General features: G+C 39.5%; 2 protein-coding genes across 2 annotated transcripts; one reads left to right on the top strand and one right to left on the bottom strand.

The window, feature by feature from the left end:
- Positions 1-6839: 6839 nt before the first annotated feature.
- LOC120303873 (vomeronasal type-2 receptor 26-like) lies at positions 6840-28101 on the bottom strand. Its single transcript, XM_039333754.1, has 7 exons — positions 28072-28101; positions 15697-15875; positions 14407-14698; positions 12945-13799; positions 11070-11297; positions 10635-10767; positions 6840-7720 (listed from the first exon to the last, which is right to left on the bottom strand). The coding sequence occupies exons 1-7, from the start codon at positions 28099-28101 to the stop codon at positions 6840-6842; spliced, it is 2598 nt and encodes an 865-aa protein (XP_039189688.1).
- A 4425-nt stretch (positions 28102-32526) lies between these two features.
- LOC120303875 (vomeronasal type-2 receptor 26-like) lies at positions 32527-60574 on the top strand (the record flags this gene model as incomplete). The annotated part of the gene is made up of 5 exons (XM_039333756.1): positions 32527-32546; positions 36915-37014; positions 50348-50575; positions 59142-59268; positions 59703-60574. Coding segments are annotated over exons 1-5 (1347 nt in total), but the record flags the coding sequence as incomplete, so codon positions are not given.
- Between the last annotated feature and the right edge of the window lie 374 nt (positions 60575-60948).

The raw sequence follows: 60948 nt of genomic DNA on the forward strand, positions 1-60948 counted from the left end.
AGGCTGTCGCCAGTACTTGTGCGCATGCGCAGGTTCTGAGGCGCAAAAAGTTGCAGATTGACCCGGGAATGGCCTATAAAAGAGGCCGGGAGTTTTGGGCGTTGTCGGCGTCTTGTAACCAGTATGCTGAACTGAAATAAAGAAGTTCCTGAGAACTACAACTGCTTCTCGTGTCATTGCCATTTTGCGAAGGACATAACACTGGCGACGAAGGTGGGATGCCTTACATCGAAAGAAGACAGGTATAAGCTTACCCGAGTGAGTCCTGAGTGGCAGGAACGGCGTTGACTCGGCAGCTACCCGCCAATCCAGCGAGCATCAGGGGTAGGCTGGCTGATAGACCCTTCCTTTCTACAAAATGGCAAAAATTGGAAGGCTTTCGGAATTCGACGTCTCACATCCGGAGAGATGGGAGTCTTACGTAGCCAGGGTGAAAAACTATCTCAAAGTAAATCAAGTAAGAGAAGATAGTTTAAAAGCTGCCACCCTGCTGTGCGTTTGCAGTCAAGACGCATTCGAAATCGCTGAGAACATAGCAGCACCTGTACCTCTAGAAGCTGTCGGCTACGCAGATCTCAAAAAGCTACTAAAGGAGCACTTTCAGCCCAAGTTGTCCATCATCGCGTGGCGCCACACCTTCGAACAGAGGGATCAACGACCTGGAGAATCAGCCAAAGAATACATTGCCGCGCTGAGAAAAGCCACTAAACACTGCGAGTTCAAGGATCTCGAAGAACGGCTGAGAGATAGATTTGTATGCAGACTGAAGCATAGAGAGTTACAGCAGAGACTTTTTGCCAAAGAAGACTTATCATTCCAAGATGCCTTGAGAGAGGTTACTGCAGAAGAGGCAGCGGGCGGCGCCATCAAGAACATGCGGCCGATCAGAAGCACTCCAGGTGCTGCGTCCGTGCAGCAGGAAGGAGTCCAAAGGAACTCAGAGGAGGATCCTGATGATGAAGTAGACCGTCTCTACCCCACGAAGGAAGGGAAACAGAAAGGAAGCTCTTCAGCTCTCCCCAAGTGCCTCGGTTGTGGAGGTCGCCACAAGAGAACCGACTGTAGATTCTGCTCCGCTATCTGCAGGGCATGCGGAAAAAAAGGACACATTGCAGCTGTGTGTCTGGGCCATCAGAAGGTACAACCTCAGGAAGAATTGCGCCTGAAAGGTACTAGGGTTCCCAGCCAAAATAGGGTGGGGTTTTGCGCTTCGCGAAGAAGCATCTATAGGACAGGCACACACAAGCCCATTAAGAAAAAGCTGTCACTTAAGGTGAAGCTACAAGGGGTTCCATTGGCTATGAAACTGGATACGGGGTCTGCACTTTTGATCATTTCCATGCATACATTTAGGAAGATTTGTTCTGGCAGCGAAATTCAGGCCAAGCTGAGGCCTTCCGACATTGTGTTAACAGACTTTCAAAACTCCAAAGTGTGTGTTAAGGGGGAGGCCACCCTTAATGTACAGAATAAGGATTTTGAAGGTCCACTAGATGTAATAGTAGTAGGGGTGAACGAAGGAGTCTCATAGGACTTGATTGGTTTGAGGCCTTGGGAATACACGTCACAGGGCTCAATAGTCTGCAAACACTCGACCTACAAGAAGTCTGCAAAGAATTTGCAGATGCTTTCAGCCCCCAGCTGGGCACATACAAAGGACCCCCTGTGTCACTGAAGTTAGACCCCACTGTCACCCCTATTAGAATTAAAGCAAGAAGGGTCCCTTTTGCTTTAAAAGGTAAAATTGACACTGAGTTGGACAAATTGATTCAGCAAGGAGTTCTAGAACCTGTCGACTCCAGTCCCTGGGAAACCTCCATTGTCACGCCTCTCAAGGCAAATGGGGACATTCGCATCTGTGCTGATTACAAATGCACTCTGAATAAGGCATTGCAGCAACATGCCTATCCTGTTCCTGTGGTCAGTCATATTCTGGCCTCCCTCAAGGGGGGGCGCGTTTTTGCAAAGCTTGACCTAGCTCAGGCATATCAAGAGCTGCCTGTTGATGATGATGCTGCTGTAGCTCAGACCATTGTGACCCATAGGGGAGCATTCAAGGTAAAGAGGTTACAATTTGGAGTAAATGTCGCTCCTGGAATTTTCCAAAGCGTAATGGAAAACACACTACGGGGTATACTGGGGGTTTGCCCCTATTTTGATGATTTCTTAATTGCAGGAGACTCTACACACAATTTAGCTGAGAGATTAAGGGCTGTTCTGCTAAGGTTCAGGAAAACGGGCCTCAAACTTAAGAAGGACAAATGTAAAATTGGGGTGCCTTCTACTGATTTTCTGGGATTTAAAATCGATGCTACTGGGATTCACCCTGCTGAATCCAAACTGAAAGCTATTATGCATGCCCCTAGGCCGAAGTCTAAGGCCGAACTACAGGCTTTTCTGGGCCTTCTGAATTTCTATAATTCCTTTCTCCCACATAAGGCTAGTGTAGCTGAGCCTCTTCACAGGCTCTTGGACAAACAGACAGTGTGGCAGTGGTCACAAAAACACGAAGCAAGTTTCAATGAGGTCAAGGCCTTACTCACTTCTAACAGTGTACTTGAACATTTCAATGAATCCCTTCCTGTGTGCATCGCTTGTGATGCTTCTCCTTATGGGGTGGGAGCCGTACTAAGCCACCTCAGATCAGATGGAACTCAGGTTCCTGTTGCATATTACTCTAGAACCTTGTCTTCTGCTGAGCGAAATTATGAGCCGAGGTGGCGCAGCAGTTAGAGTGCAGTACTGCAGGCCACTTTAGCTGACTGTGTTCAGCAGGACAGCGGTTCAAATCTCACCGGCTCAAGGTTGACTCAGCCTTCCATCCTTCCGGGGTAGGTAAAATAAGGACCCAGATTGTTGGGGGCAATGTAAATATATATATATACATTGCTTACTGGTGTACACCACTTAGAGAGTGCTTGCACTTAAAGCGGTATATAAGTCTCATAAATAAATAAATAAATAAATAAATAAAATGCTCAAATAGACAGGGAGGCTTTAGCTGTTGTTGCTGGAATTAAAAAAATTCCATGATTTTTTATATGGCAGGCATTTCACTGTCTTCACTGACCATAAGCCTTTGTTGGGACTGTTTACCACACGTAAGCAAACTCCCCAAATCATCTCCCCCAGAATGCTAAGATGGTCTATCTTTCTGTCTGCCTATGATTTCTCCTTACTTCACAAACCTGGGAAGGAAATGTGCCATGCTGATGGCCTCAGTAGGTTACCCCTGCTGGTAATAGAAGCTGACCCTGCACCAACTATCATTCTTCTCTCCATTCAGGCCTTGCCTGAGTCTCCTTTAGATGCCAGGGATGTGGCCGCTGAATCAGCCACAGATCTCACACTTTCACGTGTCTTTTCTTGGGTTTTATCTGGATGGCCAGAGAGCTGTCCTGGCACTGAGTTTCAGAGTTTCTGGTCCAAAAGGAACGAGTTGTCCATCTTCCAGGGTTGTCTGCTTTGGGGAAGCAGAGTTGTCATTCCTACCTCAATGAGGACTAGGGTCTTAGGTTCCCTCCATGAGGGTCATCCTGGCATTGTACGCATGAAGGCACTTGCGCGCAGCCATTTGTGGTGGCCTGGGTTAGATAGAGACATTGAAGCTAAGGTGCATGCATGCCACCTTTGTCAACGCTGCGCCCCGAAATGCCCCAAGCTCCTGTACATAGATGGGAGGAAACACAGTCTCCATGGTCTAGGGTGCACATTGACTACGCTGGGCCCTTTCAGGGTCAATTCTTCTTGGTCCTAGTTGATAGCCATTCAAAATGGCTTGAGGTTGTACCTGTCTCTTCCACCACCACTGCAAAGACTATTCAAGTACTGAGGGGGATTTTTGCTGCACACGGGCTTCCAGACGTCCTCGTGTCTGACAACGGCCCTCAATTCACTTCTTCCGAATTCCAAGCTTTCTTACAGGCTAACATGATTCATCATGCCACCTCTGCACCTTTCCACCCGATCACCAACAGTATGGCTGAACGCATGGTTCACATCACCAAGGACGCCTTGAAGAAAATTACCTATGGAGACTGGCATCACAGGTTGGCTGACTTCCTCCTTTCTTATCGCACTACACCGTCCACTTCTATGGGGAGGAGCCCAGCTGAACTTCGTTGGGGGCGCAAACTGACTACCAAGCTTGACCAGTTGCATCCGGACAGACTGCCTCCTTCTCTCACACACCCCAGGGCACCTAGACAACTGCTTGTGGGTGCCCCGGTTTGGACTCGTAATTATGGGTCCCCGCTGCTGTATCCAGGGTCACAGGTCCTCTGTCTTACGAGGTGTCCCTGGACGACGGTCGTATCCTGCGTAGACACATCGACCAGCTTCACCCTAGACGGGACCTTCCCGCTGAGACTCCTGGGTCTTTTCCAGGGGGGGAGGGGGACCCCTTTGGGCAAAGGGAAGGGTATGGGCTGCTGCCCATCATTAATGAGGAAGCTACAGACAGCTCATCCCAAAATTCCACGAGTGCTCCAAACAGGAATTCATGGAGCTCAACTAGAAATCAGGCATCAATGCCTACTCCAGCCAGGGAGTCACCTCGGGGGCATAATCACTACTCAACCACATCACTCAGTACTCCAGTCAGGGAGGATACCCGGGAGCATCCCAACAAACCATACCCTGCAAGAGAGCTGGCACACACTCCTTCTAGTTGGCCCGACACTACCTCTATCCCTAGAAGGGGGCAAACATACAGGGAAGTGGTCAAGGAACCAAATCCCGAATACAACACCTCTGATTTCACTCAGGGGACAACTGAGTTTTGGGACAGCACTGAAACCCCCACAAGCCGGGGGACAGAACGGGAACAAGGGGACAGACGACCTCCTGACAGGTCTTGGACAGACCTAGGAGGTTCTACAGAATTGCCCAACAGTGACAGTCACTTAGAGGGGCCAGAGAGCCTACAGCTAGGCAGGACAACCAGGTCAAACAGAGAAAGAAGCCCTGACCTGAAGAGCCCGGTGGGCAAGCAAGCAGCCAGGCATTGGAGCACAGTCCTTGGGAACCACCAGGGTGAAACAGGGGGGACAGGTATGCATCACCCCTCAGTCAAGGGGTACTTGGCAGGTACCCAGAAGTTAGGAGGTCACAGAGAGCCAGAAGATCTCCTAAGTATTTAGAGGATTTTGTAACACTACTGGCAAAACAGAGTTAACAGAGAACATTCCTGTATACAGAGGAAATAGAACACTGAGACTGTTAGAAACAAGGGAAATACCTGGCATTAGGTAGTATGGCACTACGCTCGCAATGGGTTATGTGTTATTATTACATGATCAATAGTCTTAGCCGGGGGGGAAGGGGTGTTATGTCCTGAGCCTGTGAAAGCAGGCTCGGGGCATTGCAAACGGTCCCGGGCAGGTGCAAGCTGCCCGGGACCAGACAGGCTGTCGCCAGTACTTGTGTGCATGCGCAGGTGCTGGTGTGCCAAAAGTTGCAGTTTGACCCAGGAATGGCCTATAAAAGAGGCCGGGAGTTTTGGGCGTTGTCGGTGTCTTGTAACCAGTATGCTGAACTGAAATAAAGAAGTTCCTGAGAACTACAACTGCTTCTCGTGTCATTGCCATTTCGTGAAGGACGCAACAGTTGAGGTCTACCTATGATGACAATTACAGTCCTCTCTCATCTTTTTAAGTGGGAGAACTTGCACAATTGCCCCACTGTATATCATGTGTATTGAGATGAATTTTTGATATTGACCAAATACTTATTTTCCACCATAATTTGCAAATAAATTCTTTCCAAATCAGACAATGTGATTGTCTGGATTTGTTTTCTCGTTTTGTTTCTCATAGTTGAGGTCTACCTATGATGACAATTACAGGCCTCTCTCATCTTTTTAAGTGGGAGAACTTGCACAATTGCCCCCCTGTATATCATGTGTATATATGATATACAGTAGGGCAATACATTTTGCCCCACTGTATATCATGTGTATATATGTGTTATGCATGTGTATGGATAGATATATACTTTCCTTTGAGAGCAGGCAACAGAATTTCAGTTTTAATGTGGGCCAGTATACTCATACTAAAAAATGACAAATACAATTGCACTCCAAACCAGACACAGCTTCCAAACGCTTTTGAAGGGCAGTTCCAAGTAAGTCCATTGCAATAGACCAACTGATAATGGGCATTGGATCCCAAATCAGCAATAAGTATAAATGGCACACTAGAAATCTTTATGCAAAATTCTCCTGCCTCACCCGCCCTTTTCTCAAAAAGAAGACCTGAACCATATAAGCAACAGCCCCTTATATTTCTGGAGTTTCTTTTATTTTTGTGGGATTAAATTAATTTTAATAGCAATCACCTCCTAGTGTCAACAGAAAGCAAAATATCTCAATCGATAAACTTCCTGTACACAAGACTGAACTTATTTTCTTTAATAGAGCTACCAACTATCTGCTTTGCAAAGAATCTTGGCCAATTTCCATTATTATTAATTTGATCAATAATTTTCATTTAATCATTGAAACAAAAAAACTTGAAGCTCCTTTTTAAATTTATTTTTATGTTTTGTTTCTGCACTATTGTATTTTCTTTTCTTTTTTCTTAATGTTAGTTTTTATGTTAGTTTAAAGCTTTTAATAATATATATATTAAACAAAATGAAGAACGTATCTTTATTCAGCAAAAAGCACACAATTAGCCTTCAACCATTCTCAATTTTTCAGCTAACAAATGAGCCAATCTCACCTTAGAATCTTTCAGAGATTGTCTGCATTACATCTACCCTGGCATTGTGCCTTTATTTTGAAGTTACGAATCTTAGCTTCTTCTTATGCAGTATCAATCATTCCTTTTCCTTACCATTTACTCTTTTTTATTTAATTCAGGATGTATTATAATAATATAGCATTTGGGAAGGAAAATACAACTCAATAAACCAAAAGCAGAGGTTAAGATGGAGAAAATCTCCACGGCTACCATCAATTTGCCCTTGGTGCTCAAGTAGGTGGGGATGAAGGAAATCCAAACACTGCAAAACACCAACATGCTGAAAGTGATGAACTTGGCTTCATTGAAACTGTCAGGCAATTTTCTGGCAAAGAAAGCCACTGTGAAGCTGACAATGGCCAGAAGACCCATGTAGCTCAACACAAGGTAAAACATCATCTCTGAGCCTTCGTTGCATTTCACTAAGATCTCACCCACTTGGGAATGCTTCTCTAATTCTGGAAAAGGGGGCTTGTTCACTAACCAAATAGCACAGATGGCAATCTGAATCAAAGAACAAGGCACAATAACCAAGATTGCTAGCCTCTTTCCCATCCATCTCCTCATCTTGTTCCCTGGTTTTGTAGCCACAAAAGCCAGAACCACAGTGATCGTTTTGGCCAGTACACAGGAAACAGCAACAGAGAAGGTGATACCAAACACAGCCTGCCTTAAAAGGCAGGTTTCCTTGCTAGGTCTTCCTATGAAGAAGAGGGAGCAAAGAAAACATAGCAGCAGAGAGGTGAGCAGGATACATGTGATGCTCCAATTGTTGGCTTTCACAATGGGAGTGTTCAAGTGTAACCTGAAGATTGCCATCACAATAAGTGTGGTCAGAGAAAGAAAAAGTGCCAAAGATGTCAGAGCTTTTCCCAGGCCATCTTTATGGGACAGGTAAGTCATTACTTTAGGAATGCATTCTTGTTGATTTGTGTTAGGATACTGTTCTTCCTGGCAAGACTCACATTCATCTGCATCTGAAGATCACAAGCATAAATTCATTATTTGAACTTTGTACTAATATTTTTCATATTTCCTGCTCTTTATATATTATTTGATGTAAAAAAAGTTAGTACTGAACTCTACAAAAGTCTTTTAAAATGATGGTTCCCAATCTTTTCAGCTTTCTGGAACAGTAAAAGCACCGGCAGTGGTGGGGAGAGGGAATAGTTTTGCACAAGCAATGGGTGAGCACACACAGCTCCATTTGCATGAGCAGCAGGTGCACAAAGCTCACACAAATTGAGCTTCATGTGTTCATACATTTATTTATTTTTAAAATTTATAAGCCACCCCACTCCCAAAGGACTCTGGGTGGCTAACAATAAAAAACACATAAAACATAACAAACAACAATACAAAAACAATTATCCAGGGGTAAGGTTTTATAAACCCCAGGCCTGCCGGAAAAGCCAGGTCTTAAGTAGCTTACGGAGGACCAACAGGGTGGGAGCAGTCCTAATCTCTGGGGGGAGCTGATTCCAAAGCGTGGGCGCCATCACAGAGAAGGCCCTCCTCCGCGGCCCCGCCAAATGGCACTGCTTGGCCGACGGGGCCCGAAGGAGGCCCAGCCTGTGGGATCTAACCAGACATAGGGAAATATGAGGTAGTAGGCGGTCTCGCAAATAGCCTGGCCCTGAACCATATAGGGCTTTAAAGGTAATGACCAATACCTTGAATTGGACCCGGAGACCAATAGGCAACCAGTGCAGCTCACGGAGGATAGGTGTAACGTGGGTGTATCGAGGAGCACCCACTATCACTCGCGCGGCTGCATTCTGGACCAACTCTAGTCTCCGAATACTTTTCAAGGGTAGCCCCATGTAGAGCGTGTTGCAGTAGTGCAAACGTGAGGTGAGAAGGGCGTGAGTGACTGTAAGGAGAGCCTCCCAGTCCAGGTAGAGTCGCAACTGGTGCAACAGACGAACTTGTGCAAAGGTCCTCCCAGCCACAGCCGTCAATTGATGTTCCAAATTCAGCTGTGGATCAAGGAGGACACCCAAGTTGCGAACCTGCTCTGAAGGGGGTATATTTTCCCCCGCAAGAGTCAACACTGGACAGTCAATATGATCCTTGGGAGGCAACATCCAAAGCCACTCGGTCTTGTCAGGATTGAGCCTGAGTCTGTTAACCCCCATCCAGACCCTCATGGCTTCGAGGCATCGTCCCATCACATCGGCCGCTTCACTGAGAGAGTTCAGGGAGGAGATATATAACTGGGTATCATCAACATACTGATGAAACCTCATCCTGTGCTGTCTGATGATCTCACCCCGCGGCTTCATATAAATGTTAAATAGGAGGGGAGAGAGGACCGACCCCTGTGGCTTGCCACATTCAAGGGGCCTCGGGGTTGACCTCTGCCCTCCAACCAATACCGATTGTGACCGGCTAGAGAGGTAGGAGGAGAACCACCGTAAAATGGTGCCTCCCACTCCCACCCCTTCAAGTCGTCGCAAAAGGATACCATGATCGATGGTATCGAAGGCCGCTGAGAGGTCAAGTAGCACCAAGACAGAGGAATAACCTCTGTCTCAGGCCCGCCAGAGATCATCCATCAGCGCGACCAAAGCGGTTTCTGTGCTGAGGCCGGGCCTGAAGCCAGATTGAAAAGGGTCTAGATAATCCGCTTCATCCAGAGACCGTCGGAGACGGGAGCGCCACCTCTCTCTCTACAACCTTCCCCACAAACGGGAGATTGGAGACTGGACGGAAGTTATTTAAATCAGCCGGGTCCAGGGTAGGCTTCTTGAGCAGGGGCCTCACAACCGCCTCCTTCAGGGATTGTGGAAAAGACCCCTCCCTCAACGAAGCGTTGATCAACACCTGGAGCCAGCTTCGTATCACCTCCTTGGCAGCCGAGACCAACCAGGAAGGACACGGGTCCAATAAACAAGTGGAGGCGCCCATTTCTCCCACCGCTCTGTCAACATCCTCAGCAGTCACAGACTCAAATTCATCCCATAAAACTGAGCTAAGACCTGCCCCAGTCATCTCGAAAGGCCCTGCCCAATCGGAGTCTAGGTCTGTCCGAATCCGAGCGATTTTGTCTGATAAGAATTGCACAAATTCCTCTGCTCTACCCTGTAAGGGCTCCCCAGCTTCCCGAACATTAAGTAGGGAACGGGTCACCCTAAACAGGGCGGCGGGGCGAGATTCTGCAGACGCAATAAATGCGGAAAAATGCGAACATTTTGCCGCTCGTATCGCCACTAAATAAGTCCTAATATAGGCTCTTAGAAGTGTCCGGTCAGATTTGGAGTTACTAGCCCTCCAGCGTCACTCTAGATGTCTCTTCTGCCTGCACACCACTTGCATGGCCCAGTTCTGAATAGGCACACCTTGGGGTTGGGGTCCCTGATTTAAAAGCACAAATCAATATAAGAATAGCCTTTCAATACACTATTGAAGATCATAAACCATACTTCCTGCTCTTCATACTTTTCATACTTCCTGCTCTTCATATATTATTTGATGTAGAAAAGTTAATATTGAACTCTACAAAAGTCTTTTAAAATGATGGTCCCCAATCTTTTCAGCTTTCTGGAACAATAACAGCACCGGCAGTGGTGGGGAGAGGGAATAGTTTTGCACAAGCAATGGGTGAGCACACACAGCTCCATTTGCATGAGCAGCAGGTGCACAAAGCTCACACAAATGGAGCTTCACATGTTCATACATATGCCTGCACACCACTTGCATGGCCCAGTTCTGAACAGGCACACCTTGGGGGTTGGGGTCCCTGATTTAAAAGCACAAATCAATATAAGAATAGCCTTTGAATACACTACTGAAGATCATAAACCATAATAAAGTCATTAGATGTATATGAGGGAGAAAGAACAAAATAGAAAATTTCTGGATGTTTTCCTAGATAGATCTGAATTCTACACTTACCCATTTGAGTTGAGATCCTCCCTGAAGGACACTGAATGCAATCATAACAACAGATTTGTTTCCCCTGCTGAATTAGTTTGCTTTGTCCAGGATGGCAGCTCTCAACACAGGTAGATTTTGGCACCATCTGTTAATATTGTTCAGAAAAAAAGAGTCTATAGAGCAAGAAATAGTTTTCTCCTCTCGCTGATAATTCTGAATTACATACATTTGAAACAGATAGATTTTAAAAATTATGAATCAGGTTATTAAAATCTTAGAAAGATTCCTAATTTCACAACTATCTGACATTGGTAACTCTTTCTGCATTTTTCTTTTTCCCCAATATATTTTCTAAATTCAGCTCTCTCAACAAATTTCCTTGCTGTTCTCCAGATTACCACTCAAATGATACTGATATTAAGCGTAAGAAAATATAACAGTTCCAACCTGATGAAACGTGGGATTCCACAAAACGGCACTTGCATTAATGATGAATTCTTTTCCAAGTTGAAAACTGGGATCGATTCTTCCAACTTGGACTCTCTGGAAAGATTCATTGGGAAATGTCACCAAATTGATGAGGTCATAGCCTATCGCTAAATCCCTCTCTTCATCAAGAAATATTTCATCTCCACCGTTATTGTTAAAGTGGACTTGTCTCAAAAATGAATTAAGCTAGAGGGAAGGAAAAATAGGTTACTGCTGTAAGGAAAAGTAATGGTCACTTGGAACATCAGTGATATGACCTTTAAATTGAGATATGATGCAGTACTGAAAATTAGTGTACATCAAGAATCGAAAAGGTTTTATCCAGCCAGAACATGGATGGTTAACCATAACAGCAATATTTTTCATCTGAATCTGAAACCAGGGACTCATTCCATTCCGTCTAAACTATGTAAGATGACAGGAAGGATTTTTTTTCTTTTTCCCTGAGAAACTAAAGTCTGCCTATCAAATTCATTCTCCAGAGACTCACTTCTCCCATTTTTGAATGACGTGGATAAATATTTTGTTTCAAAGAAATTAGGCTATAGTCTAATTTACACCTTTTCTGGAGCACTCCAGCTACAAGCAATTTAGGCCTTTTTACTCATTTGGGAGAAGTAGCCAGTCCTTACTGTTTATTCCTCTTCTGATAGTGGGATTAAATATCTGTTTGTTTTTGCTAATTTGAGAAGGAGCCAACCCAGAATGGATTAAATCAGGGCTTTTCAACCTTTTCACCCATTGTACCACTTTTAGGATATGTCAACATCCGAGTACCACCAGTCGCCTAGCAAGGTGTCAAAAACTTGATGACCAAAAAAAAAAAGGAAAAAAGTGATAAAGTACAGGTAGTCCTTGATTTACAACAGTTCACTTAGTGACTGTTCAAAGTTACAATGGCACTGAAAAAGTGCCCCCCAAGCCACAGCCGAGCAAGACACCTACCTACCCGCCCGGTGGTGCTCTTCCTCCTGTCTGAGGATTTCATTGTTGGGAGCATTTCTGTTGAGGATTGGCAGTGGGGGTGGGGGTGGGTGTTTGGTTTTTATTTCCCTGCCCCCTCTGCTGGGACACTGTGACCATCATAAATATGAATCAGTTGCCAAGTATCTGAATGTAAATCATAAGACCCTGGAGATGCTGCAACATTCCAGCTGACCAGTGCTACTTCTGGGCTCAGCAGAAGTGCCAGCATCAGTGCTGCTTTCCAGCTGATTGGTGCTTCTTCAGGGATCAGTAGAAGCACCTGGATCAGCGCTGAGCTCCAGCTGGAGCCTGGCGCTGATCCTGTTGCTTCCACTGAGCCCTGACAGCCCCGAAGAAGTGCCAATCAGTTGGAAAGTGGCACTGATCCTGGCGCTTCCACTGAGCCCTGACAGCCCTGTATCTCCAGCCATCTCTCACTTAGGCTTGTGCGGTGCTGCCACCGATTCAGCTCATTCCCCTCCCCCGCTACCACTTTTATAGGATGGTCATGTACCACCTGCCAGGTGCCAATTTATGACAGGTGGTACCCATATCACTGGTTGAAAAGCCCTGGATTAAATTATCCACTTTCCCCATGGTGTTAAATTTAGCATCAATTTTAAATCAGCATCTCATTGGTGCATCTGGACTCTCAATTTCTAATTCACTTTAAATATTTTATAAGGTATCTCCATTCTCTCAACATTCTCCTAAAAACATTCACTTGCTTTTCTTTGGGGTTTCAGATGCTGGTTGTGTTTACTAGTTTATCTCTGTTGTTACATCAGGTATGCTTCTGTTTTAGTTCTCTTTTGGTTTTCTAAATTATTTTGGTTTTAATGAATTGACCAATTTACTTGTGAATACCTGCCAGGGAGGAACATTTTGGAGATTCCATTGGCCTTGATTCCTGCTTCCCCTCCGTTTGTTCCTCCAGGAACACAAAGCATGGAGAGAATGTGCCACAAGATAAACAGCATTGTAGATGCTATAACTCCAACCAGACATCCCCATTTCAAAGACAAAATCAGGAAGGTTCTCCAGGTTCTCTTCCCCAGTGCAATTCTTCCTTTTCTGTCCATTAATTATATGGATGTTGAGTGAGCAGAAGAATGTTGATGTCCAGAATTCAGACAGGAAATAAAATGTAGACTTCAGAGGATTTATTTTCTCAAGAAAATTCTGAAATCCTGGCACATCTTTGGTATGGAGTGAGAATGATAGGGTTCCATTGAAGGATTTTTTGCTAAATGGTCTGGCAGGGTTCTGGGCAGTGAAATCCCATTCACATGTTGTGATCCATACCTTCTCCAAAGGCTTGTTATGGCCAATTTCCAATGAGTACAAAACCATCTGTAATCCTTCCAGAGACTGTCCATTTCCATATACAAGGAACACATTGATTTTACTTTGGGAGATAACAGATTGAATTTGAAGGATTTTTTTCTCAAGTATCTCTCTTAATAAAAATAGTGACATAATTGGGATCATCTGTATCCCAGCTATGCAAACATTATTTTGTAGAAGCTTGGGTCTCAGAGTTCGAAGAAAGTTTTCACCACTTTCATCGTCTGAAACAATTAGACTAACCCAATTCCATCCAAAATATTTCAGAAGTTGAACTATCCCCATATATTGAAAAGCTTCATTGGGAATCATTCGGTAGAAAGAAGAAAAACCAATTTTCTCTCTTAACATGGGGTCAAAGGAGCCATAACTAACCTGGGGAAAAACATTTTAAATCACAGAAAAACATTCAATTTTGCATACACTCTTTTTAAATGGCTGCTAATATTAGATACAAATTTACTGGACATTCTTATAAATCCACTTTAGTATATTGTTTGGTGAGTGGATGGAGTCACTTACATTGCCCATGGGTGGTCCTTTTTTTTAATTAAAAGTTTTTGCAATTTTACAATAAAATCCCTTTCCCACTACCTCCCTCCCCTCCCAAAAACCCTCTTCCCCTCTTCCCAGATCTGAATACAGGGTTAACTAGAACTAAGATCATGGGTGGTCCTTTTGAAGATGAGAAATACCAGTTAAGTAGCTTTCATATTTATGTGGTCACTAAGAATCAACATCAACTTGATGGCAAATAGTCAGACAATCAATCAATCAATCAGTGTATTTAGTTTGAAATTCGTGAAAAGGATATGAAAGAAATTTGATTTCTCTAGTTTACATTTCAAGCTTGCAGTAAACCAGGTCCTCAATTAGAAGTAGATGTAAAATGACAGTTCAACAATAGAAGAATTTACCTTTACCACTGAGACTTAACAGTTATTCTCCTTTTCCTTCTATATACCAATTTCCAAACATTTACCTGAGGAATCTTGTAAGTACTTAAGATGTTGGCCATGTGAATAGAATTTTCAGAGGTGAGTCCCCCAATGTTGGCCATGACTTCCTCTTCAGTGATACAGTAATAATTGAGTGGATCCCCTTTTCTTAGAAAGAGAAGATCCAAAGTGGTCCAAGTGGTTCTCCATGAATTGTACGCATTGTCATAAATCTGGGACCGTAATGTGTTGTTGGGTAACAGATCGGGATTCTTATTGATTTCTTTGATGGCAAAAAGAAAAGCAAAGACATGCTGGTAGTTTTTAGGGATTAGACTGCCAAGAGAATTTTGAATGTTAGATCTTAAGGGCTAATAATTAAGTGACTTGCAGCTTAGATCATCGCTTGCCCGTAGAGCTCAACTGAATATCGTTCTCTATATGATGGGAAACTCTTTCTGAAATAAATGCTTCAGATATTCCCCTAAAGCAAAGTGAATAAGTTTCTTTCCTCTGTCATTAATGCACACACTATATATCTGTCTATATATTTTAGGTTTCTTTTTTAAAATTGATACTCCTTTCTTTTGTACTTTATTGTATATCTCAATGGTGTAATTCATACAAGTTATAGATGTCATAAAGAAACTATGCTCTTAAATCAGAGAGATGGGGGAGACAGACAGAGAGACAGAGAGGATCTAATCTTCCAGGTAAAGTATATAAGGATACACAAAATTTTGGATGTATACTTTGGATATACAAAATTGCTTCTCCCTTTACGCATCCAAAGTACATTATTAAATATAATATAGCCATAGACATACTTTGTCAGGGTTTCTAATGATAATTCTTAAAAAGAATGAGGGATGTAAGAATTCCTAATTACTCTCATTCAACTTGCCCAAGGTACTATACCCTACAAATGAAACAATATCTTAGAATTAACATTTTTTAAATCTTATTATATATTCCTTATTGTCTACCAGGGGATCTAAATTGTACAGAGAGAACTATTAGGGCTCTGAGCAAATCCATCTTCACACACAGGCTATCTATATGTTTTCAGTCAAAAGTTAATAGCTGAAACCTGCCTCCCACCTCAATTTCTGCTATACGTGTGCTTGGCATACAAAATGTCAAAACATGGAGAAAATTAGAAGACAGAATAAGAGATCTATCATTATTTAGAAATAGTCATTTAGGTGGGGAAAGTAAGAATGATTATCAGACCCAAACAGAATCTTCCAAGAATGAAAAACCATTGAAGGTTTTTTAAGGAAAGTATGTTATGGGGACAGAGATACCTTAGATAAAAATGAAGAATTACTTACTAAGCTTGTGCTGGTGAAGAAATTGGATATTCCCTAAACTTCTGTTCCCTATAATTACCAAGTATCATGGATACAAATTCTCCAATTATAATTTCATCTGAAAGATCTGAAGGATGTGTGGAAACTTTTTGCTGATAAGGATCTTTTAGGTTCAAATGTTTCCTGAAGGAATGGTTGAGCTTTACAAGCAGGAAGATTAGAAAAAGAGCTAGGAGCTCTTGAGGCAAGCCCCACCCCAATCTTACCACCATGATAAACAAGCACCCAGCACCTTGATCAAAAATTCAGGAAATAAAAGTGAATAATTGTGCTGTTGTCAGATGTGGATCAAAGAGTGATATTAAAAAACAACCTTTTGGCAGGGCTTTTATGCAGTAAGCACAACTTGTCAGAGCTGAAGTGGTTTTGCAGTCATTGATATTCTACCTCTCACAATTTCCTTCCATTAATCACTATCATTATGGCAGTTGTAGGGCATCAAATCCCTGTTGATAAAGAAAATGATCTCAGCATAAACTCTGTATTATATACCACCCAAAGTCACTTTGTTTGAGTTAGGTGACAGTTCTTTATTTGTGCCACATATTTATACCTTTTCTCATAAACAGCTCAAGGGGCAAACATATACAACCTATCATCTATTTTACTATTTTCCCTAAACAGCAACCCTGTGAGGTGATAGGCTGATAGAGAGCAACCAGCCCAAGATCATCCAGCTGGCTTTAATGGACTAGAACTCATGGATGCCTTAACCACTAGACCAGGTGTCTTCAAATGTGGCCCTTTTATGACTTGTGGACTTCAATTCCCAGAATTCCTCAGCCAGGCACACTGCCTGAGGAATTCTGGGAGTTGACGTCATTAAGTCATAACAGGGCCAGGTTTGAAGACCCCTACACTAGACCATACTGGGTTTTATTAATTGAGTAAGTAAATAAATCAGCAATAAAATGCTTCTCTTCCCTCATTCTTCCACTATGGGAATTAACAAGCCTTTCCATTTTTGCCCATATAGGATTACTACTGCTGTCAACATATGTAATAAATTTCCTTTTTTTTTTCTAAATTCTTCATCCAATAATTCTAAAAGAAAATCTTCTGGTTTCAATTTTATACAGTGGTAACTTGGTACTTATCCTTAATTGGTTCCAGTGAATACCAAACAATAAGTACCAAACAAATTTAGAATAATATAGTGAGTCACAAAGGAGCTGACACCAACAAGTTTTACCTCAATGAGTACTGAGACAAGATTTTCACATCAAAATGTGTTGAGTATCAAATTCAATGAATTTCAAAGCAGTTGAGCGGTGTGTGGTTTTAATAGGATGCATTTGGCCTGGGGGCCGGCAGTTTGACATCCCTGCTCTATATAATGACATTAGCTAATTTTTTTTTCATTTGACAACCTTGCATCAGGGTGGAGTTGGGGCAACTGAATGGAGCTCAAGTGTTTACTGGCCAGATGCCCTTCCTGATGTCTATGCAGAGTTCGCAGCAGACAATTACTCATTGTGCCCAGAGAAAGAAATATCTGCCACTACACATAGGATCAAACCCACAGCCTCCTGATTATGAGAAGAGAGTTCTACCTCTAGATCATTTTACCCCTCAATGACATTAACAATTTAGTTGTAGAACATCTAAAATTGTAGAACATCTTTACATCTCTCCTGTGCTTCTACTTTATCTTTTAGTAAGATGCTGAAGTCTTCCATTCTGACATGTCAAAGACAAAATGAGTGTTTAAGTGACAAAGTGGAAATATTTGTCAGTATAGTTGCATTATCCAAAAATAAAAAGAACAGAAGAAGAGATAATTATTCTTTATACTTCTTCAAAAAAATCAAACTAACAACTGACAAATACAGTGGTACTCTAGTACTCATTGTTAATTTGTTCAGGGAAGCATGATGAGGACTCAAAACGATGAGTACCAAACAATGTTTTCTCATAAGGAATAATGGCAGCCAATGCCAAGAAGTTCAAGCTTGTGCATCAAACAAACAATGAATACCAGCAGAAAATTTTCATGCCGAAATGTATTGACTACCAAATTTGATGAGTTTGAAAGCAGTTTAATGCAAAGGTACCACTATATACTTTACTTCATTCATTCATTCATGGAAACTAATGCCTAAGAGAAGGGAGTGGTCAAACGAGCACTTTGCTGCTACCCCAAAAAATTATACAACTATATCTGCATGGTCACTAAGCTTTTGAGTGATAAAATTATGCTGGTTTATTTTAATGTTATTATTTCTATTGTATTTAATGCATGATTTACTATGTATATGCCATTTTTAAAGCCACTGAAATTTCTGGGTTTCTTTTTTTTAATTAAAAGTTTGGTTGCCATTTTAAGAAGGTATTTTTTTTTTAGAAAAGCAATGACTATAAGACCAACCTTATGGACCTATAGAAATATGGTTTAGTCATAGTGAACCTAATTTCAAGCTGAAAGAAGAATTGCCATGCCTCATGCTTCACAGAGGATGGTGACTTTTGATAGAGGACCAAGCCTCTTCTTTTCCACTGCTTCAGGCAACGATGCATGAGATCCCTCTTTCAAAACTCACCACCTCTTTCAAAGTGCATCAAGATCAAAGCCTTCCAGACAACTATTCAGCCACCATGATACAGCAGTAGTCAGCAGCTGTATCTGTCTCTTTCAGCAATGAACAGGAAGAAATTGTGACAGGAAGTTGCCCAGGAGTCCAGGGGGAGGGAACAGCCACACCCAATTTGAATGAGTCAAGTAGCTGGTGCCTACAAAGTGGTCTCCATTCTCCAGAGTTCATCCAATTGCCCTTTTATTAGAACAGAGTTCTAATAAAACTACAGAATTTCTTTTTCCAATATGACCATTTCAGCAAAGTGATGGGCAGAAGAAATAAGTATTTTATATGAATTAGGACATTGTGAGAAGAGAAGGGAGAATTTATCTGGCTATTAAACTATCTTTTAACCAGCATTGCTTTCTTTGGATAGGGAAAGCAAGACTCGGTTCCCCAAATCTGTTATGATCCCAAGATCATTTCTTTCTTGCTTGATGAGGAGTAGCCAAGAGATGGGTTTGGACCATACAATTTCTTCAACTGGAAAAATAGTTGAGTAGCTTTGGGAAAGGGATCTGCCTACCTCATAATTGTCAGAATTAAATAATTACACTTCTTTTTTGGGGAAAGCACAGAACACTTAAACACTTAACAGTTTAACTTTACTGTTAACAACAACTTCATGAGGCTCAGTAGGTTGCATTATGAATCACTCAGATGATAATTATTGTAATCTACAACTTTAGTTATGCATAAAACCAACAGAGACTCTCTTTCATTGTTGCAGACAAAGTGCTGTGATGAAGATGTGCCTGCACTGCTGTGATTGGAGCCAAATTCCTTTGGCATTCAAAAGGACTCAGATATTTTACCAGGGGTTTCTACTCTCTGTCCTTATCCTCCAGGCTTCTTTCAGCAAGACCTTTAACCCCATGTGTGGTCACAAACGACATTTTAAGATTAATTTCCCTGCCCTCTCCAATGATATAATCATTGGAGAATTTGTGTCTACTGTATATCCTGAATTGCCTTTACTCCACTTTATGGAACGCCCAGAAGGATCCTTGCGTGGAAGGCAAGTACTCTTTTGAAAGAAACCTTTCAATTTTTTTTAATGTGATTGAATTCAAGAGGTTCACATTAAAATTTTTCCACTGTAGATAAGAATCAAAACTGGTTTAGGCATGATTCTTATTTATAAATCTCTCTTAGTCAGGTGCTGGAATATAGCTGTTGAATGTAGCCTTGTAGATTCCTGGTTTTTCATGTGGCTGTTGCTACAGAAGAATTAATCTGATCATAAAAAAAATCTTGTTCCTCTATTTTTTTTATTTTGTATGCAAAAAGAAAAAGAATCCTTGTCAAAAATATCTAACATGATATTTTAATAAAATTTATAAATATATATCTATGATTCTCATAATATATAACAATGTCATTAGGATTTTATCTTTTATTCCTTATTTGCAAACACTTCTATATACCAAGACTTTTATTTTAAATAGATTATGGTTGCTTGAGATTTATATTTATCATACAGTATGTCTCCTTAGTAATTTAAGGCATAGAAAGGTGGGTCATTTTTAAATATATGAATGTGATCAAATGTTACAGTACATTTTGAGTATTTGGATTGTCTTGACAGTTGGGACAATTCATCAGTTTTTGCCCTCCAATTTCATCGCTATGCTACACATAAGAAATAATCCTTTTAATTGCATTAAAACCCTGTTTTAAACTTCTCAAAGTATGATGCACAGATGCCCACATGATCCTCAAGTGACATTCAGACATTCCAACTCACCTCCTCATTCCATGCTTTCCTCAGCTCTGGAATATCTTAACTACTGAAATTTAAGAATGAAGGTTTTATTCTTTTTAAAACAATGCTTCAGAATATGGGTGCATTCTTCACTTCTCTAATACTCATTAAAGCAGACAAATACTTCATTTTAGGCAAAGAGAAAAGCACTATCAAAGAAGTCTATCTAAATCCAATCCTTGTCACATTCTAAGATTGTAGAACTAACTGAAACTCTTCTTGCAAGCCGTTGCCTAAAAACCTACAGCATATCCTAGCCTTCAGTTTTGCCATTCAGGAGATCAACGTGAATGAGAACTTGTTACCCAACATCACCTTGGTCTCCAAGGTCTATGACAATGGTTTTCAAGCACTGAAAGCCTCTGCGAACCTTTTGACTCTTTTCTTTGTTGAAGGCCGTTGTCCCCTCAATTACAGGAGGGGAAAGGAGCAAAAAATCATGGCTGTCATTGGTGATCTCCCTTCTCAGAACACCATACAGATGGCCAACATATTAAATGCCAACAAAATTCCACAGGTAGGTCTCCGGACTCACATAAATGCACAAGAAAGGAAAGAGAGATGGTTAAAAGTGGAGAGAACCCCTCAAAAACAGCTGCAATATTGGGGAGCTGATTTGGGGTAGTTTTATTTATTTATTTATTTTCCCAGAGAAATGTAATGTATCAATTAATTCTTAATAACCACAAACATCATATTTTGTTTGTAAGAAATGGTGTAGGTATCATTGTTTCTGTGTCTTCTTCTTCTTCTTCTTCTTCTTCTTCTTCTTCTTCTTCTTCTTCTTCTTCTTCTTCTTCTTCTTCTTCTTCTTCTTCTTCTTCTTCTTCTTCTTCTTCTTCTGGTGTTGAGAGAGATACAAAATTCTGGTTCTTGCTCTTCTGGTGGACTCAACCATTGCTAATTGATGCTGTAATAGTGTGTCTGATGTTGTCTCTCCATCTTCTAGGTGTGCCTCAACTTCTTTGACTTTCTCCTCTTTCTATAAATGCCACAACAATGTTAAATACATTTATCAGTAAAGCACTAGTTATCTTAACCTTATAATATAAAATGCCAGATGAATACTCTCGGATACTGTCAGGTCCTTAATGAATAAGGCTCCTCTCTTGTTACTCATTCCTCTCTCCTCTGTATTTCTGGTTAGCACAATCAAAAACTGAGATGATTTTTGTCTAAAAAGTGTTGAATGGAATGCTAATGATGGTCTGGTTGCAAAAGCTCTGAGGAAAGATTTCTTGAGCCCCAGGTTTAGTATTTGTCTTTCCCATCAAGATTTTCTATGGAAAAACAGTATCCAAAAGAAATGTACTTACTTCCATTTTTGGATGTGTCTGCAGAAGCAATACTTAAGTATATCATTACTATTCCCTCTCTGCAGCTCAGTTATGGCTCTTTTGACCTTTCATTGAGTGATAAAATGCAGTTTCCTTCTTTCTTCTGGATGACTCCTAATGAAAACCTTCACTATGTTGGGATTATTCAGCTCTTGAAACATTTTGGATGGAATTGCCTTCTCATCCCAGAAGATACCACTGGAGAGAGAATTTTCAGAATTCTGAAGCCAAAATTAATTCAGAGAGATATTTGCATTTCTTTCATTCAATTTATTCCAAGACTGATAAATTATGAGCACAATACATTCCGGAAGAATAATCTAAATAACATAGCACTTTTCCTATGGTATAGTAAAACCAATGCAATAGTTGTTTATGGGGACATGCAATCTATAGAAGGCTTACGAGTAATTCTTGAATGGTATGAAATTAATAGCAGGCTCCCCATAGAGAGGGTTTGGTTCATAAGTGCTCTATGGGATGTGACGTCCGTCTTTGAGCCCCAGAAATTCACAGCATTGTCCTTCAATGGCAGTTTGTCTTTTGCCCTACACACAAATATGGTACCAGGTTTTCAAAAGTTCCTTGAGAACCTAAACCCATTTCACTCTAAAATGTATTTCCTACCTCAGTTCTGGGCTGCTGCATTTACCTGTTCATTTCCAACGTACAATATATATGCACAAGGCAAAGGAAACTGCACTGAGAAAGAGAATCTGCGGAGTCTCCCTGGAACTGTCTTTGAAATGGAGATGTCTGGCCAGAGCTACAATATTTACAATGCTGTGTATGCTGTAGCACATAGTCTCCATACTATGTATTCATCCAGAGCCAGGCAGAAGAGAACGGGAAATGGAGAGAAGTTGAATTTTCTGAAAGTCCAACCTTGGCAAATGAGTTATAGTGTCTTCTACTTTAATAGGAATGTAGCCATAATAACATATTAATTTCAATTTTTACAAAATTCACCTTGGCCATTAGTAGTTCAGAGACTCGTGTATAGATAGCAGGAAATAAAATTGTAGTACTGTTCTGATTCCTGATCGCTTACATCTCACAGGTAGGCATACAACAAGTAACATTATCAGGTTCTTCATTAAGCTATTTCTCTAGAGTAGAAGAATTACATATCTAAAAATTTAAAATTGCTGTTTATAATTTTTAGTTGTCTAGATGCTTGGTGGTAATCTCTGAAATTGCTTATTCCTCATTTCTTGTTGCCATATTGTTATATTTTTAGGTATTGTTCTATATTTTAGGTATCACATTAGATATATGGAAGTAATTTTTCTCCCAGGGGCTTTCTGCTCCCTTTCCAATCTTCAGTTCCCAAAATTCTCAAATCCAGAAAAAGACTACCTTTTTTGTAGCACTTTCTGGTTGAGTAGTAGTAGAAAAATTCACTAAAGTAGAGAGAATGAGGAATTTCTAAATAATAATAATAATAACAACAACAACAATAACAATAATAATAATAATAATATGAAATAAAGTATTCACAGAAACAGAATTGGACGAACTGCAAAGATTTACCCAGGGCAAAGAAATCAAAGCCTTACCAGAAGTAATTCAGAATGTACAGGCAAACCAGGGGGAATTGGCAGTGAAGGGATCCAGCAGAGATATACAACTGTTCTCATTTGGAAACCAGGCACCTCTTCCTCAGGAAGAACAAAACCCTCTAACTAAAGAAATTAAAGAATTGAAACAAAGAATAATTGAGCATCTAGAACAGCACAAAAACAACAGAAGAAGGCTGCCTGCATTGAAGCTTGTTCCAAAGAAACAGCTAGCACAAGCATTAAAAGATGCAAATACTGCAATATCAAGTATAACCACCAATTCACTGCAAGAAACAAACCAACTAATGTACAGCACAGCTGCAGTTATAACAAAAAGGTATTTGACTCTCTGCCACATGACTGGATAATCAAGTGCCTAGAAATAACAGTTGTCAGTAGAAACATCAGAAAGTTTGTGCAAAGATCGATGGCACAATGGAAGACACAGTTGCAGATCAATGGTGAGAGACTGGGAGAGGTTAATATCAAGAGAGGAATATTTCAAGGGGATTCTTTGTCACCATTACTATTTGTTATTGCACTGTTTCCTCTGTCAACAATACTAAATAACTCAGGACATGGCTATCAAACATCAAAAACATCTACCAGACTATCCCATCTCCTTTACATGGATGATCTGAAGCTGTATGGAAAAACATCATCTGAAATAGAATCGCTGCTCAACACTGTCCATATATATAGCCAAGATATTGTTATGGAGTTTGGCTTGGACAAATGTGCCACACTTACTATCAAAGAAGGAAAAGTAGTGAAAACTGAAGGAATCAAGATGCCCCACCAAAATAACATTAAGAGTCAGGATGAGGAAGATTACTACAAATACTTGGGTATCCTTCAAGCTGACAACATCAAGCATACTGAAGTGAAAAAAAAAAAGATTAGCTGTGAAAAAATCAAGAGAGTAAAGAAGATCTTAAAGTCCAAACTCAATGGAGGAAATACCATAAAGGCAATCAACACCTGGGCAATTCCAGTCATTAGGTACACAGCTGGAATAGTGGACTGGACTCAAGCAGAACTAAAAGCAATGGATAGGCAGACCAGAAAAATAATGACAATGAATCATGCCCTTCATCCACGCAGTGACATTGACAGACTTTATCTACCAAGGCAAATAGGTGGGCGTGGAATGCTACAAGTACATCAGATGGTTGAAGAAGAAAAAATGGCTTTGGAAGAATATCTGAAGAACAATGATGAAGATGCACTGAAATTAGTATATCAGGAAGGCTTACTGACTACTGGAGAGACCAAACTGGCCTACAAGAAAGACCAAATGAAGAACAGAATAGAGGCATGGGAAGACAAAGCACTACATGGCCAATACATGAAAAAAATAGCTGGGAAAGCAGATAATAATAAAACCTGGCAATGGCTAAGAGCAGGAAAATTGAAGAAAGAGACTGAGGGACTTATTCTGGCTGCACAAGACCGAGCCTTAAGGACAAATGCATATAAAGTCAAAATTGAGAAGACAGCAACAGATAGTAAGTGCCGCCTATGCAAAGAAGCTGAAGAAACCATGGACCACCTGGTAAGCTGTTGCAAGAAGATTGCACACACTGACTACAAGCAGCGGCATGACAAAGTAGCAACAATGGTGCATTGGAAGATCTGCAAAAAATATCATTTTCCTGTAAACAAAAACTGGTGGGATCATAAAATAGAGAAAGTCATAGAAAATGATAAAATTAAAGTGCTCTGGGACTTCAGAATTCAAACAGACAAGCACCTGCAACATAACACACCCAGACTTAACAATTGTCGATAAGAAAGACAAAAAAGTCTGGATAGTGGACGTGGCAGTGCCTGGAGACAGCAGAATAGAAGAGAAAGAACTGGAGAAGATAACAAAATACAAAGACCTACAAATAGAAATAGAAAGACTGGGCAAAAGCAAGCAAGGGTAGTACCAATAGTCATAGGCTCCTTGGGTGCAATCCCAAAACAACTGGAGCACCACTTGAACACCATTGGCATTGACAAATTCGCTATTAGTCAATTGCAAAAGGCGGCCTTATTAGGAACTGCTTCCATCCTGCGACGATACCTGTAATACCATCAAACATCCACATCTGCCTATCCCAGGTCCTGGGTAAGGACTCGATAGGTAGACAAAATGCCAAATCCAGTCTGAACATCTGGCTGACTGTGCGATGATCCATAATAATAATAATAATAATAATAATAATAATAATAATAATAATAATAATGATGGAATAAAGTTGGAGACAGGGGTAGGATAGGATGAAAATATTTGTCTTTCTCTAAGATATGCTTGGTGTAGATATTTTCAGTCCCACAATGGAACTTCTTAATCATGTTTTCTGGGACAGAATTCCCAAAAATGTGGTGACATCCATTATATATAATGGGCTGCCACAAACCTATTCTCCAAAGAATCTGAAGGCAGAATAAGAAGTAATGGATGGAAACTAAACAAGGAGAGAAACAACCTAAAACTAAGGAGTAGTTTCCTGACATTTAGAACAATTAATCAGTGAAATGATTTGCTTCCAGAAGTTGTGGATGCTCCAACATTGGAGGTTTTTAAAAAGATATTAGACAACCATTTGTCTGAAATGGTATAGGACAGGGGTCTCCAACCTGTGGTCCGTGGTCCGGTACTGGCCTGCGGTCTGTGAGTCACCAAACTGCTGGAATGGTTAGCGAGTGTGGGAGCGCTAGGGCTGCTGCCAGTGTCATGCAGGTGCTAATGGCCTTTTGTGCATGCATGCAAGTGTTAGCCACCCATTTGTGCATGCGCATGGGCACTAGCAGCCCATTTGCAAGCGCTAGCAGCCTGCTTGCACAGGAGTGCAGGCGGCATGCATCAGCATGGCCGCAGGTATGTGGGTCCTACTGCAGCTGTCATTCACACGCTTGTTTTCCCATGCCTTTGTGCACTTTCACATTTCCCTGCTCCTCCCTTTCCCTCTGGGCTGCCAACCTGGAAAGGATGGGGAGCTCTGGTATAGGACAGGCATTTGTCTGAAATGATCTAGGGCTTCCTACTTGAACAAGGGATTGGAGTAGGAGACCTCCAAGATCCTTTCCAATTCTGTTATTCTAATATTCTGTTTTTCTATTATATTTCTTGGCAATAATTTTTATCTCTCATGAAATGCAAAATTTGCAAGAGCAATCTATCTGACAAAATCTGTATTAATTACTTAAACTTAAAAAATATGAACATATTCCTGCAAAGTAGAATTATGCCTTTCAACAAAAAAAAATTATTAACTCAGATGTTTGGAAGTTCATGAAAAATCAAGCTCAGCACCATTTGGTAAATCACAGCATAGAACTGTAAATCCTATTGCCTATTATTAGCATTAATTTCTCCCTTATCTCTCTTATCTTTTAGCTTCATTTATTTCTGAAAAACCTCCATTTCAACAATAGTGCTGGGGAAGAAATAGCTTTCAATGAGAATGGAAACCTGGCAGCAGCATACGATATCATCAACTTGATTACTTTCTCCAATCGATCCTTTCAGAAGGTCCAAGTTGGACATATTGAACCTCAGAGTTCTCAGAAGGAAGACCTCACCATTAATACAACTACCATTGTATGGAATCCCAAATTTAAGAAGGTGGATTATAAAAAACCAACTAAAATGGTGATATTTTCTCAATTTCTGTAATTTTAAACAAGTAAAATCAGAGTGGTTTCAAGGTCATTTGAAATCTTCCTAATGATGTTAGAACAATTTTGTATCCTGGAAAAATGAAACAATTCTCAATTCTACATTATACTTTCAGATGGTGGTGAAAGAGAGCTTTGCTGGCTGGGGTTATGGACCATCTGGGTCCAGAGGACTTTCCCACTAATGGGCTTATGTTTAGTCAATGGTTGAATCAGTTTCAGAACCAAAGCATGAAAAAGGTCAGCACATCTATTTACCACTTCAGCCTAACCTACACACCCCATCTCCCTGGAGTTTTGTAGGGCATGTTTCTCTTGCCACTCACAGTTTTTCCTTCCCATAGCCAATTCAAAAATCTAGGGACAGCGGCTGGCCATTTTGATATAGTGCTTTTTTCAAGTGATGTGCTTTGAAAAAGTATAGTAAATTTACTGCTTTAGAGAAGTGAATAGCTTTTCAGCAGGCACTGATGCTATGCATTTTGAAATACAGGCAAGATTGGACTAATGTGCTATCCTATTTTATTGCTCATCACAGAATAGGAGAGATTAATTGGACATCTACCAAAGCTAACCATCACCCAAGTCTTGCGCTCACGACACCTGCTTTACTTTCCTGATTTGGATAATTTGTTCTCGTATGGTAGCATCTACAGTGGGAATGCCCCCTTGTACATCTCAGAAGCTGCATTCTACTGCTTGTGAAATGCTTTGGATATATGTCAGGCTGTTACATGTGGTTGGTCTTATACCTTCCCTTCTCTCCCCACCGTGTTGCACAGACATCTTATGACAAATGATTGTGGGCACCCATTCTGATTGAATTGTTCATGTAGGTATCTGCTCTCCAGCTGTTTGTCTTGCTGGGTATTCCAGTGACTTTTCACCTTGCCATATAGTGTTCTGATGCAACTCTTTTTGTGTGACAATGGATGGTTGCTGTTGAAATTCAGAATTGTGGAACGTTGGTGGCCTTGTGATAAACTGTGGTTTCTAGATATCCCAAAGTTGCTTTTTCATGCAACAACTGGAGTTTCTTGTTTTTCTTTGAAGACATTCCACTTCTCATCCGAGAGCTGAAGAAGCTTCTTGGATGAGAAGTGAAACGTCTTCAAAGAAAAATAGCAAAGTCCAGTTGCATTGTATAAAAGCATATTTGGGATAACCATGACCTGGATAACTGAGAATCTCCATAAACATTTAACTGTGTTTTCTAGGTTTCCATCTTGTGTGCTTACAAGTACATCTAAAAATCGTAATTGCCTAGCTTTTTTCCTTCATTGTGAACTGTATATTAGGGAGGATGGAGTTCAGTATGGTATGAAAATCTGTAAGTGTATTTCTCTTGACGATGACAAATATCTCATCCACATAGCACCACCAGAATTTAGGTGTGTAGTTCTGAAATGAATGGTGTTCTAGCTCACCCAGGACTGTTTCTGTAATGATTCTGTCATGGTTCCGACAGACAGAGACAAATAAAGCAGAATGTCAAGGCTTGAAACTTCCTCAAAGAACATGTTTATTAGTTCCAACGTATCGGCATGGTCAAGAGTGAAACCAAGTCTGGATACATACATACAATTCTCCAATAAAAAGTTAGAAATCCCACCCATAAAGCTATGCAAGCAACTATTGCTTTTTCTTGGATGAGAAGCAAAAGGTCTTCAAAGAAAAACAACAGAGTCCTATTGTCTCATAAAAAGATATTTGCGATAATAATGACCTGCATGACTGAGAATCTCCATAGACATTTAGCTATGGTTTCTAGGCTTCCATTTTCTGTGTTTTCAAATGGTAATTGCCTAGCTGTTTCTTCCTCCATTGTGAACTGTATGTTGGGGAAGATGGAGTTCAGAATGGTACAAAAATCTTTAAGTGCATTTCTCTTGATGATGACAAAAATCTCATCCACATAGCGGCACCACAATTTAGATATGTAATTATGAAATACATGGTGTTCTAGTTCATGCAGGACTGTTTCTCCTGCATGAATTCCTGACATTCATCAGATGAGGAACTCATTGGTAGCCTCACACTGCAATGGACAAGGAGACACATTCAATTTTCAACTTTTAAGATTTTTGGACAAGCAGGCACAAAAACAGCCAGGGAAGTGATTGAAGCCTGGTGCCCTGGTCAGTCATTAGGAGTGATGATTTACATTTAGCCTAGTACTTAAAAGGTGAGGGCTGGGCAGCACAAGCTAATGACTTAAAAGCCAGCCATCAACATCTAAAAAGCCACTTACCACAGGCACTATAAATACCACACACAGAACAGCACATACTGTGTTAGAGAGAAGTTCCTAGAAGATAGGGTCCAACATAAGTCCAAAAGCTTGGAATACAACCTCGGGTCCCAGAGACCGACCCAGATTGGACCCTGCAATATTATCCTGGGACACACATATTGGCCTTCATTTGTGACTATATTTATTATACATGGAGAAGCAGGACACCATTCTCCAATGGCAGTGCAACACAGAGATAATTGAAAAAGGACAACAAATGCTAGGCAGGAATATATTTGCCATCAGCTCAAGGAAGTGAGGAAGACTAAATATGGATGTCATTCCCAACCAAAATTCTTAGAAATTCATCATTTCTCATATACGTTTATTTCTTATTATTTGTCAAATTAAGACTGCTCATTAAATTATTTATTTATTTATTTATTTGTTTATTTATTTATTTATTTATTTATTTATTAATAAAAATTATATGCCGGCCAATCCCTAGGGACTTAGGGCGGCATACAAAATTAAAACAATAAATATAACAGTAAAAATGAGTGCATTCATACAGCATGTCCCAATCGTGTCCCAGACCCCCCTGGGACATCAAGCACAAGCCTGCTGGAACAGGAGAGTTTTAATGGCTTTCTTGAAGGCCGACAAGGTGGGAGTAGTTTGAATCTCGGGGGGAAGTTGATTCCACCACGTCGGAGCCACCACAGAAAAGGCCCTTCCCCGAGGGCCTGCCAGCCGACATTGTCTGGCCGACGGGACCTAAAGGAGGCCCAATCTGTGGGACCTCACCAGTCTCTGGGAAATATGCGGCAGTATGCGGTCCTGTAAGTAACCTGGTCCTAAGCCATGAAGGGCTTTAAAGGTGATAACCAACACCTTGAATTGTGTCCGGAGGCCCACAGGAAGCCAGTGCAGCATGCGGAGGACAGGTGACACATGGGTGTACCTTGGTGCACCGACAATCGCTCTCGAGGCTGCATTCTGAACCAACTGCAGCCTCCGAACTTTCTTCAAGGGTAGTCCCATGTAGAGCGCATTACAGTAAATCAGTCTTGAGGTGACAAGGGCATGAGTAACTGTGAGTAGATCCTCCCAGTCCAATTATGGCCGTAACTGGTGCACCAGGCGAACCTGGGCAAAGTTCCCCTGGCCACAGCTGATCGATGTTGTTCCAAATTTAGCTGTAGTCCAGGAGGACACCCAAATTGCGTGCCTGCACTGAGGGAGGTAAGTTTACCCCCCCCCAGGATCAATGATGGACCATCAGGATGACCCTTGGGGGGCAAGACCCAGAGCCACTCGGTCTTGTCAGAGTTGAGTCTAAACCTGTTCACCCCCATCCAGACCCTCACATCTTCCAGGCACCGGTACGTCACGTCGACTGCTTCACTGAAAGGACACGGGGTGGAGATATACAATTGGGTATCATCCGCATACTGATAATACCTCATCCCGTGTCGCTGAATGATCTCACCCAGCGGTTTCATATAGATGTTAAAAAGGAGGGGACACAGGACCGAGCCCTAAGGCACCCCATAATCGAGAGAGATTGTGAGAGATTCTTCCATGACCCTCTTCAGGACATTTCAAATTCTCTTATGTATGATGTAGGAGTTGTGAAGGAATTTCTATCCAAATTTTCAATAGCATTTACAAGATTCGTCAGATGTTTACCTCTATTCTGACTGAATCTAGAAATCAGTTCTACGAATTCAAAATTTTGCATTAAAGAACTTACAAGAAAATGACTACTTTAGGATTTATTTACAGAGAATGACTGCTGACTGATTGAGTAAAAGCCAGATTATAATTCTTCTTAATTATTTATTCTTCCCTTTCCCATTAGACACCACCTTCTGCCACCTGTGTAGAGAGTTGCTATCCTGGGTACCGGAAATTAATTAAGGAGGGGAAACAGGTTTGCTGCTATGACTGTGTCCAATGTTCAGAGGGAAGCATTTCCACCATGGTTGGTAAGAAAAAGAGATCTACGGTAATATCTCTTTAAAAATACATTATTCTCTAATCAAGTTTGGGTTTTTTAATATAATTTTAAACACAAGAATAGATTGATTGCGATCTCTCACCTGCCTTGTTTTCTTTCTTCTGTTTTTAAATAGAAGCTTTTCTTTATTTCGGTGTGTAATCTCTTCTTCAAGAAACATGGCATATTAAATAAACTTTTAAAAAGATTTTCCTAAGGCACAATTTTTGAAAGAGGTTTATTTTCTTTATATGAAGCCAATTCTACTTATCAGTTTCAAGTGGTAATATGGAAACTTGCTCAGAATACAACCATACTTTTATGTGTGAAGATTCCAAAAACTGTTTCAGCAAGGAATAATTGTTAAAACCTAATATCAATTCAATGTGTAGAATTTTTAAAGATCTTATTTATGGTTTTTAGATTCCAAGCAATGTGAGAGGTGCCCAGAAGAACAATATCCAAATGAGAAGCACCATAATTGTATTCCCAAAATTATCACCTACTTATCCTACAAAGAATCCCTAGGAGAAATCCTGACTAGCTTTGCTGTTTCTTTTGCTGTAATCACAATTGTAGTGATGGGGACATTTATCCGCTACCAAAACACTCCCATTGTCAAAGCCAACAATTGGGATATCACCTGCACTTTGCTTTTCTCACTCCTGCTGTGTTTTCTCTGCTCTTTATTCTTCCTCGGATGCCCAGGGATAGTCACATGTCTCCTCTGGCAAGCAGTTTTTGGAGTTGTCTTCTCCATTGCAGTATCTTGTGTGTTAGCCAAAACCATCACTGTGGTTCTGGCCTTCGTAGCTACAAAGCCAGGGAACCGCATGAGGTGGTGGGTAGGGAAAAGGCTGTCTGTCTCAGTCATTGTGTTTTGCTCACTTATTCAAACAAGCATCTGTGCTGTGTGGTTGACCCTTTCTCCTCCTTTCCAGAGTTGGACATGCATTCCCAATTGGATGAGATCTTAGTGCAATGCAACGAAGGCTCAGAGATCATGTTTTATGTTGTGCTGGGCTACATGTGGCTTTTGGCCCTCATCAGCTTCGTGGTGGCCTTCTTTGCCCGGATGTTGCCCGACAGTTTCAATGAAGCCAAACTCATCACCTTCAGCATGCTGGTCTTTTACAGTGTTTGGGTCTCCTTTGTGCCCACCTACTTAAGCACTAAGGGGAAATCCATGGTGGCTGTGGAGGTCTTCTCTATCTTGGCCTCAAGTGGTGGCTTATTAGGTTGCATTTTTATGCCCAAGTGCTATATTATCATGCTGAGACCAGAGCTGAATACCAGAGAGCAGCTAGTTAGGAAAAAGACTAGTGTGGTTTCAAGTACAGCGTAAATAATGCCCTAATTTGGCTGAAGACAACATAACAGATGATTGGTCAAAGAATTTTATTCAGGAATAGATGTCTTCTTCCATTTTTGAAAGCAATAACATTTACACTTGTATAAGGCTCCCTAGCAATTTCAGCATTCTCTGCACAGTTTACCATGTAAGCATTACTTGCATATTGCCCCCAACAATCTGGGTCCTCATTTACCAACCTCAGAAGGTTGGAAAGCTGAGCAAACCTGGAGCCTCATCAAGATTAAACTCCAGGCTATAGGCAGACTTTGTATGCAATAATGTCTTCTAACACTATGCCACCAGGGCTCTTAATGTAAGAAACTTCACAAACACGCAATAACAAGGAAAAAATGTGCACTATTTTTTCTGGATGAAGACATTTTTATCTTTGATCAATAAATTGAAAACTACATTCAGAAATATAGTGGCTAGGATGTCCACAAGTAATCTTATTTATTAAATACGATTTTATCTTCTTTATATTAAATTACAATTAAATGCTAATATGATTTATAGTCATGTATTTATTGGTGTCCTCTTTCCAACATATTTTCTTTTTATATCATATTTTAAATTTCAGGGGATGGGGATCAGATTCAAAATTTTGGAAACTGCAAATGCCTCAGAATGCTAACCTCTATTATAAAAAGAGCTATAAAGTTATAAAGCTATATAGCTTTTATTAGTGACATTGCTAATAACAAATCACTATTTTGTTGAAATACCCAGGCAGAAAATCTCCTCAAGTACAGAAGTAATTAGGATGGCCTGACTTTATAGCTTCATAGCTTGATAGCTATATTTTATTCAGGAATAGATATCTTCTTCCATTTTTGAACGCAACAACATTTAGACTTGTATAAATCCATAACAGTTTCAGCACTCTCTGCACAGTTTACCATGTAAGCATTACTTGCATATTGCCCCCAATAATCTGGGTCTTCTACCACGAATTTGTGACTCCTTGAGTTTCAGTACAAATATAAACATGAAGTTGGAGAACAAACATCTTAAAATCAGTTAATATATTTTCCCTCTATATCAACAGTGTCAAACTCACAACATCACGTGATGTGTCATGACATATTGTGACTTTTTTTCCATTTCCGGCAATGGGGTAGGTGCGGTTTTGCTAGGATGCATCTGGCCCGGGGGCCGGCAGTTTGACATCCCTGCTCTATATAATGACATTAGCTAATTTTTTTCTTTTAACAACCTTGCATCAGGGTGGAGTTCGGGCAACTGAATGGAGCTCAAGTGTTTACTGGCCAGATGCCCTTCCTGATGTCTATGCAGAATTCGCAGCAGACAATTACTCATTATGCCCAGAGACAGAAATATCTGTCACTACACATAGGATCAAACCCACAGCCTCCTGAGTATGAGAAGAGTGCTCTACCTCTAGGTCACTTCACCCCTCAATGACATTAGCTATTTAGTTGTAGAACATCTAAAATTGTAGAACATCTTTACATCTCTCCTGTGCTTCTACTTTATCTTTTAGTAAGATGCTGAAATCTTCCATTCAAACATGTTAAAGACAAAATGAGTGTTTAAGTGACAAAGTGGAAATATGTGTCAGTATAGTTGCATTCTCCAAAAATGAAAAGAACAGAAGAAGAGATAATTATTCTTTATACTTCTTCAAAAAAAATCAAACTAACAACTGACAAATACAGTGGTACCCTAGTACTCATTGTTAATTTGTTCAGGGAAGCATGATGAGGACTCAAAACGATGAGTACCAAATATTTTTTTTCTCATAAGGAATAATGGCAGCCCATGCTTAGAAGTTCAAGCTTGTGCATCAAACAAACAATGAATACTAGCACAAAATGTTCATGTCGAAATGTATTGCAAATTTGATGAGTTTGAAAGTAATTGAATACGAAGGTACCACTATATACTTTACTACATTCATTCATTCATGGAAACTAATTCCTAAGAGAAGGGAGTGGTGAAACTAGCACTTTGCTGCTGCCCAAAAAATAATACAACTATATTTATATGGTCACTAAGCTTTTGAGTGATAAAATTATGCTGGTTTATTTTAATGTTATTATTTCTATTGTATTTAATGCATAATTTATTACGTATATGCCATTTTTAAAGCCACTGAAATTTCTGGGGTTCTTTTTTCAATAAAAGCAATGTAAGAGTTTGGAATAATATAAATCAAGGTGCCTACCTAATATACCTCTTTGGTTGCCATTTTAAGAAGGTTTTTTTTTTTAGAAAAGTAATGACTATAAGACCAACCTTATGGACCTATAGAAATATGGTTTAGTCATAGTGAACCTAATTTCAAGCTGAAAGAAGAATTGCCGTTCCTCATCCTTCACAGAGGATGGTGAGTTTTGATAGATGACCAAGCCTCTTCTTTTCCACTGCTTCAGGCAACGATGCATGAGATCCCTCTCTCAAAACTCACCACCTCTTTAAAAGTGCATCAAGATCAAAGCCTTCCAGACAACAATTCAGCCACCATGATACAGCAGTAGTCAGCAGCTGTATCTGTCTCTTTCAGCAATGAACAGGAAGAAATTGTGACAGGAAGTTGCCCAGGAGTCCAGGGGGAGGGAACAGCCACACCCAATTTGAATGAGTCAAGTAGCTGATACCTACAAAGTGGTCTCCATTCTCCACAGTTCATCCAATTGGCCTTTTATTAGAACAGAGTTCTAATAATACTACAGAGTTTCTTTTTCCAATATGACCATTTCAGCAAAGCGATGGGCAGAAGAAATAAGTATTTTTTTATGAATTAGGAGGTTGTGAGAGGAGAAGGGAGAATTTATCTGGCTACTAAACTATCTCTTCCTCCTTTTAACCAGCATTGCTTTCTTTGGATAGGGAAAGCAAGACTCGGTTCCCCAAATCTGTTATGATCCCAAGATCATTTCTTTCTTGCTTGATGAGGAGTAGCCAAGAGATGGGTTTGGACCATAACATTTCATCAACTGGAAAAATAGTTGAATAGCTTTGGGAAAAGGGTTTGCCTACCTCATAATTGTCAGAATTAATTAATTAAACTTCTTTTTTGGGGAAAGCACAGAACACTTAAACACTTAACAGTTTAACTTTACTGTTAACAACAACTTCATGAGGCTCAGTAGGTTGCATTATGAATCACTCAGATGATAATTATTGTAATCTGCAACTTTAGTTATGCATAAAACCAACAGAGACTCTTTTTGATTGTTGCAGACAAAGTGCTGTGATGAAGATGTGCCTGCACTGCTGTGATTGGAGCCAAATTCCTTTGGCATTCAAAAGGACTCACATACTTTGCCATGTGTTTCTACTCTCTGTCCTTATCCTCCAGGCTTCTTTCAGCAAGACCGTTAACCCCATGTGTGGTGACAAACGACATTTTAAGATTAATTTCCCTGCCCTCTCCAATGATATAATCATTGGAGAATTTGTGTCTACTATATATCCTGAATTGCCTTTACTCCACTTTATGGAACGCCCAGAAGATTCCTTGCGTGGAAAGCAAGTACTCTTTTGAAAGAAACCTTTCAACTTTTTTAAAATGTGATTGAATTCAAGAGATTCACATTAAAATTTTTCCACTGTAGATGAGAATCAAAACTGTTTTAGGCATGATACTTATTTATAAATCTCTCTTAGAATATACCTCTCTTGGAATATAGCTGTTGAATGTAGCCTTGTAGATTCCTGGTTTTTCATGTGGATGTTGCTACACAAGAATTAATCTGATCATAAAAAAAATCCTACGTTTAATTTTAACAATATTGTTCCAGTATTTTTTATTTTGTATGCAAAAAGAAAAAGAATCCTTGTCAAAAATATCTAGCATGATATTTTAATAAAATGTATAAATATATATCTATGATTCTCATAATATATAACGACATCATTAGGATTTTATCATTTATTCCTTATTTGCAAACACTTCTATACCAAGACTTTTATTTTAAATAGATTATGGTTGCTTGAGATTTCTATTTATCATGCAGTATGTCTCCTTAGTACTTTAAGGGATAGAAAAGTGGGTCATTTTTAAATATATGAGTGTGATCAAATGTTACAGTACATTTGGAGTATTTGGATTGTCTTAACAGTTGGTACAATTCATCAGTTTCTGCCCTCCATTTCATTGCTATGCTACACATAAGGAATAATCCTTTTAATTTCATTAAAACCCTGTTTTAAACTTCTCAAAGTATGATACACAGATGCCCACATGATCCTCAAGTGATATTCAGACATTCCACCTCAGCTCCTCATTCCATGCTTTCCTCACCTCTGAAATATCTTACCTACTGAAATTTAAGAATTAAGGTTTTATTCTTTTTAAAATAATGCTTCAGAATATGGGTGCATTCTTCACTTCTCTAATACTCATTAAAGCAGACAAATACATCATTTTAGGCAAAGAGAAAAGCATTATCAAAGAAGTCTATCTAAACCCAATCCTTGTCACATTCTAAGGTTGCAGAACTAACTGAAACTCTTTTTGCAGGCCGTTGCCTAAAAACCTACAGCATATCCTAGCCTTCAGTTTTGCCATTCAGGAGATCAACATGAATGAGAACTTGTTACCCAACATCACCTTGGTCTCCAAGGTCTATGACAATGGTTTTCAAGCACTGAAAGCCTCTGCAAACCTTTTGACTCTTTTCTTTGTTGAAGGCCGTTGTCCCCTCAATTACAGGAGGGGAAAGGAGCAAAACATCATGGCTGTCATTGGTGATCTCCCTTCTCAGAACTCCATACAGATGGCCAACATATTAAATGCCTACAAAATTCCACAGGTAGGTCTCCGGCTCACATAAATGCACAAGAAAGGAAAGAGTGGTGGTTAAATGTGGAGACAACCCCTCAAAAACAGCTTTATTTATTTATTTTTTCCAGAGAAATGTAATTATCAATTAATATTACAACCACAGTAATTCTAAATAAGCACAAACATCATATTTTGTTTGTAAGAAATGGTGTAGGTATCATTGTTTCTGTGTCCTCCTCCTCCTCCTCCTCTTCTTCTTCTTCTTCTTCTTCTTCTTCTTCTTCTTCTTCTTCTTCTTCTTCTTCTTCTTCTTCTTCTTCTTCTTCTTCTTCTTCTTCTTCTTCTTTGAGTGTTGAGACAGATACAAAATTCTGGTTCTTGCTCTTCTGGTGGACTCAACCATTGCTAATTGATGCTGTAATAATGTGTCTGATGTTGTCTCTCCATCTTCTGGGTGTGCCTCAACTTCTTTAACTTTCTCCTCTTTCTGTAAATGCCACAACAATGTTAAATACATTTATCAGTAAAGCACTAGTTATCTTAGCCTTACAATATAAAATGCCAGATGAATACCCTCAGATACTGTCAGGTCCTTAATGAATAAGGCTCCTCTCTTGTTACTCTTTCCTCTCGCCTCTCTATTTCTGGTTAGCACAATCAAAAACTGAGATGATTTTTGTCTAAAAAGTGTTGAATGGAATGCTAATGATGGTCTGGTTGCAAAAGCTCTGAGGAAAGATTTCTGGAGCCCCAGGTTTAGTATTTGTCTTTCCCATCAAGATTTTCTATGGAAAAACAGTATCCAAAAGAAATGTACTTACTTCCATTTTTGGATGTGTCTGCAGAAGCAATACTTAGTCTAAAAGTACATCATTATTATTCACTCTTTGCAGCTCAGTTATGGCTCTTTTGACCTTGCATTGAGTGATAAAATGCAGTTTCCTTCTTTCTTCTGGATGACTCCTAATGAAAACCTTCACTTTGTTGGGATTATTCAGCTCTTGAAACATTTTGGATGGAATTGGATTGGCCTTCTCATCCCAGAAGACACCACTGGAGAGAGATTTTTCAGAATCCTGAGGCCAAAATTAATTCAGAGAGATATTTGCATTTCTTTCATTCAATTTATTCCAAGACTGATAAATTATGAATCCAGTACCTTCCGGAAGAATAATCTAAATAACATAGCACTTTTCCTATGGTATAGTAAAACCAATGTAATAGTTGTTTATGGGGACATGCAATCTATAGAAGGCTTACGAGTAATTCTTGAATGCTATGAAATTAATAGCAGGCTCCCCATAGAGAGGGTTTGGATCATAAGTGCTCTGTGGGATGTGACTTCCGTCTTTGTGCCCCAGAAATTCACAGCATTGTCCTTCAATGGCAGTTTGTCTTTTGCCCTACACACAAATATGGTACCAGGTTTTCAAGAGTTCCTTGAGAACCTAAATCCATTTCATTCTAAAATGTATTTCCTACCTCAGTTCTGGGGTGCTGCATTTACCTGTTCATTTCCAACGTACAAAATATATGCAGCAGGAAAAGGAAACTGCACTGGGAAGGAGGATCTGCGGAGTCTCCCTGGAACTGTTTTTGAAATGGAGATGTCTGGCCAGAGCTACAATATTTACAATGCTGTGTATGCTGTAGCGCAAGGTCTCCATACCATGTATACACCCAGAACCAGGAAGAAGACAATGGACAAAGGAGAGAAGTGGAATTTTCTGAAAGTCCAACCTTGGCAAGTGAGTTATAGTACCTTCTAGTTTAATGGGAATGTAGCCATAATAACATATTAATTTCAATTTTTACAAAATTCACTAACAATATATTTTTACTCCAATCCCATCTGCATTTACCTGAAAGTGTCTGATTGAACAAAACATGATTTCATTTAGGTAATGTAGGAGATTATTACTAGGCTGAGCTCGAGGGTGGGGTCAAAAGCATCATGAGTCTGGCATCTCTCTATCACTATAAGAGACCTAAGTCCAGCCCTCTTTAAAATCCATTCACTCTTGTATGGCACCAATTCACCTTGACCATTAGTAGTTCAGAGTCTCGTGTATAGATAGCATGAAATAAAATTGTAGTACTGTTCTGGTTCCTGATCGCTTGTATCTCACAGGATAATAATAATAATAATAATAATAATAATAATAATAATAATAATAATAATAATAATAATAGTAGTAGTAGTAGTAGTAGTAAAGTTGGAAGGGACCTTGGAGGTCATCTAGTCCAACCCCCTGCTCGGGCAGGAAACCCTACACCATTTCGGACAAATGGCTGTCCAGTCTCTTCTTAAAAACTTCCAGTGTTGGAGCATTTACTGCTTCTGGAGGCAAGCTGTTCCACTGATTAGTTGTTCTCACTGTCAGGAAGTTTCTCCTTAGTTCTAGGTTGCTTCTCTCCTTGATTAGTTTCCACCCGTTGCTTCTTGTCCTGCCTTCAGGTGCTTTGGAAAATAGCTTAATTCCCTCTTCTTTATGGCAGCCCCTGAGATATTGGAATACTGCTATCATGTCCCCCCTTGTCCTTCTCTTCGTTAAATGGATGGCATAGAACAAGTAACATTATCAGGTTCTTCATTAAGCTATTCCTCTAGAGTAGAAGAATTACATATCTAAAAATTTAAAATTGCTGTTTATAATTTTTAGTTGTCTAGATGCTTGGTGGTAATCTCTGAAATTGTTTATTCCTTATTTCTTGTCGCCATATTGTTATACTTTTAGGTATTTTTCTATATTTTAGGCATCACATTAGATATATGGAAGTAATTTTTCTCCAAGGGGCCTTCTGCTCCCTTTCCAATCTTCAGTTCCCAAAATTCTCAAATCCAGAAAAAACTACCTTTTTTGTAGCACTTTCTAGTTGAGTAGCAGAAGAAAAATTCACTAAAGTAGAGAGAAGGAGGAATTTCTATACAATAGTAATAATAATAATAATAATAATAATAATAATAATAATAATCCCCCAGTGAGGCACTACCTTGACGTGGTTGTGGAGCTTGTGTACTCTGAGGAAGATGAGAGCTATGCCAGAGGTTCAACCACACTGGACAGGTCTCATCAGAGGAGTCAGACAAAGAGTGTCTCTTCCATAAAAAATATGGTGAGACGTAAATTTCAGAATGCTATACCGACTCTGATGTTGCCCGGGTTAACAAGGTCCGCGCTAGATATTGGAGTTCTTGGATATCTGGTGAAAAATCGGTTACAGGACTCAAGATTGTTGGTTGAGCAACCACGGCCAGCAGCTGCAGAACTACTGGAAGAAAAGGTCTTTACCCATCGCAGATACACAGTGATTGAAAACAAAGAAATAATGATCTGTTACTACAGATCAAGTCCAACAAGAAGAGGATATCTAAAACGAATGCACCAGTTCTGGAAAAAAAAACATCCAGAATCAGAAATGACAGAACAGAGACTAGCAGATCAATGCCGATTTATAATACGAAATAAAGTATTCACAGAAACAGAACTGGATGAACTGCAAAGGTTTACCCAGGGCAAAGAAATCAAAGCCTTACCAGAAGTAATTCAGAATGTAGAGGCAAACCAGGGGGAGTTGGCAGTGAAAGAATCCAGCAGAGATATACAACTGTTCTCATTTGGAAATCAGGCACCCCTTCCTCAGGAAGAACAAAACCCTCTAACTAAAGAAATAAAAGAATTGAAACAAAGAATAACTGAGCATCTAGAACAGCACAAAAACAACAGAATAAGGCTACCTGCATTGAAGCTTGTTCCAAAGAAACAGCTAGCACAAGCATTAAAAGATGCAAATACTGCAATAGCAAGTATAAGCACCAATTCATTGCAAGAAACAAACCAACTAATGTACAGCCCAGCTGCAGTTATAACAGAATACCTGGGATGCAAAATCAACAAAGAAGAAAAACAAACAAACAGTGCACCAGAAAAATGGAAGGTTAGACTAGAAAATAAGATCAGCAAGTTAAGATCACATGCAAGCAAGCTAGAACAGATGAAAGAAAAGAAGCTGAAGAACAAGAAGACCAAAGAATACCTAATCAAGAAATACCACTTAGAAACAAGGAAGATCAAGGAAGCACTGGAAAATAATAAAGCAACAAATAACAGCTATAGCCAGGAAAATCAGTAGATATGAAGCTCGAATTGCAAACTATAGGCAGAACCTCCAATTTCAATCCAATCAGAAACGTTTCTACCAATCCATCACTGGAGAAACTGCAAAGAATCAGTCAGTACCTGACAAGGAAGAAACAGTGCAGTTCTGGAAGCAGATATGGTATAACCCAAAGAAATACAACAAGGATGCGGCTTGGTTAAAAGAGGTGGATGCAAATAAAACAGAAGTTGAAATGAAAGAACTAGTAATAACAACAAAAATGGTAGAAAAAAGAGCAAGGAAAATCAAAAATTGGTCAGCACCAGGTGAAGATGAACTGCATGGGTTTTGGTTGAAACATCTAACTGTTATACACCCACTCATTGCCAAGCAGTTCAACAATATACTAAAAGGAGGAGAAATTGAAAAGTGGCTAACAACTGGGAAACCTACCTAATAATGAAAAATCCAGCAAAAGAGGCAACACCAGGCAACTACAGGCCAATTACCTGCTTACCAACAATTTTCAAGTTACTAACTGGTGTGGTAGCTGATGCAGTACAACAGCATCTAGTTGAAAACCATCTCTTTCCACCTGAGCAGAAAGGAAACCGCCCCAATAGCAGAGGAACAAAAGATCAACTCCTAATAGACAAAATGATCTTGGAAAACTGCAAGAAAAGGAAGACCAACCTGAATGTGGCATGGATTGACTACAAAAAGGCATTTGACTCTCTGCCACATGACTGGATAATCAAGTGCCTAGAAATAACAGGAGTCAGTAGAAACATCAGAAAATTTGTGCAAAGATCAATGGCACAATGGAAGACACAGTTGCAGATCAATGGTGAGAGCTGGGAGAGGTTAATATCAAGAGAGGAATATTTCAAGGAGATTCATTATCACCATTACTATTTGTTATTGCACTGTTTCCTCTGTCAACAATACTGAATAACTCAGGACATGGCTATCAAACATCAAAAACATCTGCCAGACTATCCCATCTCCTTTACATGGATGATCTGAAGCTGTATGGAAAAACATCATCTGAAATAGAATCGCTGCTCAACACTGTCCGTATATATAGCCAGATATTGTTATGGAGTTTGGCTTGGACAAATGTGCCACACTTACTATCAAACAAGGAAAAGTAGTGAAAACTGAAGGAATCAAGATGCCCCACGAAAATAACATTAAGAGTCTGGATGAGGAAGATTACTACAAATACTTGGGTATCCTTCAAGCTGACAACATCAAGCACACTGAAGTCAAGAAAAAGATTAGAGGTGAATACATCAAGAGAGTGAAGAAGATCTTAAAGTCCAAACTCAATGGAGGAAATACCATAAAGGCAATCAACACCTGGGCAATCCCAGTCATTAGGTACACAGCTGGAATAGTGGACTGGACTCAAGCAGAACTAAAAGCAATGGATAGGAAGACCAGAAAAATAATGACAATGAATCATGCCCTTCATCCACGCAGTGACATTGACAGACTTTATATACCAAGGCAAATAGGTGGGCGTGGAATGCTACAAGTACATCAGATGGTTGAAGAAGAAAAAATGGCTTTGGAAGAATATCTGAAGAACAATGATGAAGATGCACTGAAATTAGTATATCAGGAAGGCTTACTGACTACTGGAGAGATCAAACTGGCCTACAAGAAAGACCAAATGAAGAACAGAATAGAGGCATGAGAAGACAAAGCACTACATGGCCAATACATGAAAAAAATAGCAGGGAAAGCAGATAATAACAAACCTGACAATGGCTAAGAGCAGGAAAATTGAAGAAAGAGACCGAGGGACTAATTCTGGCTGCACAAGACCAAGCCTTAAGGACAAATGCATATAAAGTCAAAACTGAGAAGAAAGCAACAGACAGTAAGTGCCGCCTATGCAAAGAAGCTGAAGAAACAATGGTGCATTGGGAGATCTGCAAAAAATATCATTTGCCTGTAAGCAAAAACTGGTGGGATCATAAAATAGAGAAAGTCATAGAAAATGATAAAATTAAACTGCTCTGGGACTTCAGAATTCAAACAGACAAGCACTTGCAATATAACACCCCAGACTTAACAATTGTCAATAAGAAAGACAAAAAAGTCTGGATAGTGGACGTGGCAGTGCCTGGAGATAGCAGAATAGAAGAGAAAGAACTGGAGAAGATAATAAAATACAAAGACCTACAAATAGAAATAGAAAGACTATGGCAAAAGCAAGCAAGGGTAGTACCAATAGTAATAGGCTCCTTAGGTGCAATCCCAAAACAACTGGAGCACCACTTGAACACCATTGGCATTGACAAATTCGCTATTAGTCAAGTGCAAAAGGCAGCCTTATTAGGAACTGCTTCCATCCTGCGACGATATCTGTAATACCATCAAACATCCACATCTGCCTATCCCAGGTCCTGGGTAAGGACTCGATAGGTAGACAAAATGCCAAATCCAGTCTGAACATCTGGCTGACTGTGCGATGATCCATAATAATAATAAGAATAATAATAATAATAATAATAATAATAATAATAATAATAATAATAATAATAATAATAATAATCCCCCAGTGAGGCACTACCTTGACGTGGTTGGGGGGCTTGTGTACTCTGAGGAAGATGAGAGCTATGCCAGAGGTTCAACCATACTGGACAGGTCTCATCAGAGGAGTCAGACAAAGAGTGTCTCTCCCATAAAAAATATGGTGAGACGTAAATTTCAGAATGCCATACCGGCTCGATGTCGCCCAGGTTAACAAGGTCCGCGCTAGATATTGGAGTCCCTGGATATCTGGTGAAAAATGGGTTACAGGACTCAGGACTGTTGGCTGAGCAACCAGGGCCCGCAGCTGCAGAACTACTGGAAGAAAAGGTGTTTACCCGTCGCAGATACACAGTGATGGAAAACAAAGAAATAATGATTTGTTACTACAGATCAAGTCCAACAAGAAGAGGATATCTAAAACGAATGCACCACATTCTGGAAAGAACAACATCCAGAATCAGAAAATACAGAACAGAGACTAGCAGATCAACGCCGAGTGATAAATAGAAATAAAGTATTACAGAAACAGAATGACGAACTGCAAAGGTTTACCCAAGGCAAAGAAATCAAAGCCTTACCAGAAGTAATTCAGAATGTAGAGGCAAACCAGGGGGAGTTGGCAGTGAAGGAATCCAGCAGAGATATACAACTGTTCTCATTTGGAAACCAGGCACTTCTTCCTCAGGAAGACAAAACCCTCTAACTAAAGAAATAAAAGAATTGAAACAAAGAATAACTGAGCATCTAGAACAGCACAAAAACAACAGAATAAGGCTACCTGCATTGAAGCTTGTTCCAAAGAAACAGCTAGCACAAGCATTAAAGATGCAAATACTGCAATATCAAGTATAAGCACCAATTCACTGCAAGAAAACAAACCAACTAATGTACAGCACAGCTTGCAGTTATAACGACTACCTGGGATGCCAAATCAACAAAGAAGAAAAACAAACAAACAGTGCACCACAAAAATGGAAGGTTAGACTAGAAATAAGATCAGCAAGTTAAGATCACATGCAAGCAAGCTAGAACAGATGAAAGAAAAGAAGCTGAAGAACAAGAAGACCAAAGAATACCTAATCAAGAAATACTACTTAGAAACAAGGAAGATCAAGGAAGCACTGGAAATCATAAAGCAACAAATAACAGCTATAGCCAGGAAAATCAGTAGATATGAAGCTCGAATTGCAAACTATAGGCAGAACCTCCAATTTCAATCCAATCAGAACCGTTTCTACCAATCCATCAATGGAGAAACTGCAAGGAATCAGTCAGTACCTGACAAGGAAGAAACAGTGCAGTTCTGGAAGCAGATATGGGATAACCCAAAGAAATACAACAAGGATGCGGCTTGGTTAAAAGAGGTGGATGCAAATAAAACAGAAGTTGAAATGAAAGAACTAGTAATAACAAAAATGGTAGAAAAAAAGAGCAAGGAAAATAAAAAATTGGTCAGCACCAGGTGAAGATGAACTGCATGGGTTTGGGTTGAAACATCTAACTGTTATACACCCACTCATTGCCAAGCAGTTCAACAATATACTACAAGGAGGAGAAATTGAAAAATGGCTAACAACTGGGAAAACCTACCTAATAATAAAAAATCCAGCAAAAGGGGCAACACCAGGCAACTACAGGCCAATTACCTGTTTACCAACAACTTTCAAATTACTAACTGGTGTGGTAGCTGATGCAGTACAACAGCATCTAGTTGAAAACAATCTCTTCCACCTGAGCAGAAAGGAAACTGCCCCAATAGCAGAGGAACAAAAGATCAACTCCTAATAGACAAAATGATCTTGGAAAACTGCAAGAGAAGGAAGACCAACCTAAATGTGGCATGGATTGACTACAAAAAGGCATTTGACTTCTCTGCCACATGGATGGATAAAAGTGCCTAGAAATAACAGGAGTCAGTAGAAACATTAGAAAATGTGCAAAGATCAATGGCACAATGAGACACATTGCAGATCAATGGAGAAGCTGGGAAGGTTAATATCAAGAGAGGAATATTTCAAGGAGATTCATTAGATCATCACCATTACTATTTGTTATTGCACTGTTTCTCTGTCAACAATCTGAAAACTCAGACATGGCTATCAAATCAAAAACATCTGCCAGACATCCCATTGGAATTACATAGCATGATATGAAGCTGTATTGGAAAAACATCATCTGAAATAGAATCGCTGCTCAAAACTTCCGTATATATGCCAGGATATGTATAGTTTGGCTTGGACAAATGTGCCACACTTACTATCAAACAAGGAAAAATATGAAAATGAAGGAATCGATGCCCACGAAATAACATAAAGAGTCTGGATGAGGAAGAGTACTACAAATACTTGGGTATCCTTCAAGCTGACAACATCAAGCACACTGAAGTCAAGAAAAAGATTAGAGGTGAATACATCAAGAGAGTGAAGAAGATCTTAAAATCCAAACTCAATGGAGGAAATACCATAAAGGCAATCAACACCTGGGCAATCCCAGTCATTCGATACACAGCTGGAATCGTGGACTGGACTCAAGCAGAACTAAAAGCAATGGATAGGCAGACCAGAAAAATAATGACAATGAATCACGCCCTTCATCCACGCAGTGACATTGATAGACGTTATCTACCAAGGCAAATAGGTGGGCGTGGAATGCTACAAGTACATCAGATGGTTGAAGAAGAAAAAATGGCTTTGGAAGAATATCTGAAGAACAATGATGAAGATGCACTGAAATTAGTATATCAGGAAGGCTTACTGACTACTGGAGAGACCAAACTGGCCTACAAGAAAGACCAAATGAAGAACAGAATAGAGGCATGGGAAGACAAAGCACTACATGGCCAATACATGAAAAAAATAGCTGGGAAAGCAGATAATAATAAAACCTGGCAATGGCTAAGAGCAGGAAAATTGAAGAAAGAGACCGAGGGACTAATTCTGGCTGCACAAGACCAAGCCTTAAGGACAAATGCATACAAAGTCAAAATTGAGAAGACAGCAACAGACAGTAAGTGCCGCCTATGCAAAGAAGCTGAAGAAACAGTGGACCACTTGGTAAGCTGTTGCAAGAAGATTGCACAAACTGATTACAAGCAGCGGCATGACAAAGTAGCAACAATGGTGCATTGGAAGATCTGCAAAAAATATCATTTGCCTGTAAGCAAAAACTGGTGGGATCATAAAATAGAGAAAGTCATAGAAAATGATAAAATTAAACTGCTCTGGGACTTCAGAATTCAAACAGACAAGCACCTGCAACATAACACCCCAGACTTAACAATTGTCGATAAGAAAGACAAAAAAGTCTGGATAGTGGATGTGGCAGTGCCTGGAGACAGCAGAATAGACGAGAAAGAACTGGAGAAGATAACAAAATACAAAGACCTACAAATAGAAATAGAAAGACTGTGGCAAAAGCAAGCAAGGGTAGTACCAATAGTCATAGGCTCCTTGGGTGCAATCCCAAAACAACTGGAGCACCACTTGAACACCATTGGCATTGACAAATTCGCTATTAGTCAATTGCAAAAGGCGGCCTTATTAGGAACTGCTTCCATCCTGCGACGATACTGTAATACCATCAAACATCCACATCTGCCTATCCCAGGTCCTGGGTAAGGACTCGATAGGTAGACAAAATGCCAAATCCAGTCTGAACATCTGGCTGACTGTGCGATGATCCATAATAATAATAATAATAATCAAGAGAGTGAAGAAGATCTTAAAGTCCAAACTCAATGGAGGAAATACCATAAAGGCAATCAACACCTGGGCAATCCCAGTCATTAGGTACATAGCTGGAATAGTGGACTGGACTCAAGCAGAACTAAAAGCAATGGATAGGCAGACCAGAAAAATAATGACAATGAATCATGCCCTTCATCCACGCAGTGACATTGATAGACTTTATCTACCAAGGCAAATAGGTGGGCGTGGAATGCTACAAGTACATCAGATGGTTGAAGAAGAAAAAATGGCTTTGGAAGAATATCTGAAGAACAATGATGAAGATGCACTGAAATTAGTATATCAGGAAGGCTTACTAACTACTGGAGAGACCAAACTGGCCTACAAGAAAGACCAAATGAAGAACAGAATAGAGGCATGGGAAGACAAAGCACTACATGGCCAATACATGAAAAAAATAGCTGGGAAAGCAGATAATAATAAAACCTGGCAATGGCTAAGAGCAGGAAAATTGAAGAAAGAGACCGAGGGACTAATTCTGGCTGCACAAGACCAAGCCTTAAGGACAAATGCATACAAAGTCAAAATTGAGAAGACAGCAACAGACAGTAAGTGCCGCCTATGCAAAGAAGCTGAAGAAACAGTGGACCACTTGGTAAGCTGTTGCAAGAAGATTGCACAGACTGATTACAAGCAGCGGCATGACAAAGTAGCAACAATGGTGCATTGGAAGATCTGCAAAAAATATCATTTGCCTGTAAGCAAAAACTGGTGGGATCATAAAATAGAGAAAGTCATAGAAAATGATAAAATTAAACTGCTCTGGGACTTCAGAATTCAAACAGACAAGCACCTGCAACATAACACCCCAGACTTAACAATTGTCGATAAGAAAGACAAAAAAGTCTGGATAGTGGACGTGGCAGTGCCTGGAGATAGCAGAATAGAAGAGAAAGAACTGGAGAAGATAACAAAATACAAAGACCTACAAATAGAAATAGAAAGACTGTGGCAAAAGCAAGCAAGGGTAGTACCAATAGTCATAGGCTCCTTGGGTGCAATCCCAAAACAACTGGAGCACCACTTGAACACCATTGGCATTGACAAATTCGCTATTAGTCAATTGCAAAAGGCGGCCTTACTAGGAACTGCTTCCATCCTGCGACGATACCTGTAATACCATCAAACATCCACATCTGCCTATCCCAGGTCCTGGGTAAGGACTCGATAGGTAGACAAAATGCCAAATCCAGTCTAAACATCTGGCTGACTGTGCGATGAATGATAATAATAATGGAATAAAGTTGGAGACAGGGGTAGTATAGGATGAAAATACTTTTCTTTCTCTAAGATATGCTTGGTGTAGATATTTTCAGTCCCACAATGGAACTTCTTAATCATGTTTTCTGGGACAGAATTCCCAAAAATATGGTGACATCCATTATATATAATGTGCTGCCACAAACCTATTCTCCAAAGCATCTGAAGGCAGAATAAGAAGTAATGGATGGAAAATAATCAAGGAGAGAAGCAAACTAAAACTAAGGAGTAATTTCCTGACATTTAGAACAATTAATCAGTGAAATGATTTGCTTCCATAAGTTGTGGATGCTCCAACATTGGAGGTTTTTAAAAAGATATTGGACAACCATTTGTCTGAAATGGTATAGGGCAGTGGTCTCCAACCTGTGGTCCATGACCCAGTACAGGCCTGTGGTCTGTGAGTCACCAAACTGCAGGAATGGTTGGCGAGTGTGGGAGCGCTAGGGCTGCTGCCAGTGTCACGCAGGTGCTAGTGGCCTTTTGTGCATGCATGCAAGTGTTAGCCACCCATTTGTGCATGCACATGGGCACTAGCAGCCCATTTGCAAGCGCTAGCAGCCTGCTTGCACAGGCGTGCAGGTGGCATGAAACAGCACGGCTGCAGGTGTGTGGGTCCTAGTGCTGCTGTCATGCACGTGCTTGTTTGTCCTTGCCTACACGCACTTGCACATTTCCCTGCTCCTCCCTTTGTCTCTGGGTTGCCAACCCGGAAAGGGGAGGTCTGGTATAGGACAGGCATTTGTCTGAAATGATCTAGGGCAGTGGTGGCGAACCTTTGGCACATATGCTAGAGGTCGCACTCAGAGCCCTCTCTGTTGGCACACACGCTGCCACTGCCAGCAGCAGGTCCATCAGACCGCCACCACCGCCCAGAGCAGGACCCCCACCCAGCACAAAGCAGGCGAAGCAGCCAACTTGCAAGCTGAAGTAGAAGTGGTAGAACAGAGGTCACCAACCATTGTCAATTGGTGGACTGGAAAAAAAGGGAGGGGGAAGTATTTTACATGCATGCGTGCATGCATGGGGCCGTGAGCATGCATGTGCTACAAATGGGTGTGGCTAGTGCCTGCATGATATTCCCTAGTCCTGCCCCATTCTTGCATGGTGCAGCACTTTGTATCTGTACCCTGCAGCTCGGGAGAGGCCATTTTTGCACCGTGCACCACGGTGACCCATTTTTGCGCCACTGGTTTTTCAATGGCAGAGGTGGCACTCAGAAGCGTCTCCCTCCCCCCCCAGCGCACCACAATGCTGATGCGCCCCTGGCACTTTGCGATAAATAAGTGGGTTTGGGGTTTTGATTTGGGCACTTGGTCTCTAAAAGGTTCGCCATCATTGATCTATGGTCTCCAGCTTGAGCAAGAGGTTGGAGTAGAAGACCTTCAAGGTCCTTTCCAATTCTGTTATTCTAATATTCTGTTTTTCTGTTATATTTCTTAGCAATAATTTTTGTTTCATGAAATGCAAAATTTGGAAGAGCAATCTATCTGACAAAATCTGTACTAATTACTTAAACTTAAAAAATATGAACATATTCCTGCAAAGTAGAATTATGCCTTTGAACATAAAAAAAATATTAACTCAAATGTTTGGAAGTTCATTAAAAATCAAGCTCAGCACCATTTGGTAAATCACAGCATGGAACTGTAAATCCTATTGCCTATTATTAGCATTAATTTCTCCCTTATCTCTCTTATCTTTTAGCTTCGTTTATTTTTGACAAAACTTCATTTCAACAATAGTGCTGGGGAAGAAATAGCTTTCAATGAGAATGGAAATCTGGCAGCAGCATACGATATCATCAACTTGATTACTTTCCCCAGTCGATCCTTTCAGAAGATCCAAGTTGGCCATATTGAACCTCAGAGTTCTCAGAAGGAAGACCTCACCATTAATACAACTGCCATTGTATGGAATCCCAAATTTAAGCAGGTGAATTTTTAAAAACTAACTAAAAAGGTGATATTTTCTCAATTTCTGGAATTTTAAAGAAGTAAACTCAAAGTGGTTCCAAGGTCATTTGAAATCTTCCTAACGATGTTAGAACAATTTTGTATCCTGGAAAAATGAAACAATTCTCAATTCTACATTATACTTTCAGATGGTGATGAAAGAGAGCTTTGCTGGCTGGGGTTATGGACCATCTGGGTCCAGAGGACTTTCCCACTAATGGGTTTATCTGACTGTTTAGTCAATGGTTGAATCAGTTTCAGAACCAAAGCATGAAAAAGGTCAGCACATCTATTTACCACTTCAGCCTAACCTACACATCCCATCTCCCTGGAGTTTGCAGGATGTGTTTCTCTTGCCACTCACAGTTTTTCCTTCCCATAGCCAATTCAAAAATCTGGGGACAGCAGCTGGCCATTTTGATATAGTGCTTTTTTCAAGTGATGTGCTTTGAAAAAGTATAGTAAATTTACTACTTTAGAGAAGTGAATAGCTTTTCAGCAGGCACTGATGCTTATGCATTTTGAAATACAGGCAAGATTGGACTAATGTGCTATTCCATTTTATTGCTCATCACAGAATAGGAGAGATTAATTGGACATCTACCAAAGCTGACCATCACCCCAAGTCTTGCGCTCACCACACCTGCATTTGCTTCCTTGATTGGCATAATTTGTTCTTGTATGATAGCCTCTGCGGTGGGAATGCCCCCTTGCACATCTCAGAAGCTGCATTCTACTGCTAGTGAAATGCTTTGGATATACTGTATGTCAGGCTGTGCCATGTGTTTGCTCTTATACCTTCTTTCTTTCTTTCTCTCCCCACTGTGTTGCACAGACATCTTTTTTTTTAATTGAAAATTTTTACAGTTTTACAATAAAATAACCCCCCCTCTCCCACCCCCCCTTCCCCCCATCACCCTCCCCCCTTCTTCCCAGAGCTGAATACAGGCTTAATAAAAACTAAAAAAAACCTTACAACTTAAATAAACATCAAACAATTATAAATACATTAAAAAAACCCCAAAATTTTAAATACTTTAACTCCAATATATAAGAACAAAACAAAACAATATTTCTAATCATCACCTTAAATATAAATTATTCAAAAGCTAAATAATACTTTTTAATCTCATATTTGTGCTGTATAAAATTCACTCATCTTTTCCACACCCAAAAACATTTCTCTTGCGATTGATCTTTCAAATAAGCCGAAATTTTTGCCATTTCAGATAAATAAGAAACTTTAAGAAACCATTCCTCTAAAGTAGGCAAAACTCCTTCTATCAGCAGCCTTGCCGCTGTAATTAAATTCAACATTAAATTCAACATTAAAACAATTTCTTTATCATCACAATCAACAATAATACCTAACAAAACAATTGTGGTGTAAATTTTATCCTTCTACTAAAAATTCTTTGAATGTTCCACCAAATCTTAATCCAAAAAGCCTTTGTATTTTTACATGACCACCAAATATGATAATACGTTGCATCCAAACAGCCACATCTCCAACATTTAGGCTGCAAATTTGGATACATACGAGACATCTTTTGTGGATCAAGGTGCCACCTATAAAACATTTTATAAAAATTTTCTCGTAAATTTTGAGCTTGCGTAAATTTAACATTCCTCACCCAGAATTATCTCCCATGTATCTAATAAAATCGGCTCTTCAAAATTTTGAGCCCATTTAACTAATTCTGATTCTGAATCCAACTCCACTAAAACACCATAAATCCTTTTTATATGAGTTCGACTTTGGTCTTTAATTTGTTTCAACAAATTCACATCCTCCCTGATCAAACCCACTTTTTGATCTATCCTCCACCTTTCTAATAATTGTCTGTACTGAAACCAAGAATAATTAATATTTTTTGTAATAATTCATCCATAGATTTTAATTTTCCAATTTTTCCCATCCCAATTAAGTAATTGTTTATAAGAAATCCTATCCATCTTCACTCCTTTTCTTATTCCTTCTATTGCATGCCCTGGAATTGCCCACAATGGAATTTTAGAATCTGTTCTATAATATTTCTTCCAAACTCGCAATAAAGAAATTCTTAAAATATGAGACTTAAAAACCCTATCCACCTTTTTATTATATATTAAATAGGCATGCCAGCCATATAATAAATCCCATCCCTCCAAAAGGAGTATATTTACATTTGTTAAATTAATCCAATCACTAATCAGTGTTAAAACCACCGCATCATATTACAGTTTCAAATTCGGTACCTTGAGTCCACCTCTCTCTCGAACATCTTGTATAATTTTAAATTTTACTCTTGATTTTTTCCCCGCCCAAATGAATTTATTAATACCTTTCTGCCATTCTTCTAAATTTACCTCCTTCTTTAAAATAGGTATCATTTGAAACAAAAAAAGAAACTTTGGCAAAACATTCATTTTAACCACAGTAATTCTCCCCAACAAAATTAATTGCAATTTTTTCCAATCATTCAAATTTTTCTGTATTTTAAACCACAACTTTTCATAATTATTTTTATACAATTTTACATTAGAAGCAGATAAAAATACCCCCAAATATTTAACCTTTTTTACAACTTCAAAACCTGTCAATCTAACCAGGATATCCTTATCCAAATTAGTCATATTTTTGGGTAATATTTTAGTTTTATTATTATTAACTTTAAAACCAGAAACTTGTCCAAATTGATTTATCAATTGTAACAACTCCACTACGGAATGAGCTAGTTGAGACAAAGTAACAACCAAGTCATCTGCAAAAGCCCTTAATTTATAATCATTTTTATTAATCTCTATTCCCTTTATTTTGGGTGATTCACGAATTTTTATCAACAAAATTTCCAACGTTAAAACAAACAACAAAGGGGACAATGGGCAACCCTGTCTAGTCCCCTTTTCAATTTGAAATACCTCAGATAAACCTCCATTAACTATAAGTTGTGCTGATTGTCTTTGATAAATACCTCGAAAAGCCTGTGAAATTTTCTCCAAAGTTCATTTCTTCAACCAGTCTTAACATAAATTGCCAATTTAACTGATCAAAGGCTTTCTCAGCATCTAAAAAAATCAATCCTGCAGAAATCTGATTATTTTTGTCCAAATATTCTATTAAATTAATAATTTGTCTAACATTATTCTTCATATATCTTTCAGTTATAAAACCTGTTTGATCCATATGTATCACTTGATTCAATACAATCTCATAAGTCTGTTAGCTAAAATTTTTGAAAAAATTTTATAGTCTACATTCAAAAGAGATATAGGTCTATAATTTTTTGGTAAAGTAAGATCTTGAGCCTCTTTTGGAATCAAGGATATAAAAGCCCTACCCCAAGATGGGGGAGTCTCTAGCCCCTGTAATATATTATTAAAAAGTTCCTTTAGAGGTTCTGTCATCTCATCAATCAAACCTTTATAATAAATTGATGTCAATCCATCAGTGCCAGGTGCTTTGCCTGCTTTTAGTTGCTTAACTGCTGTAATAATTTCCTCTGAAGTAATAAATCCATTAATCTCTTGTCTCTGATCATCTGTTAACTTAGGAAAATGAGCATCTTGTAAATATTTGTCTATATCTGAACTCTGTACCTTCTTACCCATGTATAGTTTTGTATAATAATCTAAAAAAGATTTTTTAATCAATTCTTTCTGAAAAATCACTTTACCATTATAATTTATTTTATCTATAATTCTCGACTTCTGTTTCTTCCTTAATTGATAGGCCAGCCATCTCCCTGGTTTATTAGTATTACAAAATGCATTATGTTTCATATAAAGTAAATTAGTTGCAGCCTGATCATCCATTAGCATATTAAACTGTGTTTTAAGCAAATCTATAGATGTCTTTACATTCTTATCTAAGGGGTTCAAAATTAGAGCTTTTTCTTTTAATTTAATCTCCTCTTCCAATTCCTTACGCTTTTGCATCCGTTTTTGTGTATGAACCTTATTCATTTGAATCAAAACCCCACACATATAAGCCTTACTGGCATCCCAAACCATTGCCATTGAAGTTCCCTTATTCATATTTAAAATAAAATATTCCTTTAAATACTCTTTAAGTTTCTGAACATTCATCTCTTGTCTAAATAAATTTTCATTCAACCTCCAAGATCTTCTTTCCTCTTTTTCCACGGCAAGTTCCATCCATACCGGACTATGATCTGTCAATGTCCTCAGGAAAATCTTTACATTTTTTGCTTTAAAATATAAATCCGTTGTAATGAAAAAAAATCAATTCTTGAAAATGATTGGTGTCTATCAGAAAAAAAGGTAAAGTCTCTCTCTTCCATATTACCTTCCCGCCAAAAATCTCTCAATTCCCAATCCTCTTTCAGATCAAAAAAAGCTTTAGGTAATTTAGCTTGTTTAAAAGAAGTAGAAAATCCCTTCTTATCTCTTTGTGTATCCAACACTCCATTCCAATCCCCCATCAATATAACAGATCTATAGTCCAATGAGATCAATTTTTGATGTAAAAACCGATAAAATTGTTCTTGTTGTTGATTAGGAGCATATAAACCCACTACGAGTATTTTCTTACCATACATTCCCACTTCAATCATAACATATCTCCCTTGGGGATCAGAGTCTATTAATAAAGCTGATAAATTTTGCTTAACATAAATGACCACACCCCCTTTTTTCCCAGAAGCAAAAGATACAAAATGAGAACCCAATCGAGCATTAAACAAATATTTTTGATCTTTAGAGATGATATGGGTTTCCTGCAAACAAACCATATCATTATTATATTGCTTTAAATAATGAAATATTTTTTTTCCTTTTCTGTGGAGAATTAAGGCCATTAACATTCCAGGTCAGGAGCTTTGCCATCTCCTTCATCCATTAGCCTAGAGAAGACTGCTTGGAGATCAACCATCGAAGATTGGACCAGCGAAGATCTCTTAGGTCTTGCTCCTCCCACAGGCTCTGAAACGAATTCTTGTGGAATTTCTTTAATTTCCTTCTTCTGTTGCTCCTTTTCTTTGCGTTTATGTGCTGCTCGAGTCATTCTCTGTTCCTTCATCTCAGATTGCTGTAACCATTCAGCCTGTATTTTTCCAGCTTTCATTAATACAGCTTCTTCAGCCAACTGCTCTCCCTCCTTCCCTTCCAAAGCTTTAAACATTATAGGTGGTGATGAGCGCGCTCCCAGGACCGAAATATAAAACTCTCTTGCTTTAAAAACAGTATTGAGTCTATAACGTGTCCCCATGTGACTCACCACAATTCCAATCGGAATATCCCATCTAAATGGCATCTGCCTCTTTTTAAGTTCATCTGATAGGAAAGCAAATTCCTTTCTTCTTCTTAAAATTTTAGATGGAATCTCCTTTAAAATTATCACATCTTGTGCAGCAATCTGAAATCTCTTATTGTAAAAAGCTTGTATAATTTCATTGCGCAAAGATCTTTTTCCAAAGTAAATCACCACATCTCTTGGCAAATTTCTCTGCTTTGCAACCCAAGAGTTGACTCTGAATATTTTTTCAATTTCTCCTAATATTTCCTCTTTTTATCTATTCAGAATCACTGCAATGTCATTTGCCACCATCTCTCTCAAATCCTGTTGCATATTTTCCCTCAAACCCCTGATTCTTAAGGCAAACTCCATCTCTCTGTACTGAGACAACAATTTCATCTTGTGAAGTTTCCACCGTTTTTTCCACCCCTTCAAATCTTTCCTCCAATAAATCCACTTTGTCTGCTACTTCTTCAACACAAGAATCCAACTTTTCAAAAAGAGAAGCAAGTCCTTTTAAAGCCAATACTATATCTTGCCTCAAAATATTATTTCTCTCTACTAAAAGCTCCTTCACTTCTCCTCTAATTTGGCATACAACATTTCCCATAACATCTTGGAGATCTTTTACTGTGAGTGGTGGTACAGGCGGAGAAGGTGGTGGTGATCTAGATTTAGCTTGTTCCGCTGGTAGTATTGCCAGAGAAGAAGCCACCTTAGGCACTGTAGAAATCACTTGACACACAGACATCTTATGACAAATGATTGTGGGCACCCATTCTGCTTGAATTGTTCATATAGGTATCTGCTCTCCAGCTATTTGTCTTGCTTGTTACTCCAGTGACTTTTCACCTTGCCTTTTAGTGTTATGATGCAACTCTTTTTGTGTGACAGTGGATGGTTGCTGTTGAAATTCAGAATTGTGGAGCGTTGGTGGCCTTGTGAAAAACTATGGTTTCTAGGTATCCCAAAGATGCTTTTTCATGCAGCACCTGGACTTTCTTGTTTTTCTTTGAAGACATTTCACTTCTCATCCAAGAGCTGAAGAAGGTTCTTGGATGAGAAGTGAAACATCTTCAAAGAAAAATAGCAAAATCCAGTTGCCTTGTAAAAAAGAATCTTTGGGATAACCATGACCTGGATAACTGAGAATCTCCATAGACATTTAACTCTAGTTTCTAGGCTTCCATCTTCTGTGTTTACAAGTACATCTAAAAATCGTAATTGCCTAGTTGTTTTTCTTCATTGTGAACTGTATATTAGGGAGGATGGAGTTCAGTATGGTATGAAAATCTGTAAGTGTATTTCTCTTGACGATGACAAATATCTCATCCACATAGCGGCACCAGAATTTAGGTGTGTAGTTCTGAAATGAATGGTGTTCTAGCTCACCCAGGACTGTTTCTGTAATGATTCTGTCATGGTTCCGACAGACAGAGACAAATAAAGCAGAACTCCAAGGCTTGGAACTTCCTCAAAGAACATGTTTATTAGTTCCAAAATATCGGCATGGTCAAGAGTGAAACCAAGTCTGGATACATACATACATAACAATTCCCCAATAAAAAGTTAGAAATCCCACCTATAAAGCTATGCAAGCAACTATTGCTTTTTCTTGGATGAGAAGCAAAACAACTTCAAAGAAAAACAACAAAGTCCTATTGTCTCATAAAAAAGCATTTGGGATAACTATAACCTGGAAGGACCATAAGAAAGGCTGAGCGCCAAAGAATTGAGGCCTTTGAACTATGGTGCTGGAGAAGACTCCTGCGAGTCCTTTGGACTGCAAAACGTTGAAACCGGTCAGTCCTAGAAGAGATCAACCCCGAGTGCTCTTTAGAAGACCAGATCCTGAAGTTGAAACTCAAATACTTTGGCTACCTAATGAGAAAGAAGGACTCACTGCAGAAGGGCCTAATGCTGGGAAAGATTGAGGGCAATAGAAGAAGGGAATGACAGAGAATGAGTTGGCTGGATGGAGTCACTGAAGCAGTAGGTATGAACTTAAATGGACTCCAGAAGATGGTAGAGGACAGGAAGACCTGGAGGAACGTTGTCCATGGGGTCGCGATGGGTCGGACATGACTTCGCAATTAACAACAACAACAACAACAACATGACCTGGATGACTGAGAATCTCCATAGACATTTAGCTGTAGTTTCTAGGCTTCCATCTTCTGATTTTACAAATGGTAATTGCCTAGCTGTTTCTTCTTCCATTGTGAACTGTAGGTTGGGGAAGATGGCGTTCAGTATGGCACGAAAATTTTAAGTGCATTTCTCTTGATGATGACAAAAATCTCATCCACATAGCGGCACCAGAATTTAGATATGTAGTTATGAAATATATGGTGTTCTAGTTCATGCAGGACTGTTTCTCCTGCATGAACTCCTGACATTCATCAGATGAGGAGCCCCAAACTCATTGGTAGCCTCACACTGCAATGGACAAGGATACACATTCAATTTTCAACTTTTAAGATTGTTGGACGAGCAGGCACAAAAATAGCCAGGGAAGTGATTGAAGCCTGAGAACGGTCCCCTGATCAGTCTTTAGGAATGATGATTTACATTTAGCCTAATACTTAAAAGGTGAGGGCTGGGCAGCACAAGCTAATGACTTAAAAGCCAGCCATCAACATCTAAAAAGCCACTTACTACAGGCACTATAAATACCACACACAGAACAACACATACTATGTTAGAGAGAAGTTCCTAGAGACTGACCCAGATTGGATCCTGCAACATTATCCTGAGACACACATATCGGCCTTCATTTGTGAGTACATTTATTATACATGGAGAATCAGGACACCACTCTTCAATGGCAATGCAACACAGAGATGATAGGTAAAGGATAGAAAATGCTAGGTATAAATATTTTTGCCATCAGCTCAAGGAAGTGAGGAAAACTGAACATAGAAGTCTTTACCAACCAAAATTCTTAGAAATTCAACATTTCCCATATATGTTTATTTCTTATTATTAATCAAATTAAGAAAGCTCATTAAGTTTGTGAGAGATTCTTTCATGATCCTCTTCAGAATATTTCAAATTCTCTTATGTATGATGGAGAAGTTGTGAAGGGATTTTTATCCAAATTTTCAATAGCATTTAGAAGATTCTTCAGATGTTTACCTCTACCCTGACTGAATCTAGCAATAAGTTCTAGGAATTCAAAATTTTGCATTAAAGAACTTACAAGAAAATGACTGCTTTAGGATTTATTTACAGAGAATGACTGCTGACTGATTGAGTAAAAGCCAGATTATAATTCTTCTTAATTATTTATTCTTCCCTTTCCCATTAGACACCACCTTCTGCCACCTGTGTAGACAGTTGTTATCCTGGGTACTGGAAATTAATTAAGGAGGGGAAACAGGTTTGCTGCTATGACTGTGTCCAATGTACAGAGGGAAGCATTTCCACCATGGTTGGTAAGAAAAAGAGATCTACGGTAATATCTCTTTAAAAACACATTATTCTCTAATCAAGTTTGGGTTTTTTAATATAATTTTAAACACAAGAATAGATTGATTGGGATCTCTCACCTGCCTTGTTTTCTTTCTGCTTTTTTTAAATAGAAGTTTTTCTTTATTTAGGTGTGTAATCTCTTCTTCAAGAAACGTGGCATATTAAATAAACTTTTAAAAAGATTTTCCTAAGGCACAATTTTTGAAAGAGGTTTATTTTCTTTATATGAAGCCAACTCTACTTATCAGATTCAAGTGGTAATATGAAAACTTTCTCAGAATACAACCATACTTTTATGTGTGAAGATTCCAAAAACTGTTTCAGCAAGGAATAATTGTTAAAACCTAATATCAATTCAATGTGTAGAATTTTGAAAGATCATATTTATGGTTTTTAGATTCCAAGCAATGTGAGAGGTGCCCAGAAGAACAATATCCAAATGAGAAGCACCATCAATGTATTCCCAAAATTATCACCTATTTATCCTACAAAGAATTCCTGGGAGAAATCCTGAGTAGCTTTGCTGTTTCTTTTGCTGTAATCACAATTGTAGTGATGGGGACATTTATCCGCCACCAAAACACTCCCATTGTCAAAGCCAACAATTGGGATATCACCTGCACTTTGCTTTTCTCACTCCTGCTGTGTTTTCTCTGCTCTTTCTTCTTCCTTGGATGCCCAGGGATAGTCACATGTCTCCTCCGGCAAGCAGTTTTTGGAGTTGTCTTCTCCATCGCAGTATCTTGTGTGTTAGCCAAAACCATCACTGTGGTTGTGGCCTTCATAGCCACAAAGCCAGGGAACCGCATAAGGTGTTGGGTAGGGAAAAGGCTGTCTGTCTCAGTCATTGTTTTTTGCTCACTTATTCAAACAAGCATCTGTGCTGTGTGGTTGACCGTTTCTCCTCCTTTCCTAGAGTTGGACATGCATTCCCAATTGGATGAGATCTTAGTGCAATGCAACGAAGGCTCAGAGATCATGTTTTATGTTGTGCTGGGCTACATGTGGCTTTTGGCCCTCATCAGCTTCGTGGTGGCCTTTTTTGCCCGGAAGTTGCCCGACAGTTTCAATGAAGCCAAACTCATCACCTTCAGCATGCTGGTCTTTTGCAGTGTTTGGGTCTCCTTTGTGCCCACCTACTTAAGCACTAAGGGGAAATCCATGGTGGCTGTGGAGGTCTTCTCTATCTTGGCTTCAAGTGGTGGTTTATTAGGTTGCATTTTTATGCCCAAGTGCTATATTATCATGCTGAGACCAGAACTGAATACCAGAGAGCAGCTAGTTAGGAAAAAGACTAGTGTGGTTTCAAGTGCAGCGTAAATGCTGCCCTAATTCCTAATTTGGCTGAAGACAACATAACAGATGATTGGTCAAAGAATTTTATTCAGGAATAGATGTCTTCTTCCATTTTTTTTAAAAGCAATAACATTTAGACTTCTATATAGCTCCATAGCAATTTCAGCATTCTCTGCACAGTTTACCATGTAAGCATTACTTGCATATTGCCCCCAACAATCTGGGTCCTCATTTACCAACCTCAGAAGGTTGGAAAGCTGAGTGAACCTTGAGCGTCGTCAAGATCAAACTCCAGGCTGTAGGCAGACTTTGTACGCAATACTGTCTTCTAACACTATGCCACCAGG

Source organism: Crotalus tigris, unplaced genomic scaffold (genome assembly GCF_016545835.1).
Source record: "Crotalus tigris isolate CLP2741 ecotype Arizona unplaced genomic scaffold, ASM1654583v1 scf7180000024507.143522434:302558, whole genome shotgun sequence".
NCBI lineage: Eukaryota > Metazoa > Chordata > Lepidosauria > Squamata > Viperidae > Crotalus > Crotalus tigris.

What these genes read in the sequence shown, in the direction of transcription:
- LOC120303873 (XM_039333754.1), bottom strand. Translation starts at nt 28,101, where the DNA reads ATGACAGAATCATTACAGAAACAGTCCTGG. An exon ending in TCTTCACCAGCACAAGCTTA is followed by an intron (nt 14,699 to 15,696) that starts GTAAGTAATTCT and finishes TTCTCTTGGCAG; the next exon opens with TCTAATCCCTAAAAACTACC. An exon ending in CTCAACTCAAATGGGTAAGT is followed by an intron (nt 7,721 to 10,634) that starts GTAGAATTCAGA and finishes TGTGATCTTCAG; the next exon opens with ATGCAGATGAATGTGAGTCT.